Genomic DNA, 53342 nt, shown 5'->3' on the forward strand with positions numbered 1-53342 from the left:
TTTTTCTAGGCTGTTTTTTTCTTAAAGCTATGTCAACTATAACGATTTATCTTGTGAGAATTCTCAGTATGTTCTCTAGCTGCACTCTCTTTATATATTTTTCTCTATGTACCCTGCACCTCAGTAATTTTCCATTGCTACTGTTACAAAGCCATCAAACTTAACACTACTTAAAGCTACTTCTAAAGATTTCTATATACCATTTTGTAATTTCGTGCCCCCCCTTGTCTCAACTTCCCCCCTTTTTCTATCCTTTTGCAAATTCTTTTGCAACTCTCTTTTCTTTTCTATATATTGCAATTACCATCAAAAGTCTTTTTGAAATAGTTTCCCGTTTCTACTTGGTGCTTAATTTCATTCCTTTTCCACTCTTCATAATTTGTCATAGACCGTTTACAACACCAGAGGGAACACTGTATCATACCACAAGTAATCAATATTAAAGCAATTAACACCAGTATTCACTAGTTGCCTCAACCAGGAGAGATCGGGTAACCATGAAGTGAACTTTTTCCATATTTCTTCAAAACCCCAGGAGGTGTCATCCATGGCCATTTCATGAAGTATCTTAGTTTGTTTCCAAATTTCCTTCAGATCTGTTTCAATTCTGCCACTTTGGTCTATATAGGAACAACAGCTTTCATTGATTATGGAACAAACCCCTCCTTGTGATGCCAATAACATGTCTAAAGCCATTCGGTTTTGTAATACTACTTTTGACAGGCTGGTTATCTCTTGTTGTTCTGCCTGGATTATATCAATATTTTTGCTTTCCATTTCCTCTATAGTTGCTGAGATATTTACAATTGCCTTCTCTAATTCACTTACTCCCAAAGATGGAATTAGCCCTCTTACAAAACTATGAAATGCGGTGTGCCGTTCAATAATAGGATTAAACCCCCGTTTAATCCGTTTAGCAAAACTTCTAACCCAGGTCCCAGAAGGGTACTTGTCAATAATAGTAAAATTGGGTATTACAGCACCTAAGGTGCATGCCCCCTTCCAGTTGGGGGGGTAGAGTCTTACAAGCATTTTTTCTGCATAGCCAATACCATCCTTTCCCTTTTGGAACGGGCCACCATTGAACTACGATACCATCTATAGTAATAGTATGATTGCAATTTGAATGGTGACCTACATCTGTGGCATTTAAACAAGCAAAATTTCTTACCCTGGTTTCTGGTGTAATACATCTTTGTGCACAGGTATAATATTTGTTATCTACATTAGGATTAACTATTCCAAATTTTAAACTTTCTTTTAAATACAGATTACTAGTGTTCACCCACAAATTTGTCCATGAGACAGTGTTAGGAATTGGAACTCCAATTAATGGGAGATTCAGGCTTTCTCCTGATTTAGGCAACTGTGCACACACCCAACAGTCACTACGATTAAAAACATTAGTAACATTCTGCACTAATTTCAGGTATAAGTTCTGGTCCCAAGCTTGTGCGCCAGTTATCATATGAGTCCAAATTATGACCGACGCAATTTCATACGTAAGGGTCCTGAAGGTTCGATCCGCCATGTCTTCTCTGGCTCTGGTGCTTTCTTAATTCTTGAATAATGTATCCAAGCAGGTTGTTCTTTTATCTTCACTGCTGTAAAGGTGGTCAATAATATCTGGTACGGTCCGCTCCACTTCTCCTGTAGAGGATCTCCTGAAAAATTCTTAACATAAACCCAGTCTCCAGATCTGAAAGGGTGAATTGGATAATCCAAACCTCTGGCTCTTGTCCCTACTATTCTCTTATTTATCTCCTCCAACTGTTTTCCCAGATTGATCAGAAACTGTCGGAGATAGCCTTCTCCTACTTCCTGAAGACTTTCTCCTTTAAACTGGGACTGATATGGTCTTCCATACAAAATCTCAAATGGGCTAATCTCTTCTTTTGACTGGGGTTTAGTTCGAATTCTTAATAGAGCCAGTGGCAATGCCTGGTACCAATATAAATTCGTTTCCTGACATATTTTACTAATTTGTTGTTTAATCAGATGGTTCATCTTTTCTACTTGCCCACTGGCCTGAGGCCTATGTGGAACATATAGTTGCCAATCAATTTCTAAGTTTTTTCTAATTTCTTGTAACAATTTGGCACTAAAGTGTGAACCCCGGTCGGAAGAAATTGCCGCTGGTACTCCAAAACGAGGTATTATTTCATTTAATAATATTTTAATCACCTGTCTTGCATTATTTATCCTACAAGGGAATGCTTCTGGCCAGCCTGAAAAAGTATCTGTTAACACCAACAAATATCGATAGCCCCCTTTTCTTGGTAACTCAGAAAAGTCTATTTGCCACTGCTGTCCTGGATAACTTCCTCTCCCAATTGTCCCAATTTGATTTCTGTTTTCAGTTTTAGGATTATTCTTAAGACATAGCTGACATTGTTTTGTCACTAATTGAACTGTGGTGTATAGATTCCTTCCTACAATTTGTTTGTCTAAATATTTATACAAAGAATTGCTACCCCAATGAGTTTTATTATGTTCTTCCTGAACTAACTTCCAGAGCTGGTAATAGGGAATTACAATTCGACCATCAGGTATTTGAGCCCAACCCTCTTTATTTTCCTGTCCCTCTAGATCCTCAATCAATTTTCTATCCTCTTTTGAGTACCTAGGTTTAGATTTTTCAATTGTTAGTTTGCCATCAGGGATTAAGGACATGATTTGAGATTGTTCAGCTGCTCGTTTGGCTTCAAAATCAGCCAAATTATTTCCAGTTTCCTGATCAGAGTCACCTTGTTGATGTCCTTTACAGTACATAATAGCTACTTCTTCAGGTAGCTGAACAGCTTCCAGTAACTGTAAAATTTCTGTAGCATGTTTAATCTGTTTCCCTTGTGTATTCAAAAGTCCTCGTTCTTTCCAGATAGCACCATGTGCATGCACCACGTGCATGCACCACACCAAATGCATATTTAGAATCAGTCCAGATATTTATCCTTTTACCTTTAGCCAATTCCAGGGCTCTTGTTAATGCTATTATTTCTGCCTTCTGTGCAGAGGTGTTTGCAGGTAAAGGTTTAGCTTCTATTACCTGTGAAGTGGTGGTGACAGCATATCCTGCCTTTCGTTTACCATTTTTCATGAAGCTGCTACCATCAGTAAACCAAGAATCAGCATCTTCCAGAGGGTTTTCTTTCAAGTCTGGTCGGCTCGAATATAAAGTCTCTATGGTGGTCAAGCAGTCGTGGGTTAGTGGTTCTGTCGACTGTTCCTGCAAAAAGGATGCTGGATTCACAACATTAGTGACCACAATTTCTATATCATCCTGTTCTACAAGGGTGGCCTGGTATTTTAAGAAACGTGAAGGAGATAACCAGTGGGCTCCTTTCTGCTCCAGGACTGCCGATACTACATGGGACACTAGTACAGTAATCTTTTGTCCCAAGGTGAATTTGCGGGCCTCTTCAATATTCATGATGACTGCTGCCACAGCCCTTAGGCATCCGGGCCATCCTTTGCTCGCTTCATCCAGCTGTTTTGAAAAATACGCCACTGCCCTTCTGTACGGTCCTAGTTTCTGAGCAAGGACCCCCAAGGCTATTCCTTGTTTTTCATAGGAATATAGCCAAAATGGTTTAGTCACATCCGGAAGTCCCAGAGCTGGAGCTCTCATTAATTCTATCTTTAAATTTCTAAAAGCCTCCTCTGCTTTATCAGTCCAGTCCAAAGAAGGAGGGTTTCCCTTCAACAGTTCATAGAGTGGGCTTACCAGAACACCATAATCATGGATCCAAAGTCTGCACCATCCTGTCATTCCCAGGAATGTCCGGAGCTCCTTGATGGTTGACGGTCGTGGAGTCTGGCAAATGGCTTCTTTCCTGGCAGTTCCAAGTTCTCTCTGTCCTCCTGTTATTTCATATCCTAGGTAGGAAACTCGGGTTTGGATTAGTTGGGCTTTTTGTCTGGATACCCGATAACCATTCAGTCCCAGAAAATTTAATAATTCAACTGTCCACTGGATGCATTCTTCCTTTGTTTCTGTAGCAATTAACAGGTCATCCACATGTTGTAACAGAGTCCCCGTCTGAGTAGGTGGCTTCCATGATTCTAATTCTCGTGCTAGCTGATTTCCAAAAATCGTTGGACTGTTTTTAAACCCCTGAGGTAATACTGTCCAAGTTAATTGAGTTTTTCTTCCTGTGTCAGGATTCTCCCATTTGAAAGCAAATAAATTTTGGCTTTCTTTGGCTAATGGCAAGCAAAAGAAAGCGTCCTTTAAATCCAGGACGGCAAACCATTTCTGATTTAATTTTAGTTTGGTCAATAACGTATATGGATTAGCCACCACAGGGTGGATGTCCTCCACTATTTTATTTATTGCCCTCAAATGTTGAACTAGCCTATAGCTTTTCCCATCTGCTTTCTTTACTGGTAAAATAGGAGTGTTATACTCCGATTCACATTCCACTAATAACCCATATCTTAAAAATTTATCAATTATTTCTTTAATTCCCCTTCTATCTTGTATTCTTAGAGGATACTGTTTTATTCAAACTGGGCAGGCCCCCCTTTTTATTTCAATTTTAATAGGCAAGGCATTCTTTGCCTTACCTGGAATTTCTGATGCCCAAACTCCTGGATATACCTGATTGAGGATTTCTTCTACTTCGGGTGAACTGGACTTCTCGATTTCCTGTTGAATTAATGACACACTCATAGCTTCAATTAATTGGTCCTCTTTTACTTTTAGTTCTATTTCACCTTTTTTAAAGGTTATAATTGCCTCCAAATGTTCTAATAAATCTCTTCCCAATAATGATTTGGGTGAATTTGGCATATATAGAAATTTACGTACCCCAATTTGTTTTCCTATCTTGTATTTTAAAGGTTTTAGAAAGAATGCTTTTTCCTGACGGCCAGTAGCTCCCACAACCATTACAGACTCTTTTCCTTTTAATGTCAAATCTTGGTTCAAAACAGAATAAGTTGCCCCAGTATCTATAAGAAATTCCACTTCTTTCTCTGTGGCCCCTAGCCTGATTTTAACCAGTGGATCCGCTAGGGTAGATTCCCCAGGTCCCCGTCAACCTAATTCCAATTCAGTGGTCAATTGAGTCTGTTTTCCCTGCGGACATTCCCATTTCCAGTGTCCAAACCCTCTGCAGTTTGCACACTGATTCTGACTGAGGGGAGTTATTTTATAATCCCTGTCGTGGTTTAACCCCAACCAAGACAGCTTGTGCACTTACTCCCACTGAGTGGTGCCAGGCTGGAAGCAATCGAGGTCCACATCAGTCCGTCCCCCCCTTCCCCAGGGGCTGCCGCCCCCTTTCCCCATTCCCAGAGGGGTGGGGAGGAGAATCGAAGGAATGCAACTCCCACGGGCTGAGATAAGAACAGTCTAGCAACTAATGTACAATACGAATCACCACCGCTACCACCAACGACAACAATGATAAGAGAAAATAGCAAAGGAAAGGAGTACAATACCACGCGCCGAACCACCAGTCCGACCCGGCCGACCCCCTGTCCTTCCGGGTACCTCCCAGTTCCCCCCTGGGCATGACGTGCTGTGGTATGGAATACCTCTTTGGTCAGTTTGGGTCAGGTGTCCTGTCTCTGCTTCCTCCCGGCTTCCCCTCCTCCCTGGCAGAGCATGAGACTCACAAAGTCCTTGGCCAAACCAAAACATCATTTTTATCAGCTTTGTTCCCAGCCTGAAAGTCAAAACACAGCACTGCACCAGCTACCAAGAAGGAGAAAAATGACTGCTACTGCTAAACCCAGGACAATCCCCCTCTCTGCATCGGCCACGACCTCTGCCTCTCATTTCCATTCCTCGGCCACAACCTCTCATTCCACTATATCCCTCATTCACTTGCCCCAGTGCTGCAATCGTAGCTGTTGTTACGACCTTTCCTAATTTCTTATCCTTATCTTGCTCTCTATTCCTGTATACTTTCCAAGGCACTTCCATCAACTTTTCCATATCCTTTATTTCAGTCACAGATAGCTTTTGAAGCTTTCGCCTGATATCCTCCGATGTCTGCCCCACAAAGGAATTTGCAAGCTGTAATTTTCCTTCCTCTGAGGAAGGATCCGGTGTGGTGTATTTTCGCATAGCTCCTCTGAGCTTATCCAGAAACTCTGTCGGCGACTCCTTCGGCCCCTGTCTTATTTCAAACAGCACCGACCAATTTAGCGCTTCAGGTATAGCATTTTCAAGCCCATATTTAATCCAATTCTGATATCTTTTCAAAGATGCATAATCTTCATCATCATCGTAGTCCCAATTTGGAGCTGAGAGGGGAATATGATCTTCAGCCCTCCCCTCTATCGCCCCTGCAGTAATCTGAGCATTTACCTGAGTACAAGTAGTTTTTATAACCAGTTGTTTTTCTGTCTCTGTTAATGCATCCAGGATTACATCTATATCTTTCCAGTCAGGATCCTGGCTTTTTACCAATATCTCAAATTTCTTTGCTACCCCTATAGGGTCATTTTGATACTCTTTTGCAATCAGATTCCAATTATCCAAATCCCCTAGAGAAAAATTCACTTTTATTTTGGTACGTCCCCCCGGTCCCATTGCTTCCCTCAGAGGAGCTTGCAGAACAGTCTTAGCTTTACTACGAAGCCGGGAAGCAACAGGAGAGGAGGAAATTTGCTTTACACTTTGTTCTGGTTTTACACTTTGTTCTTGTTTTACACTTTGTTCTTGCTTTATACTTTGTTCCTGCTGCTCATCTGACTCAGAGGATTCCTCCTCAATCCGAGGTGGTCTCTGATCCGATACTTTTGGGGAAACATAATCCTCTATTCTATCCTCAACCCTTTTATCCTCAGTTCGCTTCTTAAGTTTCAAGCAAATTTCCCCAATATCACAACCAGAACAACATCTTTCCAATCTATTCCCTGCTTGCTTCCTTTCTCTTTCTAATGCTAAAACTAAAGGATCCGAAGGTGCTATATTAATTCCACATTCTTTTTGCCATTCCGGGTGATTTTGCAGCGTGAAAAACATATCTGCATATATTACTTCATCCCATTTTCCCTGCCGCCTCAAAAAAAACATTAATTGTAACAATGTATTATAGTTCAGAGTTCTGTTTTTAGGCCATTTTTCCTGATCTTCCAAAATATACAAAGGCCACCATTGGTTACAATATTTTATCAATGCTTTCTTATTTGCTGAGCCCCTAGGAGACCCTCCCAATTCTTTCTAATGTGCCAAAATGCACAATAAAGGACTCTTTTTCATAATTTCCTCACTTTGCTGATTTCCCATTATTAATCTCTCACTCACACACACTAGGGATTCCACAGACACACTCCATGCAGTTACAACACTTGAAACAGATATAGAGACTAAAATTCTATCAAACAGGCCACAATTAATAATACAGTTCACCAATACCAAAATCACAAGACCAAAATCAGCACTATAACAGGCCACAAACCAAACTGAATACCGAACACTTTTTAACCTTTTCTGCAAGACACCCCCTGCGTCTTGCAGGACCCAAACCACAGAAGCCCCCTGCTTCTTGTGGGTGTATATCAAACGGACGCTAGCAGCCGGGTATACGCCTTTACCTCTGAGATTTCCTATCTCGATTTATGGAAGGCTTCCAAACCATGCGTACATTTACCAAACCAATTTACCAAACCGAGGTGCCCCTTGTACCTTAGAGACTATATAAAAGAAAAGAATACCTTTTATGAGATGGTCCTTGTCTGCTTCCGCAGCTATCCGAATGAGCCGAGGGATCCCTCCGGGAAAAATTCCCGAGGGCTCTAGGGAGCCCTGTCCTCAGCGGGTCCTGCAACAGAGCAGAGAGTGTCCCATCTGGGGTGCCAAATTGATTCAGAGAAAACTCCAGGTGTTAGAGAATGGTAAAGTTTTTCTCTGTGACTTTGTGTGGTTGTTCTATCATAAAGCTCCCCTCTTTTGATATTAAGGAAGGGTGGAGTTTTGTGATGGGATAAACATATAACAATAGTAGAAGGCATAGTAGAAATAATTATATTCTAAAGGTTTATGAATTGGTAGAAGGTCTTTATATGTGGCTGGAGCTTTGCTGTTCTAAATTTTAGCTATTCTGTAAACTTATCAATAACTGTGCCTGTGTACCAACTGTAACTCTGTACCATCCTGTAACTGTAGTTTTAGCAACAGAAACTAACATAACCATATATGGTACAGGGAGTGTAGGAAGGAATGAACTGTGGAGCTATACCCGAGTAGAACCGAAACTTTAGAAAGCCAAAAAGCATACCAGAAACTGATAAGAAAGTGCTAGCATCCACACAAGGGTTGGGATATGTCCCAGTAAGGGAAAGGTGTGGTTGATCTCGGCTTAGCAGCAGAAGAGTTAGTAGAGCATGAAGGTTTGGCCTCTACTTCCACAGCCGTACAGTCAGGAGGGAATGGTGGTGCTAGGCCTGTTCAGCTCAAAGTTAGCTTTGCAACAGTGCCACCCGCATTGCTTTTGCTCCTCGCTTTCAAACCTAGAAGTCCATTTGAATCCAAACTCTCGAGTGGTCGTTCTCGGTTCTACTAACTCTGCTGCTGCTCAGCCGAAAGCGATCACCCAAGAGGTTGGATTCACATGGACTTTTAGGTGGGAAAGAGAGGAGTGACAGCAATGCGGGTGGCTCTGCTGCAAAGCTCACTGTGTGCTGAAGATGCCCAGTACCAGCTGTTCCTCCTGGCTCTTCGGCTGTTCGAGCAGACACCAAAGATTCATGCTCTACTCTCTCTGCTGCTGCTCAGCCGAGAGCAGGCACCGGAGAGGTTGGTCTCAAATGGACTTTTAGGTGTGAAAGCGAAGAGATACAGCAAAAAATTTGCAGAAACATTATGGATATGTGACTATAACTTCAATAACTTGCAGAATTACTGTGCTCAAAAAGGCACAGTATAGTTACGGTTAAGTGTGAGAGAAGAGGACTTGGAAATCTTAAATCTCCACCCAGAGGGAACTGCTGTATGTTGTGTTACACTTCCTCTAACCCTTCCAAATACCCTTCCTCTAAACCATGACTAATACAACTCCATTTAACAAGGCTTTTCTTTAACTTTAATTTTTCTGTAACTATTTTTTCAGAGTTATTAAAAGTCTGAGGTCCAAGCAAAGAGTGAGAACATTCCCAGTCAGGATGCTACCTACACTTGTGTATCATGTGGTACCTTTAGCTGCCATAGGTCTGACTTGAGTCAGAGGAGCGAGGAGTGCCAGGAATGTGGGTGGCACCGTTGCAAAGCTCACTGTGAGCTGAAGATGCCCAGCACCACCTTTCTCTCATGGCTCTTCTGCTGTGGGAACAGAGGCCACTCATGCTCTACTAACTCTGCTGCTGTTCAGCTGAGAACAGGAACCGGCAAGGTTGGATTCAAATGGACTTCTAGGTGGAAAAGCAACGATCGACAGCAATGCAGGTGTCAACGTTGCAAAGCTCACTGTGAGCTGAAGAGGCCCATCACCAGCTTTCTATCTTGGCTTTTTGGCTGTGGGAGCAGAGGCCAAACGTTCGTGCTCTACTCACTGTTCTGCTGCTCAGCCAAGAGCGATCACAGGAGAGGTTGAATTCAAATGGACTTTTAGCTGAGAAATAGAAGAAGTGCACTGTGCAGAAGAGAGAGGACGGAAAGCTGGTGGTAGGCTTCTTCAGGTAACAGTGAGCTTTGCAACAGTGCCACCCACATTGCTGTCACTCCTCACTTTCCTGCCTAAAAGTCCATTTGAATCCAACTTCTTCGGTGGTTGCTCTCACCTGCTCAGCAGCAGAGTGAGTAGAGCATGAATGTTTAGCCTTGTCTCCCACAGCCGAAGAGCCAGGAGGGAAAGCTGGTGCTTGGTATCTTCAACACATGGTGAGCTTTGTAATATTGCCACCCACATTGCTGTCGCTCCTCGCTTTCCCACCTAAAAGTTCATTTGAATCCAACTTCTCTGGTGGTTGCTCTTGCCTGCCCAGCAGCAGAGTGAGTAAAGCATGAACCTTTGGCCTCTTCTCACACAGCCAAAGAACCAGTATCGAAAGCTGGTGCGGTGCATCTTCAGCTCACAGTGCCTTTGCAACAGTGCCACCTTCATTGCTGTCACTCCTCGCTTTCCCACCTAAAAGTATGTTTTAATCCAACCCCTTTGGTTGTCGCTCTTGGCTGCCCATCAGCAGAGTGAGTAGAGCATGAACATGGAACCAAAGTGAAACTTGCAGGGAGACAGCAGATGTTTCCATGCAAAGACAATGATGGAACCATAATTACAGTGAGATGGTGCATCCTGCATAGTCACAGCAACAAAGAAACAAAGCAAAACCCCAAACCAGACACATTTGATTGGCAACTGGAAAAGGCTACAGAAAGGTAATAAGCATTTAGCCCTTCTATTACACAGGAATCAGACGAGTGGAAGAAAGTGCACCTCTTCACTGCAGAGCAAGAACAGTGCCAGAGAGGTCAAGCTGCAAACAAAAGTCCACGTATTTCTATGGGTCTCTCCCAGGAGAGAGCTAGGGCCTCACAAGTAGCTTTTTCTCCCCATTTTCCATATGGGGGGGGGGGGGGGATCCAGGCATGTACAGCCTGAGGCTGGGCTCTTCAGCAGGGAACAGGGTAAGTTCCTTGGTGTTCCTGGGCAACCCCATCCTGGGTGTCTTGCTGAAGGGCAAAACCTAAGTAAGCAGCAAGCACAGACCATGAGCCCCCCACCCCAGAGGCTTCAGACACATCACTGGGAACACAACAGCCCAGTTCACACGAAGCAAAGGCAACTAAGGGAGGAAAATCACAAACACACAGGGAGCAGAGCAGCACAGAGCACTACAGGAGCTAAAAAAGAGCCCTCAAATGTGTGTGTCTGCATGGACACCACCACAGACTCCCAGCCTGACTCAGACCTGTGCAAGAGCCAGGCTTCATTGCAAGATGATTTATCCTCCAGTTTGCCACACTCTGTGCCTGGTAACACAAGCTCACATCCAAGAAGATATACACAGTGCTCACTGCCATTGAGGGCAGAGAGCAGGTTTGAATTACTTCTGTTGGGTCTTAATAAACGAAGTGAGATTACAGTAGTGATGTACAGCATCCTTCACCTACCTAAAGGCTCCTAAAAGCACTGGGTTTGCCTGTGTCGGAGTAATGCCATGTTTTCAGTTTGTGATCTGTCTCAAATAAAAATGGGCCTAGAAATATGAAAATAAGGTTTGAATTTATTGTAATTAAACAAAAGAAGAACACCTTCACACACTATCTTTGCAGCAGCTTGACAGGAACTTCCTTCTCTGACTCACTGGTACTTGCTGGCCATTGCCTCTTTGCACAGAGCACACGGAGCTGTGCTTTTCAGTACCCATAAATCCATTTCTCAGCGTGAGCACAATTTGCTCACTTCAGTTTGGTTGGGGGTGGGAAAGATACTACCTGATTGAAGAAGCAATCTTGATTCTGTGCTCTGGGGTAGCTGTGTGCAGAAAGGCACAGCCACTGGAGGAAAACCCAAGCAAATCAGGGGTCAGTCTCTGCAAGGGAAAAGTAACACTTTTGCGTTATCATCTCAAGTCCAGACACTGTGTAAGGACAAATAGGCACAAGCAGAGATACAGTCTGGACCTGCGAGCAGAGAAGAACATCCAAAGCTGTGGGTAGTTAGGGCTTGGCGGTCAGAAGATGTGCTGTACGGAAAGATAGGACCCCTCTCCGGATAGCCAATAGCGTTTAGTCTATGATGTAAGCAGACGGAAGTGACATTGCAAACCTAAGTAATATAAGGCCGTGTTGCTCACCAATAAATGCCATTTGCCATCTACCACATTGGTGTCTGAGCTGATGGCCTGAGTGGCCTGGGATTGGCCACTGTGCTGTTCCTGAACCAGGTCACCACGCCTACGAAGGCAACAAGTGGTGCCGAAACCCGGGAATTCGTCGCCTGGAATCAGGTGAACGGCAGCCGGAGCGGCAGGACCAGCCCGGCGGGGAGGATGCTCCCGGACCAACAAGGAGGATGGAAGCCCTTGTGAAGGTCGTATCTCAGTTATATAAGCAGTGGGGTATTGATTGTAAACCCAAAGATTTTACTCTCGCAGTTGCAAGGCTTTTACAAATTGGGGTCATTGACCAGCTGGTGGATATTCTCCACCCTGAGGTGTGGGATAAATGCACTAAAGCGTTAGCCAAGGAGACGATGTCCTTGGGTTATGCGAAAAATCTTAAGTCACAGGTGAAAGTCGTACGGGCCCTGCAGAAGGCCATACAAGAGCAGGAGACCTGGAGGGCGGCAAAGAACTCTTTGTTGGCCACCCCAAAATTAGGAGTCGGGGCAGCTACACAGACTCTACACCCCCCAGACGGTGACGATTCTGTTGAGCCTAAAGATATGTGGGAAGGCGATACACCCCCCCAACTCCTGAATCCCGACCCGCTTAGGGAGGGACAGAAACGAGGAAAATCCTTCTGGGGTGGGTTAGTCAAGGAGGCCAGGGGCGCCACGGGGAAATTGGAGTCTGAGGAAGTCTGGGCTAGACCACCGCCCTATGCGCCCCAAAATGGCGCCGAGAGGAGAGAAGAAGGGCGGGGCAAGGATGCCCCTGGCGGGAACAGGGCGGAAGTGCTAGAGTTAACAAGCGCACATAAACACGTGGGGGGGTGGGGGGGGGGGGAAGAGAATGAGAAGGAGAACCGGAAAGGGGAAGGGAGCGGGAGTGAGGGGCGGAGAGCCAATCAGAGCGTCCATTTGAAAAAATGCCTTTATAGGGCAAACACCCCGCTGAGCGGAAGGCAGGGCGAGTTAAGAGGGAGGGAATGGCCCACCTGCAAGGGAGGTGGGTGGGGCCAGAGCCCAAGAAAAAGGTACTGGAACCCGGAAGTAACCAGTCAGTCAACTTCCAACTCCGGGTCAGATACTAGTTGGGGCGAGTGGCTCGCAACTGATTCAAACTCAGAGGAGGAGGAGATGGGGGTAGACAGAGTCAAAAGCCAAAATATCCCCATCCAAAGCAAAGAGGAGCCGTGAAGGGGACAAATCCCCCTCACAGATTGGAGGAAAATAAAGATGGCGTGTGCCAATTGGGTCCCATCGGCCGCACTGGCATTCCCTGTCCGGGTGACGAATGGGGGACAGAGGGTCCATTCGCCAATAAACCCCAAGGATGTACAAGCGATTGTTAAAGCAATCGCAGACAAAGGCCTTAATTCTGCCATGGTCTCCACCCTTATAGACGGTATCTTTGGGGGAGATGACATGCTCCCGTTCGAAACAAAACAAACTTGTAGATTGATCTTTGACGGGGCAGGAATGATTGTTTTTAAACAAGAATGGGAGGACAACTGTGCGAAACAGCTGGCCCGAGTAACTGCGGCAGATCACTGCAGCATGGCTTTAGCCTGCAGCGGTTAATGGGTACAGATCCCACAATGATTACCCCCCAGGCGCAAGCCCAGAGCCTGCAGGCCCATGAAGTTATGGCAACTACCCGTGCGGCCAGAGAAGCTATTCACACAGCCTCTAGAGTTATTGCCAAACCGTCACCATGGTCTACAATAAAGCAAAATGAAAGTGAGAGCTTTACACAATTCGTAGATCGTCTCCAGGCAGCGGTCGACTCTTCGACCCTGCCCGTGGAAGCAAAGGGCCCGGTTGTAGCAGAATATTTACGTCAGCAGTGTAATTCGACACCCAAAGAAATTCCGCGATCACTGCCGATGGGGTCAAGCATCGCGGACGTGATTAAGCATGTCGCGAATGAAGAGCATTTAGCCCCAGTCCAGGCGGCTGTTCACACCGCAATGGCTAGTGTGATGGCATGTTTTAAATGTGGCCAGGTGGGCCATGTTATAGCAAACTGCCCTCGGTTGGGGGACCCCCCAACAGTGCTCCCTCCATGCCAAAACCGACCCAGAGGACCGTGTTGGGCCTGTGGAAAGAAAGGGCATTTCGCTAAAGAATGTGGATTTAAAACCCAGGGAAACGGGAGGGGGAGAGGGCACCAGGGCCGTGCACGGCCCTCTCCCACTTGGGACACAAGGCAGCCCAACTGTGTCGACCCCGGATGGGGCGAGGTGTTCCCGAACCCGTTGCCCCTTCGAGAAGCGACCAACTTTATGGTTCAATCAACAACCCAGCTGAATCTGTCCCTATCTCAGAGTCGGCAAGGACTACCCCTTGGGGGCGAGACCCCAGGGTGGCCCTGGCAGTAAAGTATGACAACCCGCCGGTGGTGTGGGGGATCTGTTCCCTCTATAATACCTTAGATGGCACTACCATTAGTATCCCCTTTTTGATCGACACCGGAGCAGATATTACAGTTATCCCTGAGATGAATTGGCCCTCGCATTGGAAATTGGAAGATGCCCCTATGGTGGGTGGAGTCGGGGGATTAACCCAGGCTTGGAAGAGTGCTCAATTGATAGCAATAACGCTTCACACTGAAAAGGGACCGGAGAAAACTATTACCCTCTTTCCATATGTCATGTCAGGAGTCCCACCCCTGTTGGGAAGAGACGCTCTAGTCCTATTAAAAGCCAGGGTGACAAATTTACTGTAAGGGCTACTGCCACACACCCACTTCCACCCATTAGACTGACGTGGAAATCATCCGATCCAGTGTGGGTTGAGCAGTGGCCCCTGTCAAAGCCTCGGATGGATGCTCTTCTTGAGCTAGCCGACCGTGAACTACAACGAGCTCATATAGAGCCTTCCATTAGCCCATGGAACACCCCAGTTTTTGTAATACCCAAACGAAACGGTGAGGGATTTCGCCTCCTCCATGATTTGCGTGAAGTAAACAAGAGAATTAAACCAATGGGTCCTGTTCAAACGTTGTTGCCCATGAACTCTATGATACCAGAAGGACAACCTTGTGCTGTCCTTGCTATTAAGGACTGTTTCTTTTCGATACCTCTGCATGAGGAAGACAAGGAATGGTTTGCTTTTTCTGTCGTATTCCCAAACAGCCAACACCCCAACCTACATTTCCAATGGAAAGTGTTGCCTCAAGGAATGATCAATTCGCCCACTATCTGCCAGATCACAGTGGACCGGGTGTTGGCACCGGCTCGGCGCAGTAACCCGACCGCGACTATCATTCAATATATGGACGATATTCCAGTTGCCGCGCCGTCCGGAAATCAGGTGGATCAGCTAGTATCAACGGTCTCAGAAACTCTGAAAACAAACGGATTCGAAATCACGAGCGCGAAAATTAAAAGAGGACCATGTGTGAGTTTTTTGGGAGTGGGGATCACAAGTTCTTATATAACCCTTCCCCTAGTAAAAATCCACCAGCACATCAAAACGCTCCATGATATGCAACAGTTAGTAGGGTCCTTGCAATGGCTCTGCAATATTGCCCTGATCCCTCCCGAAACCATGGTCCCCCTGCACGACCTTCTAAAAGGGAAGAACCCATGGGAGCCAAAAACCCTGACAACGGAAGCAATGAACTCTCTCGACTTTATCGAGCAACAAATATCGTCAAGCACGCTCGCCAGTGGAATTCGAACGTACCTCTCGATTTGTATGTACACTTCACGGAAGGAGGGGGGGTAGGGGCACTAGCCCAGGGCCCCCCTGAAAAAGCTCTACCAATACAATGGATAGTCCTGGGAAAACCGTCACGTGCATTCTTTCCAGGAGTCGAGTGCCTTGGTAATCTCATCATGAAAGGCAGAAAACTCGCCCTAAGACACCTAGGCATCGAACCCGCCATGATATACCTGCCCTTCCGCAAACAGCTTCCAATGCAATCAGTGGGGATGTCAGAGTATCTGGCCATAGCCTTCGTGGGATTTGGTGGAGAAGTCTGGTATGCTACGAAGCCCCCCTGGACTCAAATGCTGGCAATTGTCAATATTGACCTCCCACAGAAGATCATGGACCGACTCCAACAGGGACCAACAGTCTTCACAGATGCATCTTCAGTGACCTCAACCGCGGTGGCGGTATGGCAATCGGAAGGAGAATGGCACTGCATTAAAATGACCGACTGCACGCTTTCAGTCCAGCAGCTAGAAGCGACGGCCGTAGTACTAGCATGCGGACTGTTCCTAATGGAACACCTCAACATAGTGACTGATTCGATGTTCGTGGCCAAGCTTTGCTTGGCCATGTCGGGGCCTGGCGTATCAACATCTACAGTAGCTCTAATGCTAGAAGAAGCACTTTTTTCCTGAAAGGGCACCATATTAGTCATCCATGTCAACAGCCACAACCCAATCAAAGTTTTTTTTCAAACCGGTAATGACAAAGCAGACGCCGCTGCAAAAGGACTGTGGATGTTAAGAGATGCCCGTCAGCTACATGAGTCTCTTCACATCGGAGCTAAAGCGCTAGCAAGAAAATGAGGGATTTCAGTCGTATATAGAAGTATATAGTGGCCATGTGTCCCTACTGTCAGAAAGCACCACTGTGGTCCAGTGGAGTCAACCCCAGAGGTCTTAAAGCCTCCGAGGTGTGGCAGACGGATTTTACACTTTGTCAGCTGTTAAAACCTCGAGCGTGGATAGCGGTAACTGTAGAAACATATAGCGAAGTAATCATAGCCACACAACACCTTAGAACCGACTCCAAAGTGACCATCCAACATTGGCTGACGGACATGGCATGGCTGGGGGTCCCCAAACAGATCAAAACGGACAACGGTCCAAATTTTGTCTCTAAATCAGTTCAGGCATTTGCGTTAAAATGGGGTATCACCCTAACACATGGAATCCCGTATAATAGCACAGGACAAGCCACAGTTGAACGAGCGAATCAAACTCGGAAATCTAAATTAGAGGTATTAGCAAAAGCAGAAGGTTTTGCCAACGCCATTCCCTCAAAAGACCAAGCACGCCTGCTGGCGACTGCCCTGTTAGCACTTAATCAATTCCCCAGGGGGGAAGAGGTAAATAGCCCCACCCAAAAACATTGGGCTACTCGAACGCTAGAAGAAGGCCCGCCAGTCATAATTAGAAATGAGCTGGGAGAATGGGAACAAGGATGGAGGCTAGTCCTTACAGGGCGAGGGTATGCCACTGTTAGAAAAAATGGCAGAGTTAAGTGGTGTCTGCTTAAATCCATTAAACCGGACCTGCAGAATAAAGCTAATGAAAACTGTGAGTTTTCGTTCACAGGATCAGATCATCGGACGCCCCCGTAACCTGTACGCCCCGGTGACAAGAGAGGACGACAAGTCACCAACCATCCCGTCCGTACCCAGGAGCTCCACACCGGTGGAACCCATACAACAGCGAAAAAGCCCCCAAGGGAGGGGCTACGGTGCCTTTGTGTGATTTTGATTTTGGGGCTTGTTACTATAGGGCAAGTAGAATGTTCATGATAGTATTGGTCTTCGGACCCTGTATATTAAATCGGCTCGTGTCATTTGTCAAGAGCTGGCTAGAACAGGTTAACATCATGTTGGTAGAACACCAACAACTACTTTAAGAATGTACTTACTCAGTGTTATCCCCGGTTATCCCTGGTTGTCCCAAGTTACACCCCGTTACCCCCAATTATCCCCAGTTGCCACTTGTTCAGCGTGCCTTATATTTGTTATTGCAAAGTTATGATATATACTTTTTATAAGCATAGGGAGGGGGGAAATGTTGGTAGTTAGGGCTTGGCGGTCGGAAGATGTCGTGCTGTACGGAAAGATAGGACCCCTCTCCGGATAGCCAATAGCGTTTAGTCTATGAGGTAAGCAGATGGAAGTGACGTTGCAAACCTAAGTAATATAAGGCCGTGTTGCTCACCAATAAATGCCATTTGCCATCCACCACATTGGTGTCTGTGAGCTGATGGCCCGAGTGGCCTGGAACTGGCCGCTGTGCTGTTCCTGAACCAGGTCGCCACGCCTGTGAAGGCAACAAAAGCATGTAAATCGAGGTCCTATAGCTGCATCTTATGGCTCAAGATTACACATATTCCTCCAAGGACTTAGAGCTGGAATAGCTGCACTTCCAGTGCGGAAACCACCCAGAGCGGCGGCCGGTGGCAGTGCTTGGCTGAGGCTTGAGTGCCATCTGCTGCTCTCTCACTGCTCCCAGTGCTCCAACATGGTACAGGCAACGATCGCCATGCTTTGCTCACCCAGCTCAGCTCAGGAGCTGAGGGTCCTTTTTCTCATGCTTAAAACAAGACCACCGAACCCTAGTAGCCTCCTGGGGAAGGAGCAACATGAATCACAGAAACCACTGAGTCCCTTTGATCCCATCTCCCTTCTCCCAGGGGAAGGCTGAAGCCTTGCTACAGTCACAGCTACAGGACAACTCCTGTCACCTCCTGCTCTCCACAAGGATGGAGAACACCTTCATAAACAGCCAACCCTGGTTTTAGACAACAAAATACCTCAAAATCTGCAGCAGCTTTTCTACTCAATTCAGCAAAAGGAGGAAAGCTTCTGGCATGCATTCACCTCAGGAAAAGCACTACAGGGCTAGGAAAGTCCAGGCTGGGTGTCAGGGAGGAGGTATGGTATCCACCAGCTCCAACCCAAGGTGCTAAACACCTCAGATGCTTCAGCCTGGAACAGAGACAGGTGACAGAGAAGTCTATAAACTTGCAGGCAGTATAGACAAGCCAAAGCAGGGCCCATTACTCACTTTTCCATGGTCTCAGGATGATGGATTAGCCAGGAATGCTTCCAGGCAATCCAGGGAAAAAACAGGAAGCACTTCTTCAAATTTGTTTTTTTTTATTCTTTTAGCAAAATGTAACAGAGTTTCCTCAGCTTGCTGAGAATATTCAGAGCTTCTCAGGAATGGACACGCATCAGGTATAAAGCTTGTCTGGTTTCATCCTCAATTTGTGAGCCTCCTGCTTTTGGTGGAGCTGAACTTGGGTGGTCGCAGGTCCTGTAAAGATTTCCAGACTTGCCTGTTCTGGTCAGTTCCTGCTAATACCCTGCTTATAAAACTGCTCCTTTACTTGTGAGAACACGGAATGCTCCCACCACCAGACATGCCAACAGCAGGAGGATGCACCACGGCTCCAGAAGTGCAAAAGCAGTGCCAGCGCTGGCAGGTTCAGGGTCACAACATCAAAAGGATTGTGTGATCGTCCCTCTTCAATTCTTTTTGTCTTGTTGTAGTAAGTCATGTTTAACACACTTGGTTCCATGCAGCCCCAGTGTGGTCAGTCCATCCCATGCCCTCCCTTTTCCACACAGGGAGTGTGAGTATAGCTTACTGCAAGAACAGACTTTCTGGTTGCAAGGTGCTCAAATATCTTGAGTATCGAGAGCAAGGACAAACTGTTGACATCATTGTACTGCTTGGCTTCAACAAGAAACATGTCATCATCTTAAAGAGGGGATTTTATACCCTGCACAACGCAAATAGACTCCCAGGTTTCTCTTTTCAATGCACAAGTGTGATGAAAGGGACGCCCTGAATCCAGAGTAAGTTAATTCCACAAATATGTAACAGCCTCAACAGCCTTGAGTACCAGTGCTCAGGCTTAGGCTTTCTAATAAGTAATTCACCATAAAAAATATACCTGGGTTTCAGCTGGAAGTAAAATGAAGCCCTGGAGATTTGAACCTTGACCTTTCTGCATCTCTTGCAAAGCCAGGATCAGGGTCTGATCTCACTTGCTTAGAATCATAGAATAGTTAGGGTTGGAAAGGACCTTAAGATCATCAAGTTCCAACCCCCCGCCATGGGCAGGGACACCTCGCAAAAAACCATATCACCCAAGGCCTCGTCCAACCTGGCCTTGAACACTGCCAGGGATGGAGCATTCACAACCTCCTTGGACAACCTATTCCAGTGCCTCACCACCCTAACAGGAAAGAATTTCCTCCTTATATCCAATCTAAACTTCCCTTGTCTAAGTTTTAACCCATTACCCCTTGTCCTATCACTACAGTCTCTAATGAAGAGTCCCTCTGAGGCATCCCTATATGGCCCCCTTCAGATACTGGAAGGCTGCTACGAGGTCTCCACGCAGCCTTCTCTTCTCCAGGCTGAACAGCCCCAACTTTCTCAGCCTATCTTCATATGGGAGGTGCTCCATTACCCTGATCATTCTCGTGGCACTCCTCTGGACTTGTTCCAACAGATCCATGTCCTTTTTATGTTGAGGACACCAGAACTGCACACAATACTCCAAGTGAGGTCTCACGAGAGCAGAATAAAGGGGCAGGATCACCTCCTTCGACCTGCTGGTCACACTCCTTTTGATGCAGCCCAGGATACGGTTGGTTTTCTGGGCTGCAAGTGCACACTGCCGGCTCATGTTCATTTTCTCATCGACTAGCACCCCCATGTCCTTCTCCGCAGGGCTGCTCTGAATCTCTTCTCTGCCCAGCCTGTAGCTGTGTCTGGAATTGCTCCGACCCAGGTGTAGGACCTTGCACTTGTCATGGTGAAACTTCACGAGTTTGGCATCTGCCCACCTCACAAGCGTGTCAAGGTCCCTCTGGATGGCATTCCTTCCTTCCAGCGTATCAACCGAACCACACAGCTTGGTGTCATCGGCAAACTTGCTGAGGGCACACTCAACCCCACTGTCCATGTCAGAGACAAAGATGTTAAACAAGACTGGTCTCAACACCGATCCCTGAGGGACACCACTCGTTACAGGTCTCCAGCCAGACATTGAACCAATGACCACAACTCTGTGCGTACGGCCCTCCAGCCAGTTCTTTATCCACCGAATGGTCCATTCATCAAATTGATGTCTCTCCAATTTAGAGACAAGGATGTCATGTGGGACAGCGTCAAACGCTTTCCACAAGTCCAGGTAGATGACATGAACTGCTTTACCGCTGCCCATCAGTTCTGTAGCCCCATCATAAAAGGCCACCAAATTGGTCAGGCAGGATTTCCCCTTAGTGAAGCCATGCTGGCTGTCACCAAGCACCTTGTTGTTTTTCATGTGCCTTAGCATGCCTTCCAGGAGAATCTGCTCCAAGATTTTGCCAGGCACAGAGGTGAGACTGACTGGTCTGTAATTCCCCAGGTCATCCATTTTCCCCTTCTTGAAAATGGGGGTTATATTTCCCTTTTTCCAGTCGTCGGGAACTTCACCTGACTGCCATGATTTTTCAAATATGATGGCCAGCGGCTTAGCAACTTCATTTGCCAGCTCCTTCAGGACCCGCGGATGGATTTCATCAGGACCCATGGACTTGTGCACGTTCAGATTTTTAAGATGGTCTCGAACCAGTTCCTCTCCTACAGTGGGCCCAAGGTCTTCATTCTCACAGTCCCTGTGTCTGCCTTCCAAGACTTGAGTGGTGCGGTCAGAGCCTTTGCTAGAGAAGACCGAGGCAAAGAAGTCATTCAGAACCTCAGCCTTCTCCAAATCCTGTGTAGCTAGTTCACCTGAGAGCTTCCTGAGGGGGCCTACGTTCTCCCTAATCTGTTTTTTATTTGCTATGTACCTGTAGAATCCCTTCCTGTTATCCTTAATATCCCTAGCCAAGTTTAATTCTAACTGGGCCTTAGCTTTCCTAACCTGGTCTCTAGCTTCCCGGACAACATCCCTGTACTCTTCCCAGGCTGCCTGTCCTTGCTTCCACTTTCTATAAAACTCTTTTTTCATTTGAATTTTCCTCAGGAGCTCCTTATCCATCCAAGGAGGTCTCCTGGCCCTCCTGCTGCACTTCCTTCTGGTTGGGATGCAACACTCCTGAGCTTGTAGCAGGTGATCCTTGAAGACCAACCAAGAGTCTTGAGCCCCCCTGCCCTCTAGGGCTATATCCCATGGAACCTTACTAAGCAGGCTCCTGAAGAGGCCAAAGTCTGCTCTTTTGAAGTCTAGGGCAGTGAGCTTGCTGCACGCTCTTCTCACTGTCCTAAGGATCTCAAATTCAACCATCTCGTGGTCGCTGCATCCAAGGCTGCCCTGCAGTGCCACATTTCCAACGAGCCCTTCCCTGTTGGTGAGCACAAGGTCAAGCATGGCACCTCTCCTTGTCGGTTCCTCTATTACTTGCAGAAGGAAGTTGTCTTCCACACAATCGAGGAACCTCCTGGATTGCTTGTGCCGGGCCGTACCGTCATTCCAACAGATGTCAGGGTGGTTGAAGTCACCCATGAGAATGAGGGCCTGTGAGCGTGAGGCTTTTCCTATCTGCCTATAGAGTGCTTCATCCGCAGATTCCTCTTGATCAGGTGGTCTATAACAGATCCCCACAGTAATGTCTCCCATCACTGTTTTCCCTTTAACCCTGACCCACAAGCTCTCTGTTAACTGCTCACCAGTCCCCAGACAGAGTTCCATACTCTCCAGCCTATCCCTAACATAAAGGGCAACTCCCCCTCTGCGCCTGCCAGGCCTGTCTTTTCTAAAGAGTCTGTAACCTTCCATTCCAACACTCCAGTCATAGGAGCCATCCCACCATGTTTCTGTGATGCCTATAATATCATACCCCCGTAGACGAGCACACATCTCTAATTCCTCTTGTTTGTTCCCCATGCTACGGGCATTTGTATAGAGGCATCTGAGCCGAGCTCCAAATGAAGCCGGCTCATTGGCTGGAGCAGCCGGAATATCTCTGCATTGCTCCGAGCATTTATTATAGGTGCTGGCAACTGACTGGGTGTGTTGGGATGGAATGATGCCCCCCTCCCCCAACACATCTAGTTTAAAGCCTCCTTGACCAGTCTGGCAAGCCTCCTACCAAAACTGCTCTTCCCCTTCTTTATCGGACCAGCTCCACCAGCCCCCGCTAGACCTGGCCTACAAACTTGGGTCCCATGTTCAAGACACCCAAACCCCTGACTGTGACACCACCCTTTTAACCATTTATTAACCTGGCTAATCCTCCTAGCTTTTTTTAGGTCCTCCCCTGTATCCTGGAGAATAGACGAAAAGACTATCTGAGCTCCAGAGCCCTTAACCACCTCTCCCAGGGCTCTGTAGTCCTTCTTTATGTTCCCCAGGCTACTACTATCTATATCCCTAGCACCCACATGTATCACCAGAAGTGGGTAATAGTCCATGGGGCTTACCAGAGCAGGCAGCCTCTCTGCCACATCCCTGATCCGTGCCCCTGGTAGGCAACACACCTCCCTTGAGACCGGGTCAGGCCGACAGACGAGTGCTTCTGTCCCTTTCAAAGTAGAATCCCCTACCACTACGACCCGCCGCTTTTTCCTGGCAGCACCAGTAGAAATCTTCTTTACTAGTGCATCAGCCGGCTGTTTCTGGCAGAAGTGCGTTTCCTCATGAGCCCCCTGCAGGACAGCAAAGCGGTTCTGCGTGGGGACAACAGGTTTAGGAGGAAGTCCCTTGCTTTTAATTGTCCTTTTCCTCCTTTTTTTTGTTGGTTTTCTTTGTCACCAATTCCCAGCTTCGAGGGTTAACAACCTCCTTCTTTCCTCCATGAGCTACAGGGGAAGCTTGAGGACTCTGCACAGCTTGGGCAGGGAGCAAGCATTCCTGCTTCCTCTCAGCTACCCTGACATCTTGTAGCCTATTAATAGCTTCCTGCAGCTCAGCCACCTGCTGCAGGAGAACCTCCACCAGGGAGCACCCAGTACAGCCCTGCCCATTGTGCACCTTTTCCTCACCAGACCAGTGCAGGCACTCTCTACACCCCAAAGTCTGCACTGCAGCCTCTCCTCTCATCGGCTCTGTCTGAGTGCCTACAGTGGCCACCGCTAGGCCAGCCAGAGCAGAGCTCCCAGACCGAGCCCTGGTCATGTGGCAAGTGCTCACCATCCCGCGCAAACTACCTCGACCCTCTCTGTTCGCCGCGCTCCTGCTCGCTTGCGCTCCCTGGGGCAGGTTTTTAACCAATCAGGGCTAGCGCCGTTCGTCCTGGCTCCGCCCCCTGTGAGTCAGCTGCTAGCGCCAGCTGAGCTGCTGGCTCCTGGGCAGGTCCTGTCGAGGACTTGAGGCTCCCTCGGTGGCTCTTGTTGTTGGCTTACCCCATTAGGCTCCCTTCCCAGCCCTACATCACAAGAAGTCAGGAAATGAAGGCTCTCAGTCATCACAGTTTGATTAAGACAGCTTAAAATTTGAGCTTTAATTGAAATAGAAAGAAACATTCCAAGATAATATGTTTTATAGATTTCACTTAGTTACCAAATTGAGATTTCACTGGATGTCACTGCAAACGTGAATGTTAAATCATAAGCACTGAATAGGAGAGAACTGAAGAGATATAACCATATCATATCTGAAAGGCTGGACCATATGCTCTTGTAGGCAACTATCCAAATGCTGACATGTTAGCTCATAGGATGCAAAGACATACTCGAATCCACCTGGAAAACCTTCTGAGGACTGACTTCATCAACCTCTTCCTGGCAAGTATCTTCTCTGCCAGCCATAAATCCCAGCTCAATACATACCTGATACACATTAGAGGCCACGTGTTTAAAGAGTATTAAGTCAGCTTAAATTATTTGAGCAGAACTTTAAATACCTCATAGAAATCTCAAAAGGAGAAAAAAGAAAAATAAAAGGAAAGAGAGGAGAACACCACTGCAGCTTTAATGCCAAGTTATCACTTTCTTTTTAAACAAAACTGTACATCAACATAGTAAAGAACACAGTGATGAAAATTGCAACCAGACATCAACCTAAGGGAATCCTAATCCTGTCTACAGCAGAGCTGAAACACTCCCAACATTCTGATGCTCCAATGTTGGCTACCCTAATGCACTCCAAACCAGTTCTACCTACAGAGGACGTCTTGGTGTGAAAAAGTTTCTGTAAAGTTCCCTTTGTTTCCAGTGTTTTTCTTGTACAAAACATTACAGTGTTGGGATTTTTATATATATTTACAGACTTGCACAGCTAGAAAAATATAAACTACAACTGGTCCTGGCAATCAGTTCTTTTCTTTAAATACACATCATTTCAGAGCAAAAACTGTAGTGGTAACACATCCTGCATGTGCACAGAGCAGCTTTCTTCCTTAAGCGTATCAAGCCTAAAAACCATGATTGTAGTGAGACGTGCCACAGTAAGTGCAACAAATGCAATTCATCTACCTCCTGGCATAAGGAAGACACGAGATGAATACTGTTTATGCAGGTTAGTGGCACAATATAGAGAAATCCATAACTGAACATTAAATTCCTTAATCACGTTCGTTAATTTCATAAGCAGAGCCTGTTAAAAAAGGACAACCAACGTAACTTGGAAGGAAAAGCAGACACTAAGTTCATGAGTATTATACATGTGGAACAACCACAGCTTAAGGGGCATTTGCTACCTTTGAATGAGCCGTAAGGTTTTAAGGTTTTTCCCATTCAGCTTTGGAATAGAGGCCAGAGACGATTTTTTGCTTTCAAGCTACAGTATTTGTCATTATGGCTTTTAATAACCCTGCCTTTCACCGAGATGAGGTATGTGTTTCTAGGGAAATGGTAGGACACTGCTAGTAGTCAAGTGACCGAGCAAGGCCTCTTTCCACCAGAGTTCGGTTTACGGACACCACCTATAGGGAGGTGAAAAGAAAGAAAACAGAAAGTAGAAAGGTGAACAAGCCATTAGAAATAAACCAATCAGCAATTTCCTAATCAACAGTAGAAAGCCTGCATTAGCATCAACTCCAACAGATTTGGTATGTCAACACACGCACCTCATCGCCCATCAAGTTCCACAGCTGTATCAGTGGCAGTCCTGTTGCACTGTCATAATTTGTGACCTGGAAACAGAAAAAACAGAGTGGGCAGCAGTTCTGGTGTGAGCCATGAAGGATGCAAGGCCAGCATCATTCACTCCCTATCAGCTACCCCTTCCTATGTGTAGGCTGGAGGAAATGCAGCTCCTGAAACCAGGCAGCAGCTGGAACACCCTGTGGGCAAGTTCACTTTCATCACTCAAATCCATACCCTGGCTTTCTGCCCACATCACTCACAAGAGGGAATACTTATCCCTTCCCAGCCACACAGTCCTCAGCGGTAACAGATGTTACACCAGGAAGTTCTCAGCACCACGATTTCTCAGCAAGACCCTGCCCAGCAGCCAGACTTGCAGGCTCTGGCTTTGTTGTCTGTTTTCACACACACGCAGGATGCGGGGTGCACAGAGTCACAGCAGCAGCACCATCAGCAACAGGACTTTCCCCAACAGCTCCACGTACCTGCGCCACAAGGACTGCGCCTCTGGTCATGTCGCCAACAGCCGTGTCAGCTTCAGGGGAGAAGTGATCCTCATCTTAGGGAAGAGCAGGAGAAAACAAATGAGAGTCACAGGCTTTAAAGGCCAGAAGGGACTATTAAGCTCATCTTGCCTGACCTCCTACACCCATTAGGCCAGTGAAGCCTCACCCACTGTTGCTGAAACCAGTCTATTAAGCTGGAGATCACACAAGCACTAAGCCTGCTGTGTTGCTGAAGGGAAGAATGAAGTGCTTTCTAAAGCCACTAGCTAAGTTAATATGAATTTAAGTGGATGATGAATTAGAAGGCTTTAAATATAGAAAAGTGCATATCTGCAGTACCACCCTAACAGGAAAGAATTTCCTCCTTATATCCAATCTAAACTTCCCCTGTTTAAGTTTGAACCCATTACCCCTTGTCCTATCACTACAGTCCCTAATGAGGAGTCCCTCCCCAGCATCCCTATAGGCCCCCTTCAGATACTGGAAGGCTGCTATGAGGTCTCCACGCAGTCTTCTCTTCTCCAGGCTGAACAGCCCCAACTTTCTCAGCCTATCTTCATATGGGGGGTGCTCCAGTAATTTGGTCTCTCCTCCAAGCAGGAAAAAGCCCAGACCTGTATCATCTTTCCCCTGGAGTCTGATAGGTTCTGCCATGCTAGCACATTTAGAAGGATAAAACTCATTATTTCCAGTCCTTGCTCTAGTCACACCAGAGGCTGTGCTTGCAATAGGAGAGGGAAGGTTCAGGCACAATCCCTGCTTGCCCACTGCTGGCACCCACTGAAACTGCAGGATGACCGCCAACAATACTTGTCAGGAGCTCCATTACCTGGAAGAGGCACCACATTGTCCAGTAAAACTTCTGCTCCTTGGAAAGGCAGCAATAAAAAGTCAGACCTTAAAGAAAAGAGAATCCATCAGAATAAGAACAGGGCTTTAAGTCACTCCTGTATTCTTTCAGGTGACATTGATTAATCAATTGCTGTAATGGGGATTTAGTTTAAAATTTATGACAGTCAAAAAAAACCTCCCAGCAACCTAAGCAGCATCAATCCATTGTCTGATGAGCATGCCAGGTTGGACTGGACTCCAAGCAAAAGCCACCTCCACCATGGAGGCTGGACTGCTTTCCTCCCACCTCTGGGCACAATCAAGTATTTAATGGGCTTGTGTAAGAAAACCCTCATCCAATACAGCTCTTCCAGACAGTGGGGCTGGAGCATAGAGAATCCCAATCTTATTCCTAGCTCTTCAACTAACTACACCTTGGGGCCTCCCAAAGGCATCCTTTTGCTCAGCTGCCACGCTGAAGTGACAGAAGTCACAATTTCCTCTTCCCTCCCCTTCAATAAAGCCTTGCAGGAGCTTGCTGTGCTGCCAGGGAGCCCACCCCTGCTGCTGAGACAAACCTTTCTACCAATTCCCACTTGAGCTGTGGAAAAACCTACAAGTAATTCAAACAATACAGATGCCTCTGATGAAGATATGGCCAGGTATGGCCTCAGGCCATTGAATTGGAGCTAGAGACCTGATTTGTCTGAGGGTGTTGACCTTCACTTTGTCATATCCTCCATAGTCCACATATCCGAGTTCCACTTCACTGGTCTCTTCAAAGTAGCTGATAACTTGAGCCCATAGCCATGTCCCATCCAGGCCTGGAGCTGTGCAGACAATACTAACTGCAGAACATAAGGGTAGAGAGAAGAAAGCTTAGTGGATTTCCAAAAATCAGCACTTCAGGCATTAGTTATGACTAGTAACTCCTTTCCATGGGATGCACCCTTCACTTTAGACCATGTACAGACAGTAACACTATGAAGATGTGGGAGTAGCTCCACACTTTGTCAGCAAAAATGTACCAGGTGCCAGGTAGATAAGAAATAACCCAAGACTGACTTCTCTCCTGAATTTCAATGTGCAACTAAGCGGCTGGAGAGGTATTCAGGGATGAGTGGGGTAAGGAAGATCAAAGCAATACCTTGTGCTTTATCTATTAAAAAAAGCCCAAATAAATGGAATAACAAATGAACTATCACATCTCACGCACTGGAAAGCCTCCCAAGCCTAACTCAGGGCAGCAGGATTTCACAGGACCCTCGAAGTTTCTCAAGTGAACAGTTTGTGAGCAGCCAAGTTACTTGCCTGCTACTGGAGTTGGCAGGGTTGGAATTTCGGGTTGAGAGTAGCAGACAGACATCTGCTGTTTAAGGCCCCTCAGGACATGGAAAGTGGGGTGAGTGTGCTGCTGCAGGAACATGTGCCCCGCATTGACTTGGTGTGCCACAACCACCTCCACAGTGACTCCATCTGGGAGGAAGAGCTGTCACGTGGAGGAAAGAAGCTCTCATTAGTGTTCACTGCAACTCAAGCTTCATTCACAGCAGCTCCCTGTCCCACCAGCACCTCCTGAGGCTTACAGCCATGGCACTGTAGTATTTCACTTCTAAAGACTGCTTTGGATCAGGAGCAGGAGGCTACCCATTGTTAACTCTGTGCTGTTCTCCAGGAAATCAGACTTGGGCTGGGGCCCATCTTGCACCCAAAAAGACTATCAGCACAGAGCAGCTGTAATGGGGTGGGAAGAGGAAGTGTTTAGGTGATATTAGGTGCAAATTTCTAGGAAACCTATGAGCAATAAAACTAAAGGAACTTTAACAACTTCTGTGGATTTTTTTTTTTAATGTTTAAGTAGCTTCCCTATTATATCTAGAAAGTCAGTAAACTTTTAATCTTGTGAATAATTTATAAGGGGTTTTTTGTTGTTAGATTTATGCTTCCAGTAAAGATGGCGCTTGTCTAGTTAGCAAACAAATGTTGGGTTTCTTCTAGTAAGTGGCAAAATATTCCTGATTATGTATATTAAAAAAACCAAAACAAACCCAAACCTCAAACCCAAATAACAACAACAAAACCCAAAATGAACCAAATCCATAGCAAGCCTTGTCAGTTGAGTACAGGAACATGAACAAAACAAAACAGTGTGAACAAAGCTAGTCTTCTGAACTTTTAGAGAGTTATAAATAAGACCTCCAATAAACATTAACTTGTTGGGAGCAACTCTGATGACTTTGTATTTAGGAAGTTTTTTTAGTACTTGAAATGAGCCACCTAGCTAAAGATAATGTAGGAATAATACTGCTTATCAAACTATGCAAGAAAACTCCATCCAGACAACTTTATTATAAGTAAATATCAGGAAGATGCAAATTATTTAAAACGTTATAGTTGCCTGTGAAGTGAGTGCATGCAGAGTTGTGGTCAATGGCTCAAGTGTGCAGCTGGAGACCAGTAACGAATGGTGTCCCTCAGGGATCGGTGTTGAGACCAGTCTTGTTCAACATCTTTGTCAGTGACATGGACAGGGGGATTGAGTGCACCCTCAGCAAGTTTGCTGATGACTCCAAGCTGTGTGGTTCGGTTGATACGCTGAAGGGAAGGAATGCCATCCAGAGGGACCTCAACATGCTTGTGAGGTGAGCAGATGCCAACCTTATGAAGTTTAAACATGACAGGTGCAAGGTCCTACACCTCAGTCAGAGCAATCCCAGGCACAGCTACAGGCTGGGCAGAGAAGAGATTCAGAGTAGTCCTGTGGGGAAGGACTTGGGGGTGTTTGGTTTTTGATGACAAACTTAGCATGAGCTGGCAGCATGCACTCGCAGCCTAGAAAGCCAACTGAATTCCGGGCTGCATCAAAACGAGCGCAACCAGCAGGTCGACGGATGTGATACTGCCCCTTTATTCTGCTCCCGTGAGACCTCTTTTGGTGTATTGTGTGCAGTTCTGGTGTCCTCAACATAAGAAGGACATGGAACTGTTGGAACAAGTCCAAAGGAGCGCCTTGAGGGTGATCAGGGGACTGGAGCACCTCCTGACAGGCTGAGAAAGTTGGGGCTGTTCAGCCTGGAGAAGAGAAGGCTGCGTGGAGACCTCATAGCAGCCTTCCAGTATCTGAAGGGGGTCTATAGGGATGCTGGGGAGGGACTCTTCATTGGGGACTGTAGTAATAGGACAAGGGGTAAAGGGTTAAAACTTAAACAGGGGATGTTTAGATTGGATATAAGGAAGAAAATTTTTACTTGAACAGGTTGCCCAGGGAAGTTGTGAATGCTCCATCCCTGGTGGTGTTCACGGCCAGGTTGGACAGAGCCTTGGGTGAGATGGTTTAGTGTGAGGTGTCCCTGCCCATGTCAGGGGGGTTGGAACTCGATGATCTTAAGGTCCTTTCCAACCCTAATTATTCTATGATTCTATGATTCTAAGACTCATTTACCCAAGAGATCAGCGAGCAGAGTCAGGAACGATGGGTCAAGCTATGCTGCACTGTCAACACTGTGCAACTTGCCAGGATTCCCTGCCCATGGAGGTTTTAAACATCAAGGTAATCTTCACAGGGATTGTCCAAGATTTGTCACAGAGGCCTCATTTTCAAGTCATTTTCCCTGGCTGCTAGAGAGCCACTGTGCTGGGCAGCTTCTGAGCACTACTGTGATTGGAATACATCCAAAATGCCTTTAATTTCCCAGCATCAATTCAGTTCTCCAGAATAAAGCCTATATTCACATCGAAGGAAACAGTTGTGTGCACAGTCAGTACAGGCACAATGGGAACAGTAGTGGAAGAACAGGTAGATAAACCTGATCTCTTAACCGTTAAATCAGCTGAACAACAACCAGCCACACAATAATCAAACTGGGTTTGAGGGCATCTGTGAGCCAGCCACATGGATACAGCATCCTACAATGGCAGTGACCAGCAACAGCCTTCCACCCTGACATCAGCATAGCCAGCAAGCTGGGACTCACCCAGGCAGTCATAAGGAGGGAATGAAGTGTCAGTGGTGCTGGTGGAGGTAGATCGTGGACGTTGGCGAGACACAGCTCCTTGAACTTCATGCCAATCCGGCTCAGTACTTTTTCTACTTGATGCGGGAAACCTGGAAGACAGAAGTTCCACAGAAGGTCTGTAGCACAGATTTGGTGAGGACAACCCCAGCCTTGCCATGTGAATCAATAGAGCTACCAGAAGCCTTCTGCACTACAGCAACAACTTCAGTTTTAGCCCCCAAGGTACATATTAGACAATGAATGAAGAGACTTTCCACTTACCTTCAATGTGACAGACATGGGAGTCACAGAAATAAGGCTTTGTCGAGACATAGATTTTGCCACCAGATTTCTGCCTCTGGAAGCTCATAAATTTCCCAACTAATTCCTTTATGAAGGGGACAAGAAAGCAACAGTCAGCAAAAGAAATGTTGATCAAACAACGCTGCTCTCTGCAGCTTATTTCATCACCTGCTCTTAGTAACTGTGTACCCTCAAAACTTTCTGAATGCTTTCAAAGCATCAGACTGTCGGAGGAGCAACCCGAATCAAGAAGACAATCTCAATATGAGTTACGCTTCTTGTTCAATTTATTGCACAGGCTCACCTAATTTATACCATTGGTGATAGTTTACGTGACAGCTGTACATCTTTCATTGGCTACATAAACCTGTCCATGCGCCTGTCTATACATTGCTATTGGCTAAGCTAAGTTTTGCACACATATCTCTGGAACAGCAGGGTCCATGCCTTGCGATAAGCGGTGCATTCCTTGTGGCCAGCAAGCTCCTGTTTCAACGTTCTGCTTACATTTCTTCGACTCCAGGCCTCCTCAGCTCAGCTGAGTCAGAGAGAGTTCAAGGCTGTCTCACTCGGCTCTAATCCTGGGTTGTGCAGGCCCTCATGAGAATAACCATTGCTCCACATCAGACCAACAGATTGGGGTGGAAGATCATGAGGAATAATGAGTGCCACAGCCTGGAGTGCCTCATGTTTATAGTTTTCCCTGGCTCTTCCCTCCTGCTGAGTCCTAATGGGAGCGAATCACTTCAACCTTCCTCTGTTGTTGATGTCCCTGGGAAGGCACCAAGCCAGTGCAGGACAGGAAGAGCCAGGAGATGGCTGTGTAGGGCAGGGTAGGATGCAGGAGCAGGCCAGGAGCTTCTTACCTTTGGGACTTCTATTTCCCAGATGACATGGTCGCACTTGCTGGTTTCTCTCCCTATCTTAGTGTTCTGCTGAGTCACTGCCTTCTTCATGGCACAGCCACTGTTCACAAAATCTGTACCATGTTCATCCAATCCTGCAAGACATGCACATGTGTCAGCATGCAGACAACCCCCCCAGTCCAGCTCCAAGGCACAAGGCCACGAAAAGACATCATTTCAGAGAGGTTACATAGAGCTGTTCTCATGCCTTCACTCAGGGTGCTCCTGTATCAGGTTCTCCAGTGTGTCAGAAAGGGCTCCCATCACATGCAGCCTAATGAAAGTTTCCTTTTATTCCTGGAGAAAAGCCTGCGCAGCTCCGGGAATGCCACAGGAAGCAGCCCAACTTGAGCCATCATCCTTCAAACACAGGGACCTCTTACACAGTGGCTGACACAGACACCAGAAGCCAAAGTTACCAAAACCTGAATGAGAGCCTGCTGCTGCTCAAGGAATTCTGAATTCTACCCACGGCCTGGGCAGGGGTCTTCACAGGGAGTTTAGCAGGCAAGGAAGGACGTGCAACCTATTCATCTGCTCTTTGTGCTGAAATTACACTCCTGCCCCAGCAGATGGTGCACAGGGACCTGAGTGCCAGGGGTGGTCCACTGCTAGTGGGGGCAGGGGATTGCCTCTTGCCCAAATCTATCATATGCCTGAAGAAGCAAGGTGCCAGAGCCAAGCTACAGCTTCTTCCCAAACCATCAGCTGATACCAGGAACGTTTCTACTTCTACTGTGTGAGGTGTGAGCAGGTGGAAGATTTGCTTGGCTTAGTGGCTGAACTTAAGGAGGAGGTTGAGAGGCTGAGGAGCATCAGGGAGTGTGAAAGGGAGATCGACTGCTGGAGTAACTCCCTGGCTAACCAGTTGGAACGGCTCCAGGGAGATACCCCCCAAAAGAGGATGGACCCCCTGCCCTCTCAGACAGAGGGGGATGGACTGAGACAGCCCCTGTCATGTAGCTGTCGCCCGGAGGTAGGGGACCAAAAAGATGAGGAGGGTTGGAAGCGAGTTCCGGTTCGGTGTCGTGGGCAGCCCTCCTCCCTTCCTGCCCCGCTTCCCCAGGTGTCCCTCTGTAATAGGTTTGAGGCCCTGGATCTGGAAGGAGAGGTAGGTGAGGATGTGGTGCAAGGCCCGCCTACAAGGCCACATAGGAAAAAGCGGTCGACTTCGCACCTCAAGACTGCCTCTGGTAAGAAAGAAAGAAGGGTCATTGTAGTGGGTGATTCCATTCTGAAAGGAACAGAGGGCCCGATATGCAGAGTTGACCCTCATCATAGGGAAGTGTGTAGTCTGCCTGGAGCCCGGATCAGGGATATCACCAGGGTGCTCCCCAACCTGGTGCGCCCGACAGACTACTACCCGCTGCTGGTCTTCCAGACGGGTGAAGGGGAAGTTGCTTCCCGCAGTCTGAGGGAGATGAAGAAAGACTACAGGGCCTTGGGGCGGATGGTGAAAGACTCTGGGGCTCAGGTGATCTTCTCTTCGCTCCTTCCATCTTCTGTTGATGATGTGGGACTGAATGGGAAAATGCAGTCCATAAACGATTGGCTTCGAGGCTGGTGCTGCAGGCAGGGCTTTGGATTCTTTGATAACGGCTGGTTTTATAGGGCACCGGCCTGGACGTTGGCATGTGGGAAAGGTTTATCGCACAGAGGTAAAAGGATGCTGGGGCACGAATTAGCAGGGCTCATTTGGAGAGCTTTAAACTAGATTTGAAGGGGGATGGGGTTGTAGCTGGGCTTGCCTCAGTGGGACAGCGCTCCGGAATTGATGAAGACTGGGAGGCCTCCTGTAATCCTAGGGTGAAATCGGTGTGCTCGGCTCGCTCCCTGAAATGTCTGTACGCCAATGCGCGCAGCATGGGAAATAAGCAGGAGGAGCTAGAAACCTGTGTTAAGTCAGGAGATTATGATCTGGTGGCAATTACAGAGACGTGGTGGGACAGCTCACATGACTGGAATATAGTCATGGAGGACTATGTCCTTTTCAGGAAAGACAGGCCAGCCAGGCGGGGTGGTGGGGTTGCTCTTTATGCGCGAGAGCAGCTACAATGCGTTGAGTTCTGTCCGGGGACAGATGATGAGCGAGTCGAGAGTCTGTGGGTGAGAATTAAGGGGCAGGCTGGCAGGGGCGATACTGTTGTGGGGGTCTGTTACAGGCCACCGGATCAGGGTGAGGAAGTTGACGAGGCCTTCTACAGGCAGCTGACAGCGGCCTCACGGTCACAGGCCGTGGTCGTCGTGGGGGATTTTAACTTCCCTGATGTTTGCTGGAAGGACTACTCGGCAACCCAGCCGCAGTCCAGGAGGTTCCTCCAGTGTATGGATGATAACTTCCTCATGCAAATGGTGGATGAGCCAACCAGGAGAGGTGCGCTGCTGGATCTCATCCTCACTAACAAGGAGGGTCTGGTTGAAGGAGTGAAGGTTGAGGGCTGCCTTGGTTGCAGCGACCACGAGATGGTGGAATTCAGGATCTTGTGTGGTAGGGTCAGTAGAATAGCAAGTAGAATTGCAACCCTGGACTTTAGCAGGGCAAACTTTGGCCTCTTCAAGCGATTGCTAGGGGAAATCCAGTGGGCTAGGCTGCTTGAAGGGAAAGGGGCCCAAGATAGTTGGTTGACGTTCAAGGACTGCTTTTTCCGAGCTCAAGATCGGAGCGTCCCGACACGTAGGAAGTCGAGGAAGAGGGTCAGGAGACCTGCGTGGTTAAATAGGGAATTGCTCGGTATGCTCAAGTGGAAGAGGAGAGTTTACAGGTCATGGAAAGAAGGGCTGGCCACTTGGGAAGAATATAAGGCTGCTGCTAGAGGATGTAGGAAAGCTGCTAGGATGGCTAAGGCCTCCTTGGAATTAAAGCTGGCGAGAGGGGTCAAGGACAGCAGAAAGAGCTTTTTCAAATACATGGCAGGTAAAACTAACACCAGAGGCAATGTAGGCCCGCTGATGAACGGGACGGGTGCCCTGGTGACAGAAGATACAGAGATGGCAGAGTTACTGAATGACTTCTTTGTCTCTGTCTACTCTGCTGGAGGCAGTCCTGAAGAGCCCTGTACCCCTGAGACCCTGGATGAAGATAGGTCAACGGAGCGGTCTGCCTTAGTTGATGAGGAATGGGTTAAAGACCAGTTGAGCAATCTGGATATCCATAAATCCATGGGTCCAGATGGGATGCACCCGCGGGTGCTGAGGGAACTGGCTGAGGTCATTGCTAGACCGCTCTCCATCATCCTTACCAAGTCTTGGGAAACGGGAGAGGTGCCTGAGGACTGGAGGAAAGCAAATGTCACTCCTGTCTTCAAAAAGGGCAAGAAGGAGGACCCGGGTAACTATAGACCGGTTAGCCTCACCTCCGTTCCTGGGAAAGTGATGGAACACCTTATCCTTGGTGCCATCTTAAGGCATATCAAGGATAAGAGGGTTATGAGTGGCAGTCAACAAGGCTTCACCAAGGGGAAGTCATGCTTGACCAATCTCGTAGCCTTTTATCAGAAGGCTGTGCTGCCATCCAGAGGGACCTGGACAGGCTGGAGAGCTGGGCGGGGAATAACTTGATGAAATATAACAAGGGAAAGTGTAGAGTCCTGCATCTGGGCAGGAACAACCCCAGGTTCCAGTATAGGCTAGGGAACGACCTGTTAGAGAAGCAGTGTAGGGGAGAGGGACCTGGGGGTCCTGGTGGACGACAGGGTGACCATGAGCCGACACTGTGCCCTTGTGGCCAAGAAGGCCAATGGCATCCTGGGTTGTATTAGAAGGGGGGTGGTTAGTAGGTCGAGAGAGGTCCTCCTTCCCCTCTACTCTGCCCTGGTGAGACCTCATCTGGAATATTGTGTCCAGTTCTGGGCCCCTCAGTTTAAAAAGGACAGGGACCTGCTGGAGAGAGTCCAGCGCAGGGCAACTAAGATGATTAAGGGAGTGGAGCATCTCCCTTATGAGGAAAGACTGAGGGAGCTGGGTCTCTATAGTTTGGAGAAGAGGAGATTGAGGGGTGACCTTATTAGTGTATATAAATATATAAAGGGGGAGTGTCACGAGGATGGAGCCAGGCTCTTCTCAGTGGCAAACAATGAAAGGACAAGGGGTAATGGGTACAAATTGGAGCACAAGAGGTTCCACTTAAACCTGAGAAGAAACTTCTTCTCAGTGAGGGTGACGGAACACTGGAACAGGCTGCCCAGGGAGGTTGTGGAATCTCCTTGTTTGGAGACATTCAAAACCCGCCTGGACACGTTCCTGTGTAACCTTATCTAGGTGTTCCTGCTCCGGCAGGGGGATTGGACTAGATGATCTTTTGAGGTCCCTTCCAATCTCTAACCTACTGTGATACTGTGATACTTGGGAGGGGGACAAACTCGAACATCTTCCTCCTGGTCACATCCCAGATACAAGCAGTGTGACACATGGCTGATCCTTCCTTCAGATTAACAAGCAGAAGCATTAAGACCCTCACTTGCCTGCAAGTATTCAGGCCATCCATTGCAGGACCAAAGAGAAAAATAAACCAAACACCTGCTTCACATTTGCCACATCTTAACTAGGAACACAGCACTGATGCCTGGAAAGGCAAGGATGGGGATGGAATCCTCAAAGCCTGGGTGTGAGGGTCAGCAGTATGACCTCTGATCCCACATTAGCACCCTGCTCTGTCCCCTCTCCCTGCCCATCAGCTGTCTGGGTGCTGAGATCTCATCTCATCACCACCAGGCTCCACAACACATTTGTACCTTTTGCCACACCAGCATTCACAACAAGGCAAACCCATGATTCAGAGAAAACTCCGGGAACAAACTTGCCAACAAAGTTTTCATGCTGACAAGCAAGTATTCTTTATTGTGGCACTGGGAGACACGGGGGATAGTTCCTCCTAACGTGTGTTCCCCAATTGCCACACAAGCCGTCCTTTTATAGTCCCTGGGCATGCATACATATTCATGAGGCTAAGTATGGATTACATATTTTTCCAGAAAGTTCCCTGCATGCATACAGAAGTGTGGTGATAGTCTCTGAGGTTTGTTTACTTCTTCCAACAATCTTCATCACTTCTGGCAGCCTTTGAAGCATGCGCAGTAGATGCTCATACCAATTTAATTGGTTCGTTAGAACCAGAGACATAATAATCCTCCTATCCTCCTACTTATCAGTTAGTTTAACCGTAGCCCATCCTGGACACCTGCGGTTCCCAGATACTCCTTATCCCTGTTCTTCTAGACTGTTTTTCTTAAAACTATGTCAACTATAACAATTTATCTTGTGAGAATTCTCAGTATGTTCTCTAGATGTACTCTATTTTTTTCTCTATGTATCATGCACCTCAGTAATTTTCCATTGCTAATGTTACAAAGCCATCAAACTTAACATTACTTAAAACTAATTCTAAGGGTTTCTATATTCCATTTTGTGATTTTGTGCCCCTTTGTCTCACCCACCATCTTCCTATAGTGTTTCTCACTAAAGGAAATGTGGTGTGGGTTTAATCCGTAATTCTTGGCAAACTCAGTCCACATGCCTTGCAACAAGCAGCCTTCCATCTACTCTGCAGCAATTACAAAAGGCACCCTGTCATTAAGGGCTGTTGGCACCACAGGGTCTTCTAAAGGATTTTAACATCCATCCCAAGGTCATACAGGTCAACATTTGCTCAGACAGCTTTGCATTCTGCCACACACACATCATCCAGGATCTAGAAGGCAAAAGCAACATACACAGATGGGGAAACTCCATGACCACTGTTCCCTGTTGGGATTTCTTGGCCCGCACCTTCCCTTCCAAGTAAAAAGGCTTCAGGGGAATTGCTCTGCAACCAACTGATTTGATCACAGTTCATGAGAGCACTTCCCTGCTTCATCCAGCAGCACCTCAGAAACCTGCCTCATGGCCCCTTACAACAGCAGCTCACAGACACAGAGAAGAGCCCAGGGCTTGCTAGAGGCTGCTAGAACTGAAGCAGAAACCATTGGGATGAGCAGATTTCAAACCAGCAAGGTGTTCAGCAGCCTGGCCTACATCCAGACACAGTGCATTTCACTGGGCTACTCGAGAACATGCTCAGCCTTAGACAAAAAGCTCTGTGCTGAACAGGGACCAGCCTGTTCACCCCTTTGCAGTATACCCCGAAGATCACCCAGCTAACACTGGATCCTACAGAGATACGAATTCTGAGAGCAAATGCAAAACCACCTGCACCTGAGGGCTAAATAGTAATTTACTGGAGAAATTAAACAGGAAGTGTTATCTGCACATGCAGGAGGGTTACAGCACGTAAAATGCTTGTTCACCGTGTGAGTGTAAGAGGATTTTCAAATTGCTTACCTTGTGGGCAGTCTCCATCTATTCCTGGTGCCTTGCTACACTCGTTACACAGGTCTGGACCACCCTCTCACAGCACTCTATTGCTTTATGGCACTTCATTGTCTTCAGGCAGCTTCACAGGAGGTTGAGTTTCACTTGGCCCGGAGCTCTGTCCAGCACTTGTGCCTCAGGTTGCAGATAAACTCAGTAACTCTGAATGCTGACCTGATGCAACAGCCATCACTGTGCTCTGCAGCAGGCCCTCCACACATGCCCCACCTTCACATGTGGATGTGCGGCATGAAGAGCCCTCCCTAACCAAAGGTGACTTTTCTGGAGAACCTTTGTGGATCTCCACAGGAGTCCGACCACCTCCTTGGGACTCACTGCACACAGGGGTCTTCATCTGACAGTCTCTTGTGGCTCCCTCAATGGGGCTTTGTGCTAATCAGCTTGAACATGTAACATCCTGATCCTGTTCCTCTGTCTGTGGGGATGTCAGGACCACAGCATCATTCTTTCCAGCAGTGCTTCTGCAGCATCCTCTGCAAGTGTCTGACCAGTGGAAACAGCACTTGCTATCTCCAGAGGTGTCTCAGCTTGGCTAGCAGCAGCCTGGCAGAGCTGAGTGGACCCATCACTTGCAGCACCTGACAGCACTTCCTCAGTTGCTGCCAAAATGACCTTGGAAACAATCTGTATCGTCACTTGCTCAATTTTCTCAATGTCTTCCTTGCACAAACCCACTCCTCTAACCTTCTCTCTTCTCAATTCATCTCCTTTTGGCTGTGTGTCCTCCTCCTGACACACAGGTACAGTACTTGCAATTGACCTGGACACGTCTTCTTCCCCTGTCTTCTCTGAACAGGCAGGCTCCCAAGGGAGAGACACACAAGCAGGGACACTTTTCGTCTTGAGATCCCATTTCTTCTAGTTTTTCACTGTCATTCTCAAGGGTGCTGGGCTGATTTGTTGTTACTGGCAAGTCTGGTGAGAGATCCAGCCTCTCATCAGTGTGACACATAACAGAGGGCATTGTCAACCCTGCTGTCAGCAGGGAGGTCAAGGTTCTGTTCTCTGTGTGCTCCTCTTCCAGCAAGGAGAGCTGTCTTTGTGGAACACATGGTTCTGTTCCTGGTGCTGAATCCTTCTCTGGGGCTTCTTCCTGCTGCTCTTCAGCAGCTACTGCTGGTTCCTCTTGATAGGTTCCATGCTTTTTTCTATGGGAATAAATCCACCAGTACCCAAGAAGTTCCAGCACTCCAGGTACGGCATACGTGACAAAACTCTGGAAGAATAAAGGTATTTTAGAATGTCTCAGCAGTTATACCTAGAAGGAGAAACAGAAAACATGTTACAGTAGCCACAGGGAAGGGAACTGGAAGACTAAACTTTCATAAATGCCTTGAGGTACCTCTAGTAATATGAACAGGCTTGTTTTCCATTTGCTTTTTAAATTCACATCTCTGCTCTGCAAGAGACCACAAAACAAGATCCTTACCTAAGACCAGGGATCTCTGGACATTTCTCACCATTACAGTCATCAGTTTCACCTTATCCCCCCTTTTGACTCAAACCCGTTTCACCTTCTTTCCCCTGCCTCCCCTTTGCTACACACAGGGACAGCATCCAGCATTGCAGTCTCTCTAGCAGCAGGCTGGGTTCATAACAGTTTATTCCACATTAAATTCCCTACATGGACAGCTGCTACTCTGACTTTTGAGCTGAAAGCTTTCTCTTTTACTCCAGAAAGTGTGTGAACCTTTCCCTGCCTGAACACCCCTGGGACTCATGTGCCAGCCATGCTCCTCCATCTACAAGCTTCGTCTAGGTTCTATGAGGCAGGGCTGAGAGGCCTTTTCATTTCCTTCAGGAAAGCCTACAGCTGAAGTTCCCCACATCCCCAGAACAAAGAGTGCAAAGGACACTCAGTTTATATTTTCACTGGGCAGGAATGAAAGCAGAACCCACGTGTCTGACAATGCTTACACACAACAGGCTTTTCTCCAAATGGGCCCCAAGACTTTCACCAGTAAGCAATAAAGATAAAGATTGTTTTCAGGAGATAAAATCCTGGGGGTGGGAACCACCCACTGAAAAAAAAAAAAAAAAAAAAAAAAAAAGTACTATTGAGTTCTTCTTCAGAAAAATAAAGACATATAAAAAGACGAGACAATCAAGTCAGTCTCTCGACTATGCTTTGTCTGTCTCAACCAGAAAACACCTTTTGTTATCAGAGCAAGCCTCCTTCCAGATACCTCCTTCAGGGCCTTGATTTTCACAGCAGCCAATCACACTCTAGGTAAGGACAAAACCATGCCTCCCTCAGACCCAAACCGAGCATCCGAGGCCTAGAGCATTTATTTTACGCTCCAGATTTCTCACCTCCTCCAGCCACAATCTCCTGTCCCACAGGAACAAACACACAACTTCATCCAAACTATCTCATACACCAGCCTCCCTTCTATACTGCTTGCTGCAGAGTCATAAAGTCACAGAATGGTTTGGGTTGGAAGGGGCCTTAAAGCTCATCCACTTCCAAACCCTCGTCATGGGCAGGAACACTTTCCACTAGAGAAGGTTGCTCTAAAGCCAACCTGGCCCAGGCAAGTAAATACATGAACAGCAGAAACAGGGGCTTGAAAATGTCTTGCTCAACCCCAAATCAAAGCTCAGCTGCAGACAGGATTTAACAAGTCCGGTAACATCTCCAGCGTATCACCAATGTTGATCTACACAGGAAACTTGAGTCTTGTTCACTCTGTGACACTCATGTCTGATGTCTCTTCAATCCAAGCTCCTTCCACTCAGACAGCAGGGCTTATTGCTGAGGAGGAACTTTCAGTTAACAGAACACCACAATAAATCTATGCAGTAATTTGGATGTTTGGTTTTTGTAACTCGGTAAATGGAAAGCATGAATCCTGTGCATACATTCCTGAAACAAAAGAACTTTTTCTGCTCTCCAGCACAATGGCACATAGTGACTGCGAGCGCTCATCTGCTGCCCGCTTAAGTTGTAATTCATGCAGAACCACTCCACAAGCTGTCTGACAGCGCACCACAAACTCAAGGTAGCTCACAAGTCCATTCCCAGCAAGCTTCCCTGATTAAACAGACAGCCCTATTATCACCTCATTCCCTATTAAGTTGCACCAACTGTACAATGGTCCCACACAATTCTGCAGCACAGGGAGACAGTAGCAGGATGCCCCACAGAGGGCCAGGCCCATCCCAAAGCCTGGTTGACAAAGCAATTACAAGAGTCATTTTAAACATTAATATCATTTAAGTTAAAGATCTCTACTCTGTGATGTTTAGATCAGTGGGGATGGTGGGTTAGCTGACCGCTCCTTGCAAAGCTTATTTCATTTCATGCTTTTAAATTGACTAGTTTCAGCAAGAGCTGCATTATACTACTAGTGATGTGTTAAATGGGAATTCCACATCCTTCCATCAGCTAGAAAGGGACAAAAGTCAGTGGCTTTGCACAGGACACAAACAGACATCCTAAAGCACTGGGCTGGCCAGGGGACAGCTAGCATTAACAAACATCTCCTTGCATAAACACGACAGGAAGACTTTGGTGGCCTGATTTTAATATGCTGGTCACAACACCACTTTCATGTGATGCCTTGAAGACAGCCTGTTTTTAACCTGCTCAACACAACCATTGTTGGATGAAGCACATACTTCTCCCTCATTTCTTCCATAGGGGAGCTCCTACAGCCCACATCCGTTTTGTCCAACAGGTTTAAAAGTGACAAAACCCTCTCTCCATTGCCATCTCGACAGCCAGTTCAGGACCGCAGGAGCAAAGGGATCATTTAAACACATGGAGGGGGGAAGCAAGCCTGGGATTCTCCTGCCAGCAGCAGAACAGAACATGGCAACTTGTCAAATCACATGGCCTTAAGCAGTGCCAAATTGGAGGAGCCTGGCCCAGCAGCCCCTGTGCTCTCCAGGCAGGAGGAGCCAGCTGGGGAAGCACAGCAGCTCCGGAGGCCACAGACAAGCAGTCTGGGGAAACCAGAACCAGTTTGAACACTGGATGCACCAGTGCCATTCCCCAACACGCAGGGCTCCGTGCAGTCCTGCACCAGAAATAGTGCAGAGCTCGCACACTGTATGTAGTTGCCCCACGCAATGAGCCACTTCCACTTCCTCCTCCTGGCATGTCAGGAATCCACTCTAAGTGTTACACCTTCTATCAAGGCACAGGGAGCTGCAGCGAGGGCATGAGGCTTTTCCAACTTGCTAAATAATCCCCACAGTAGGTCAGTATAGGATTAAGACACCAAGGGGAGAAGAGGGGTCAGGCCACTCTCCAAATCCGTATCCTGACTTGATTTATGGAAAACTGGTAAAGATTAGGGGGATGAGGACAAGAATGAACCCACACACTCACCTACCTTACAAAACAAAGGCAAGGACAGTCAACTTATTCTACTTGCTCGCATTAGGATCCCAGAGCAGTTTTAAGCCACCTTGTTTTTCTTACCAGCACAAACAACCCTTTAGAAGACACATCCGTACTGAAGCACGAAATCAGACTCTACAACTCAAAGAGAGTTATAAGGAAGGTACGTTTGTTATGGCACCGGGTGCAAGGGGGATTGCTCCTCCTAACTTGCACACTGAGGGGTTAAGCAAGCAGATATTTATTACACATAAATATGCAAATTTCTGGCTGGGATATAACAATTTGTTTAGGTACTCATTATCATAAGTCTCCTCCCTTTTGGCACTTGCTCACTGCCTTCTGATGGTCGTGGGCAGGGGTCTTCAAGAGGAAGCAAGCAGTCTTCCTCAGGGTGCACTTTTCACCTTTGGCACAGTTGGATGCCCCAGTAATCACAAATGAGCTGAAACCATCCGTATCTGCAAATTTCTGATAGCTGGCAAAGATTTCAAACAGTGGAACCTTCATCCACAGAATTTACTGCCTCCCAAGCTAGCAGATGGTCGGGAGTCACTGTCTCCAAACTAACTGATAATTAGAAGGATGGTCACTCATTAGGAGGATGGGAAGAAATAGTTCACTTTTGTTAGTAAGACTACTAAATTCTGTTATCAAACCACAGATGGACAAAACAAACATTGGTCTCTATCTTAGATCTAAGTTAAAAGTATATTAACCTTATGTTTTCCAGGCAGTTGCTTTCCTTATATCAGTATAAGGTTAGAAATGTTTGCAGCACAAGGTCCACAGAGAAGCCAGATTTTTCATTCTCAAGGTCTGAGAGAAATGTTCAGCAGGCACTTGCTCCGGATTTCCAGGGCTTTCCACACACAGGAAGGCCTGTTCTGGGAGAAAGCTGCTTCCAGTCTCTAGAAGAAGGGAGACAAGGACAGTTCCCAAATGATGGAGCCTCCATGACCTGCAGGGACGTTCCCCACAGCGTTGCCAGTCCCTGCCTCTTCAGCTTCCCTCCTGCCCCAGCACTCGAGAGGTTACTCTTCCAAACACCAAAAGCAGTGGAAACTGAGGCTGGAATTAAAGATCATCCTGAAGGATCACAGAGCAAACAAGAAGGAAGCTAAACTGGAAATGCAGCTTCAACAGCAGAGACAGAATGACTCCGTGCAGATACCACGCACCATGTTTCCCTTCTAGATGTTCGAATTTGGGAAAAGAGGCCAAACGTTCGTGCTCTACAAACTCTGCTGCTTAGCAGCTGAGAGTGGGCACCGTAAACGTTGGATTCAAATGGACTTTTAGGTGAGAAAGCGAGGAGCGACAGCAATGCTCGTGGCACTGTTTGAAAGCTCACTGTGTGTAGAAGATGCTAAGCAGCAGCTTTCTGTCCTGCTTCTTTGGCTGTAGGAGCAGAGGCCAAACGCTAGTGCTCTACTCACTCTGCTGCTGGGCATTCAAGAGAGACCACAGGAGAGGTTGGATTCAAATGGGCTTTTAGGTGGGAAAGGGAGGAGTGACAGCAATGCAGGTGGCACCATTGCAAAGATCGCTGTGTGCTGAAGACACCAAGCACCAGCATTCCATCCTGGGTCTTTGGCTGTGTAAACACACATTCGTGCTCTACTTGCTGTGGTGCTGGGCAGCCGAGAGCGAGCACCGGAGAGGTTGGATTCAAATGGACATTTAGCTGGGAAAGAGAGGAGCGACAGCAATGAGGGTAGCACCGTTGCAAAGCTTCACTGTTTGCTGAAGATGCCAAGTACTGGCTTTCTATCTTGGCTCTTTGGCTGTGGGAGGCCAAATGTTCGTGCTCTACTCACTCTGCTGCTGGGCAGGCGAGAGCGACTACCGGACATGTTGGATCTAAATGGACTTTTAGCTGAGAAAGTGAGGAGCGACAGCAATGCGGGTGGGACTGTTGCAAAGCTCACTGTGAGCTGAAGAGGCCCAGCACCAACTTCACCTCCTGGCTCTTCAGGTGTGGGAACAGAGGACATTAATTCATGGACAACTAACTCTTCTGCTGCACAGCCGAGGGCAACCACTGGAGAGGTTGTATTCAAATGGACTTTTAGGTGGATAAGCGAGGAGCGACAGCAATGCGGATGACAACCTTGAAGGTGCAATGTGAGCTGAAGAGGCCCACCACCAGCTTTCTCTCCTCACTCTTCGGCTGTGGGAGCAGAGGCCAAACATTCATGCTCTACTAAATCTTCTGCTGCTCAGCCTAGAGCGACCACCGAAGCAGTTTGGTTTCAAATGGACTTTTAGGTGGGAAAACGAGGAGCGAAAGCAATGCAGGTGGCACCGTTGCAAAGCAAACTGTGTGTTGAAGATTCCAAGCACCAGATTTCTATCCTGGCTCTTCGGATGTGGGACCAGAGGCCAAATATTCATGCTGTACTAACTCTGCTGATGGGAAGCTGAGAGTGGGCACCATAGATGTTGGATACAAATGGACTTTTAGTTGAGAAAACGGGGAGCGACAACAATGTGGGGGGGGGGGCACCATTGCTAAGCTCGCTGCGAGCTGAAGATGTCCAGCACCAGCTTTCTGTCCTGGCTTTTTGGCTATGGGAGCAGAAGCCAAACATTCATGCTCAGCTGTCTCTGCTGCTGAGCAGCTGACAGCAACAACCAGAGAGGTTCACTGAAATGGATTTTTAGCTGGGAAAGCGAGGAGCTACAGCAATGCAGGTGGCACCGTTGCAAAGCTCACTGTGTGTTGAAGATGCCAAGCACCAGCTTTCCCTCCTAGCTCTGCTGATGTAGGAATAGAGGCCAAACGTTTGTGCTCTACTCACTGTGCTGCTGAGAAGCTGAGAGTGACCACGGGAGAGGTAGTATTCAAATGGACTTTTATGTGTAAAAGCTAGGAGCTAAAGAAATGCGAGGGGCACCGTTGCAAAGATAAGTGTGTGCTGAAGAGGCCCAGAACCAGCTTTTTGTCATGGCTCTTCAGCTCTGGGAGCAGAAGCCAAACGTTCGTGCTCTACTCACTCTGCTGCTGGGCTGCCAAGAGTGACCACTGAAGAGGATGGATTCAAATGGACTTTTAGGTGTCAAAGCGAGGAGCAACAGCAATGTGGGTGGCACTGTTGCAAAGCTCACTATGTGTTGAAAATACCAAGCAAAATTTTTCCCTCCTGGCTCTTTGGCTGTGGGAGCAGAGGCCAAACGTTCATGCTCTACAAACTCTGCCGCTGGGCAGCCGAGAGTGGGCTCCAGAGAGCTTGGATTCAAACAGACTTTTAGGTGGTGTCGTGGTTTAACCCCAGCCAGATATCTTGTTCACCCACTCCTCCCCCTTCTTGCCCTCCCCCTACTCCCGGAGGGACGGAGAGGAGAATCAGAAAGAATGCAACTCCCACGGGTTGAGATAAGAACAGTTTAGTAACTAAGGTATAATACAAATCACTGCTGCTACCACCAATAATAATAATGATAAAGAAAATAACAAGGGAAGAGAATACAAGACCCCATCACCAGGCGACCAATAACTTGCCCCCCCAGCCTGACCAAGCACTGACCGATACCTCCTCCAACCCTGCAGTCCACTCTAGCCCTTCTGGGTAACTCTCCGTTACCTCCCGGGCATGACGTGCTGTGGTATGGAATACTTCTTTGGTCAGTTTGGGTCAGGTGTCCTGTCTCTGCTTCCTCCCGGCTTCCCTCCTCCCTGGCAGAGCATGAGGCTCACAAAGTCCTTGGCCAAACCAAAGCATCATTGGTTTCAGCTCTGCTCCCAGCCCGAAAGTCAAAACACAGCACTGCACCAGCTACCAAGAAAGAGAAAAATGACTGCTACTGCTTAACCCAGGACAGGTGGGAAAGCAAGGAGTGGCAGCAATGCAGGTTGAACCATTACAAACCTCACTGTGTGCTGAAAATACCAAGCAGCTTCTTTCGTTTCTGTTTCTTCGGCTGTGGGAGCAGAGATCAGACATCCGTATTCTACTCACTCTTCAGCTGATCAGCAGAGTGCCACTATCGGGGAGTTTAGATTCAAATAGACTTTAAGGTGGGAAAGCAAGGAGCGAAAGCAATGCAAGGGGCACAGTTGCAAAGGTCACTGCGTGCTGAAGATGCCCAGAACCATCTTTCTAGCCTGGTTCTTAGACTGTGGGAAAATAGGCAAAACATTCATACTCAACACACTGTGCTGCTGGGCAGAGAGTTTGGATTCAAATGGACTTTTAGGTGGGAAAGCGAGGAGTGACAGCAATGCGGGTGGCACTACTGCAAAGCTCATTGTGTGTTGAAGACGCCAAGCACCAGCTTTCTTTCCCGGTTCTTTGGCTGTGGGAGCAGACGCCAAACAGTCGTGCTCTCCTGTCTCTTCTGTTGAGCAGCTGAGAGCGACAACCGGAGAGTTTGGACTCAAATGGATTTTCAGCTGGGAAAGTGAGGAGCGACAGCAATGCAGGTGGCACCATTGCAATGCTCACTGTGGGTTGAAGATGCCAAGCACCAGCTTTCCCTCCTGGCTCTTCAGCTGTGGGAGTAGAGGCCAAACATTCATGCTCTTCACACTGCGCTGCTGGGCAACCAAGAGCTACCACCGTAGAGGTTGGATTCAAATAGACTTTTATGTGTGAAAGAGAGGAATGGCAGCAATGTGAGTAGCACTGTTGCAAAGGTCACTGAGAGCTGAAGAGGCCCAGCACCAGCTTTCCCTTTTGCCTCTTCTGCTGGGGGAACAGAGGCCAAATGTTCGTGCTTTACTCACTCTGTTGCTGGACAGCCGAGACGAACACCGGAGAGTTTGGATTCAAATGGACTTTTAGGTGGGAAAGCGAGGAGCGACAGCAATGCAGCTGGCACTACTGCAAAGCTCATTGTGTGTTGAAGACGCCAAGCACCAGCTTTCTATCCTGGCTCTTTGGCTGTGGGAGCACAGGCCAAACGTTTGTGCTCTACTCTCCCTGCTTCTGGGCAGCCGAGAGCAACCACCAGAGATTTTGGATTGTGTTGGACTTTAGGTGGGAAAGTGAGGAGCTACAGCAATGCAGGTGGCACTGCTGCAAAGCTCAGTTTGAGCTGAAGAGGCCCAGCACCCGCTCTCCCGCCTGGCTCTTCAGCTATGGGAGCTGGGGCCACGCATTTTTGCTCTACGCGCTCTGCTGCTGGGTAGCAGAGAGTGATCACCAGAGAGGTTGGATTCAAATGGTCTTTTATGTGTGAAAGAGAGGAGCAACAGCAATGTAAGTGGCACCACGGCAAATCTCACTGTGTCCTGAAGTTACTAAGCAGCAGCTTTCCCTCCTGGCTCTTCGGCGGTGGTAGCAGAGGCCAGATGTTCATGCCCTAATCACTCCTGGGCAGGCAAGAGCTGGTTCTGAAGACTTTAGATTCATATGGAGTGTTAGGTGAGAAAGCGAGGAGCGACTGCAATGCGGGTGGCACTCTTGCAAAGCTCACTGTGAGCTGAAGCAGCCCAATGCCGGCTTTGTATCCTTTTTCTTTGGCGGTGGGAGAAGTCAAACATTCGTGCTCTGCTCACTCCGTTGCTGGGCAGTCTAGAGCGACCACTGGAGAGGTTTGATTCAAATGGACTTTTAGTCTGGAAAATGATGTAACCCGTACATAGCCTCATGAATATGTATGTATGTATGCCCAGTGGCTATAAAAGGACGGCTTATGTGGCAATTGGGAGACACACGCTAGGTGGAGGTATCCCCCGTGTCTCCTGGCACTGGAATAAAGAATACCTGCTTGTCAACTTTAAAACTTTGTTGGCGAGTTTGTTCCTGGAGTTTTCTCCGAATCAATTTGGCGACCCAGATGGGACCCTCTCTGCTTGGCTGCTCTGCTTGAGGACTGGGCTCCCTAGGGCCCTTGGAAATTTTTCCTGGAGGGACCCCTCAACTCATTTGGATCACTGTGGGAGCAGACAAGGAGAATCTTCTTAAAAGGTATTCTTTTCTTTTGTACAGTCTGTAAGGTGCAGGGGGCATCTCGGTTTGGTAAATTAGTTTGGTAAGCGTATGCATGGTTTGGAAGCCTTCCTTAAATCGAGATAGGAAATCTCAGAGGTAAAGGCTTATAACCGGCTGCTAGCCTCCGTTTGGTATACCCACACAAGAAGCAAGGGGCTTCTTGTGGTTTGGGTCCTGCAAGAGGCAGGGGGTGTCTTGTGGAAAAGGTTTTGGATTTTACTGGTATACACCCACAAGAAGCAGGGGGCTTCTTGTGGTGTGGTTGGGTCATACAACACGCAGGGGTTGTCTTGTGGAAACGGTTTTGAATCTTATTGGAAAAAGTATTCGAATTGGTATTCAATTCGTTTTGTGACCTTTTACAGTGCTGATTTTGGTCTTGTTATTTTGGGTATCGGTGAACTGTATTATTAATTGTGGCCTGTTTGATAGAATTTTATTCTCTGTATCTGTTTCAAGTGTTGTAACTGCATGGAGTGTGTCTGAGGGATCCCTAGTGCGTGTGAGTGAGAGATTGATAATGAGAAATCAGCAGTGAGGAGATCATGAAAAAGAGTCCTTTAGGGTGCATTTTGGCACACTGTAAAGAATTGGGAGGGTCTCCTGGGGGCTCAGTAAATAAGAAAACATTGATAAAATATTGTAACCAATGGTGGCCTTTGTACACTCTGGAGGATCAGGAAAAATAGCCTAAAAATGGAACTCTTAATTATAATACATTGTTGCAATTAATGTTGGTTTTGAGGTGGCAAGGAAAATGGGATGAAGTAATATATGCAGATATGTTTTTCACATTGCGAAATCACCCAGAATGGCAAAAAGAATGTGGAATTAATATAGCACCTTCGGATCCTTTAGCTTTAGCTTTAGAAAAAGAAATGAAGCAGGAAGGGAATAGACGGGAGAGATGTTGTTCTGGTTGTGTTATTGGGGAAATTTGTTTGAAACTTAAACAAGCTGAGGATAACAAGGTTGAGGATAGAATGGAGGATTATGTTTCCCCAAAAGTACGAGATAAGACACCACCTCTGATTGAGGAGGAATCATCTGATTTAGATGAGGAGCAAGGACAAAGTGTAAAACAAGAACAAAGTGTAAAACAAGAACAAGGTGTGAAACAAGAACAAAGTGTAAAACAAGAACAAAGTGTAAAGCAAGAACAAAGTGTAAAACAAAAACAAACCGTAAAACAAGAACAAAGTGTGAAACAAGAACATAGTGTAAAACAAGAACAAAGTGTAAAGCAAATTTCCTCCTCTCCTGTTGCTGCCTGGCTTCGTAGTAAAACTAAGACTGTCCTACAAGCCCCTCTGCGGGAAGCAATGGGACCAGAGGGATGTATCAAAATAAAAATGAATTTTTCTTTAGGAGATTTGGATAATTGGAATCAGATTGCAAAAGAGTATCAAAATGACCCTATAGGGGTAGCAAAGAAATTTGAGATACTAGTAAAAAGCCGGGATCCTGACTGGAAAGATATAGATGTAATCCTGGATACATTAACAGAGACAGAAAAACAGTTGGTTATAAAAACTGCTTGTACTCAGGTAAATGCTCAGATTACTGCAGGGGCGATAGAGGGGAGGGCTGAAGATCATATTCCCCTTACAGCTCCAAACTGGGATTATGATGATGAAGATTATGCATCTCTGAAAATATATCAGAATTGGATTAAATATGGGCTTGAAAATGGTGTACCTAAAGTGGTAAATTGTTCGGTGCTGTTTGAAATAAGACAGGGGCCGAAGGAGTCGCCGACAGAGTTTCTGGATAAGCTCAGAGAAGCTATGCAAAAATGCACCACACTGGATCCTTCCTCAGAGGAAGGAAAATTATAGTTTACAAATTCCTTTGTGGGGCAGTCATTGGAGGATATCAGGGGAAAGCTTCAAAAGTTATCTGTGACTGAAATGGGAGATATGGAAAAGTTACTGGAAGTGGCTTGGAAAGTATACAGGAATAGAGAACAAGTTAAAGAGAAGAAATTAGGAAAGGTAGTAACAACAGCGAAGATTGCAGCATTGGGGCAAGTGAATGAGGGATGTAGTGGCATGAGAGGCAGAGGTCGTGGCCGAGGAATGGGAATGAGAGGCAGGGGTTATAGGAGAACTCCCCTTAGTCAGGATCAATGTGCAAACTGCAAAGGGTTTGGACACTGGAAATGGGAATGTCCACAGGGAAAACAACAAAGTCAACTGACCACTGAATTGGAATTAGATTGACGGGGACCTGGGGAATCTACCCTAGTGGATCCTCTGGTTAAAATCAAGCTAGGGACCACAGAAAAAGAAGTGGGATTTCTTATAGATACTGGGGCAACTTATTCGGTTCTGAACCAAGATTTGACACTAAAAGGAAAAGAGTCTGTAATGATTGTGGGAGCTACTGGCCATCAGGAAAAAGCATTCTTTCTAAGACCTTTAAAATATAAGATAGGAAAATAAATTGGGGTACATAAATTTCTATATATGCCAAATTCATCCAAATCATTATTGGGAAGAGATTTATTAGAACATTTGGAGGCGATCATAACTTTCAAAAGAGGTGAAATAGAACTAAAAGTAAAAGAGGACCAATTAATTGAAGTAATGAGTGTGTCAGTAATTCAACAGGAAACCAAGAAGTCCAATTCAGCCAAAGTAGAAGAAATCCTCAATCAGGTATACCAGGAGTTTGGGCATCAGAAATTCCAGGAAAGGCAAAGAATGCTTTGCCTATTAAAATTGAAATAAAAACTGGGGCTGGCATAGTTCAAATAAAACAGTATCCTTTAAGAATACAAGATAGAAGGGGAATTAAAGAAATAATTGATGAATTTTTAAGATATGGTTTATTAATGGATTGTGAATGGGAATATAACACCCCCGTTTTACCAGTAAAGAAAACAGATGGGAAAACCTATAGGCTAGTTCAAGATTTAAGGGCAATAAATAAAATAGTAGAGGACATCCATCCTGTGGTGGCTAATCCATATACTTTATTGACCAAACTACAATTAAATCAGAAATGGTTTTTCGTCCTGGATTTAAAGGATGCTTTCTTTTGCTTACCATTAGCCAAAGAAAGCCAAAATTTATTTGCTTTTGAATGGGAAAATCCTGACACAGGAAAAAAAACTCAATTAACTTGGACGGTATTACCTTGGGTTTAAAAACAGTCCAACGATTTTTGGAAATCAGCTAACACAAGAACTAGAATCATGGAAGCCACCTACCCAGACGGGGACTGTTACAATATGTGTGACCTATTAACTGCTACAGAAACAAAGGAGGAATGTATCCAGTGGATAGTGGAATTATTAAATTTTCTGGGACGGAATGGTTATTGGGTATCCAAACAAGGCCCAACTAAACCAAACCCGGTCTCCTACATCAGATATGAAATAACAGGACAGAGAGAGAACTTGGAACTGCTAGAAAATAAGCCATTTGCCAGACTCCACGACCGTTGACCGTCAAGGAGATCCTGACATTCCTGGGAATGACTGTATGGTGCAGACTTTGGATCCATAATAATGGTGTTCAGGAACAATCGACAGAACCACTAACAGACGACTGCTTGACCACCATAGAGACGGTATATTGGAGCTGACCAGACTTAAAAGAAAAAGCTCTGGAAGATGTTGATTAGTGTTTTACTGATGGTAGTAGCTTCATGAAAAATGGCAAACGAAAGGCAGGATATGCTGTTACCACCGCTTCACAGGTAATAGAAGCACACTCTTACCAACAAACACCTCTACCTAAAAGGCAGAAATAATAGCATTAACCAGAGCCCTGGAACTGGGTAAAGATAAAAGGTTAAATATTTGGACTGATTCTAAATACGCATTTGGAGTGGTCCATGCACATGGTGCTATCTGGAAAGAACGAGGACTTTTGAACACACAAGGGAAACAGATTAAACATGCCAAAGAAATTCTACAATTACTGGAAGCTGTTCAGATACCTGAAGAAGTAGCTATCATGTACTGTAAAGGACATCAACAAGGTGACTCTGACCAGGGAATTGGCCGATTCTGAAACCAAACGAGCAGCTGAACAATTTTAAATCATGTCCTTAATACCTGATGGCAAGCTAACCATTGAAAAATATAAACCTAGGTATTCAAAAGAGGATAGAAAATTGACTGAGGATCTCAAAGGACAGGGAAATAAAGAGGGTTGTATTCAGACAGCTGATGGGCAAATTGTAATGGCCTACAACCAGCTCTGGACGTTAGTTCTGGAAGAATATAATAAAAATCATTGGGGTAGCAACTCTTTGTATAAATATTTAGACAAATTGTAGGAAGGAATCTATACACCACAGTTCAATTAGAGACAAAACAAAGTCAGCCATGTCCTAATAATGATCCTAAGACTGAAAATAGAAATCAAATTGGGACAATTGGTAGAGGAAGTTTTCCGGGACAGCAGTGGCAATAGATTTTTCTGAATTACCAAGAAAAGGGGGTTATTGATATTTGTTGGTGTTAATGGATACTTTTTCAGGCTGGCCAGAAGCATTCCCTTTAGGATAAATAATGCAAGATAGGTGATTAAAACATAATTAAATGAAATAATGCCTCATTTTGGGGTACCAGAAGCAATTTCTTCTGACCGAGGCTTGCACTTTAGTGCAAAACTGTTACAAGAAATCA

At 46.7% G+C, this 53342-nt stretch overlaps 1 pseudogene; it reads right to left on the bottom strand.

The window, feature by feature from the left end:
- Positions 1 to 24669: 24669 nt before the first annotated feature.
- LOC133212105 (A-kinase anchor protein 1, mitochondrial-like) lies at positions 24670 to 39665 on the bottom strand (annotated as a pseudogene).
- Between the last annotated feature and the right edge of the window lie 13677 nt (positions 39666 to 53342).

The sequence above is a fragment of the Neopsephotus bourkii genome, unplaced genomic scaffold (genome assembly GCF_033783945.1).
Source record: "Neopsephotus bourkii isolate Nb327-2 ecotype Australia unplaced genomic scaffold, CSIRO-AGI_Nbou_v1 NB_57, whole genome shotgun sequence".
Lineage (NCBI taxonomy): Eukaryota > Metazoa > Chordata > Aves > Psittaciformes > Psittacidae > Neopsephotus > Neopsephotus bourkii.